This window comes from Amblyomma mixtum, chromosome 3 (genome assembly GCF_055824585.1).
Source record: "Amblyomma mixtum isolate Tamu chromosome 3, ASM5582458v1, whole genome shotgun sequence".
Classification (NCBI taxonomy): Eukaryota; Metazoa; Arthropoda; class Arachnida; order Ixodida; family Ixodidae; genus Amblyomma; species Amblyomma mixtum.
Genome location: NC_143014.1, coordinates 332,355,757 through 332,417,004, shown reverse-complemented (window position 1 = coordinate 332,417,004; position 61,248 = coordinate 332,355,757). Strand labels below are relative to the sequence as shown.

Genomic DNA, 61,248 nt, shown 5'->3' with positions numbered 1-61,248 from the left:
TGACGGTCAGGGCGAAAGGGGGCTCCCGTTTGCGTGAAGCGTCGCCCCGCTGGTGCCGCTTCGTACCTCGTCTCCCGCGTGTGCGGAGCCGCTGCCGCGCGCGGCCGCTCAGCCGTTCGCGAAGCGCCCGGCGTGAGTCTTTCTAGCATCGTAGTTGGGTTGGCACCTGATGCATGCGACCCGCCGCGGTGGCCTAATGGCTATGGTACTCGGCAGCTGACCCGAAGGACGCGGCTTCGATCCCGGCAGCGGCGGTTGCTGCATTTCAGTTCAGGCGGAATGCTAGCGAATGCCCGTGTACTGTGCGACGGCAGCACACGTTGAAGAACCCCAGGGGGTCGAAGTTTCCGGAGACCTCCACTATGGCGCTCCTCATAGCCTGAGATGCTTTCGGACGTTGAACCCTACAAACCCAGAATTTCACGCTTACGCGCTGTCCGCTTCCGTCTAATCCACCGCACCCGCGTGCTCAAGGCTTGGGTGCCAGCATGCATGCACCAGGTTCTCAAATAATATGCCACGGTCGTTCACTCTCTTACAGTGGTAGCATGCGAAGAGCCGCCACATTTGTGGAATCAATGCGGTTGCATTAAAATCCACATGTGTGGAAGAAAAGCCGGGTGCGCAGTAGGTAACTACAGGAGGTTCATTATTGCAGTAGAGAAAAGGGAAGCATTACATGTCAACCATTGATATATTCACCGCTGGCAGCGAAATAGAAATCTACGAAAAATAATGGTCCTGCACAGATCCAAAAACGTAATGGGGATTATTAAGCTTGAAGGCGAAAATCACTCGTAAAATTAATTCGAAACTGCGGGGTCGTTTCGGTAGGGGAGAATAACGTGAAAGAAGTGTTTTTGGAATCTTAAGATTTGGGGCAAACTGAAGAAAATGTCACGAAGTGATGAAATTTACAGCGCGCAAGCGTGAAATTCTGGGTTTGTAGGGTTCAACGTCCGAAAGCATGTCAGGCTACGAGGGACGCCACAGTGAAGGTCTCCGGAAATTTCGACCCCCTGGGGTTCTAGCATTCCGCCTGAACTGAAATGCAGCAACCGCCGTTGCCGGGATCGAAGCCGCGTCCTTCGGGTCAGCTGCCGAGTGCCATAGCCATTAGGCCACCGCGGCGGGTCACATGCACCAGGTGCGAACTCAACTACGATGCTAGAAAGACTCGCGCCGGGCGCATCGCGAACGGCTGAGCGGCCGCGCGCGGCAGCGGCTCCGCACACGCGGGAGACGAGGTACGAGGCTGCACCAGCGGGGCGACGCTTCACGCAAACGGGAGCCCCCTTCCGCCCTGACCGTCATCTGCGAAACAGGTGAACGACGTACTTGAAACTGGGCTTGTTGGTGCATATTCGTTAAAGACATGAGAGCGCAAAACGGGGACACGGACGAGGAAGGGAACAGGACGAGCGCTGCACTTTCAACAGGATTTATTCAGGGAAGAATGTTTAAATAGCCTTTGCTCTTATCCATGCTCTTGATCGCAGACAATCGCCTCTCACAGATACGCATCAAGAAACAGCATTTCACTGTGGCGAAGAACAACTGACGTGTCACTAATACAACTATCACCTCGCTTCTTGATATAGAAGGCTTCCACAAGCTCACGTTCAGTCCTATCTCGGCTTTTCAATAGCACTTTGCAATCATATAGTCGAGGCTTGCAGGCTACACGCTTCTCTTTCGAGCAGGCTTGGCAGTGGTCTGGAAGATGTCCTCTCTTGTTTAAAGAATTCTTGTGTTCAAGCAGGCGCTCATTAAGACAACGGCCGGTTTGTCCAACGTACACCTTGCCGCATGTAAGCGGGAACTCATAGACTACTGCTTTCTTGCAGCCGACATGTGGCATTCGGTGTCTGATGGTGCACTCTTTTACTTTTGTTCTTCCAATCCGTGAACACATTCCGGCGAGTTTTCGCGGCGCTGAAAATACCACATCGACGCCATACTTATTGGCCACCTTCTTCAGGTTATGAGAAGTGTGGTGTACGTAAGGTACAACTTCCGGCCTTGCCTGCTTTTTTTCTTGAGGTCGGTTGTTTTCCTTGCTGCCCTTCAGCTTTTTCAGCAAGGTCTGCGCCACGGAGAGAACCAGGGAAGCCGGGAAGCCTGCTTTCTGCAGCCTGGACACCTGGGAAGCATAGCTTGCGTGCATGGCATGGTGGCAAGATTTCTTTAGTGCGGAAGCTAAGCACTGGGAAGCGATAGCCCTCTTAACGGTCTTAGAATGGTTCGAATGGAAAGGCAACAAATCTTTCTTTGCGCGTGGACAGTACTGCCAGCAAACATGTGAAGGGTGGAAGGTTAGGGTGAGATCTAAAAACTGTAATTTGTTATTACTGCTAGGCAGTTCGTGTGTGAAGGTGAGACCCATGCTATTCCGACCAAACGTACCTAAAACATCGGCTACTGCTTCGTCAAAAGTAAAATCGTTATCTGCCAAAAGGATCAGGTAATCGTCGACATATCTAAAAACGTGGACTATACAATCCGTGTCAAGTTCTTCACTCAAGGAGCGGTCAATCTCAGATAAAAACATATTACAGAGTACCGGGGCGACACACGAGCCAATACAAATGCCCCTTTTTTGTAGATACGTTTGGTCATTAAAGTCAATAAAAGTGGCCTTGAGATAAAACTCAAGTAATGACAAAAAATTGTCCACATTCAAACCGGTAGCGTTTTGAAAAGCAGTGGCTCCATTTCTGTCAATGCAATTACGCACTGCAGAATAGAGATGTACATGCGGAACAGAGTAGAAAAGATCTTCTACATCAATAGAAAAACCAGAGCTTATGTTCCTATGAGTCTGAAGGAAGGCTATCACGTCATCCGAGTTCTTAGTTGCAAAGAGGTCTTCTACTTCCAAAGTCTTCAGGTGCTTGAGCAAAAATTGGCTGATTTGTCGTTGCCAAGTTTCCTTTTCGCTTACTATAGTCCGGAAAGGCATTTCAAGCTTGTGTGTTTTGGCGGCGAAAAAAACCGAAAGGCTGCTCTTTTCAGACTTGTTGATGGCCCTGGCTAGTGTCTGCAGTTGCAGCTCATCACACAACGACACTGCATCTTTTTTCATTTGCGTCGTCTTCACTTTCACGGACCTGAAATTCTTCTTCACTGCTTCTATTGCCTTTTCGTTGAATAAACCGGACGGCATTGCCACAAAACCGCCTTCTTTGTCTGCCTGCACGAGCTGCAGATCTTTCGCTCTAAAAAACGAAACGACCTTCGCCGTGGGATCAGCTCGATGGCTGGGAGGGTTTGGATCCCTGACTGACCTGGTGAGGGTGTCGACGCCGTCCAAGAGGCACCTTTCCTGGTTTTCCTTCGTTGTTTTGTTGGCCAGTCGTCGGTTGAGGGCCAGCCATTCGTGTGGCTTAAGCTTGGCTTGTACGCTGAATTTTGGTCCTTCCTTTAGGACTGCTGCTATTCCTTCCGGGAGTTCGGCTCCTCCCAAGACTATCACATCGTGGCGTCCTGGATTCTTGGTCTCCCCCTTCTTGAGTTGTTCCAAGTGTCTCGTTACTTGGTTCATAGAACACTTCCACCAAAGTTCGGTTGTCTGGGCCGCGAGCTTCTTGCTTTCTCGATGTCTGATGGCCGCCAGCCACTCTTGGTCATGGGCGTAGCATGCTGCGCGTAAAAGATCTTGAAGCAGCCTCACTTGGTACCACAGTTCGGAGCGGAGTATCTTGCAGATTCGTTTGGCGTGGCCTATGGTAGGCTTAAAAGGACCGAAGAGGCCGGCGACTTCACTAGGAACGAGTCCTTTTCGCAGGAAGACGCCAAGTAGCCTGGCCCGGCACGTTGAGGTGACGATGTTTGAGATGAGCACGGGATACTCCGCTCCGAACTGTGGTACCAAGTGAGGCTGCTTCAAGATCTTTTACGCGCAGCATGCTACGCCCATGACCAAGAGTGGCTGGCGGCCATCAGACATCGAGAAAGCAAGAAGCTCGCGGCCCAGACAACCGAACTTTGGTGGAAGTGTTCTATGAACCAAGTAACGAGACACTTGGAACAACTCAAGAAGGGGGAGACCAAGAATCCAGGACGCCACGATGTGATAGTCTTGGGAGGAGCCGAACTCCCGGAAGGAATAGCAGCAGTCCTAAAGGAAGGACCAAAATTCAGCGTACAAGCCAAGCTTAAGCCACACGAATGGCTGGCCCTCAACCGACGACTGGCCAACAAAACAACGAAGGAAAACCAGGAAAGGTGCCTCTTGGACGGCGTCGACACCCTCACCAGGTCAGTCAGGGATCCAAACCCTCCCAGCCATCGAGCTGATCCCACGGCGAAGGTCGTTTCGTTTTTTAGAGCGAAAGATCTGCAGCTCGTGCAGGCAGACAAAGAAGGCGGTTTTGTGGCAATGCCGTCCGGTTTATTCAACGAAAAGGCAATAGAAGCAGTGAAGAAGAATTTCAGGTCCGTGAAAGTGAAGACGACGCAAATGAAAAAAGATGCAGTGTCGTTGTGTGATGAGCTGCAACTGCAGACACTAGCCAGGGCCATCAACAAGTCTGAAAAGAGCAGCCTTTCGGTTTTTTTCGCCGCCAAAACACACAAGCTTGAAATGCCTTTCCGGACTATAGTAAGCGAAAAGGAAACTTGGCAACGACAAATCAGCCAATTTTTGCTCAAGCACCTGAAGACTTTGGAAGTAGAAGACCCCTTTGCAACTAAGAACTCGGATGACGTGATAGCCTTCCTTCAGACTCATAGGAACATAAGCTCTGGTTTTTCTATTGATGTAGAAGATCTTTTCTACTCTGTTCCGCATGTACATCTCTATTCTGCAGTGCGTAATTGCATTGACAGAAATGGAGCCACTGCTTTTCAAAACGCTACCGGTTTGAATGTGGACAATTTTTTGTCATTACTTGAGTTTTATCTCAAGGCCACTTTTATTGACTTTAATGACCAAACGTATCTACAAAAAAGGGGCATTTGTATTGGCTCGTGTGTCGCCCCGGTACTCTGTAATATGTTTTTATCTGAGATTGACCGCTCCTTGAGTGAAGAACTTGACACGGATTGTATAGTCCACGTTTTTAGATATGTCGACGATTACCTGATCCTTTTGGCAGATAACGATTTTACTTTTGACGAAGCAGTAGCTGATGTTTTAGGTACGTTTGGTCGGAATAGCATGGGTCTCACCTTCACACACGAACTGCCTAGCAGTAATAACAAATTACAGTTTTTAGATCTCACCCTAACCTTCCACCCTTCACATGTTTGCTGGCAGTACTGTCCACGCGCAAAGAAAGATTTGTTGCCTTTCCATTCGAACCATTCTAAGACCGTTAAGAGGGCTATCGCTTCCCAGTGCTTAGCTTCCGCACTAAAGAAATCTTGCCACCATGCCATGCACGCAAGCTATGCTTCCCAGGTGTCCAGGCTGCAGAAAGCAGGCTTCCCGGCTTCCCTGGTTCTCTCCGTGGCGCAGACCTTGCTGAAAAAGCTGAAGGGCAGCAAGGAAAACAACCGACCTCAAGAAAAAAAGCAGGCAAGGCCGGAAGGTGTACCTTACGTACACCACACTTCTCATAACCTGAAGAAGGTGGCCAATAAGTATGGCGTCGATGTGGTATTTTCAGCGCCGCGAAAACTCGCCGGAATGTGTTCACGGATTGGAAGAACAAAAGTAAAAGAGTGCACCATCAGACACCGAATGCCACATGTCGGCTGCAAGAAAGCAGTAGTCTATGAGTTCCCGCTTACATGCGGCAAGGTGTACGTTGGACAAACCGGCCGTTGTCTTAATGAGCGCCTGCTTGAACACAAGAATTCTTTAAACAAGAGAGGACATCTTCCAGACCACTGCCAAGCCTGCTCGAAAGAGAAGCGTGTAGCCTGCAAGCCTCGACTATATGATTGCAAAGTGCTATTGAAAAGCCGAGATAGGACTGAACGTGAGCTTGTGGAAGCCTTCTATATCAAGAAGCGAGGTGATAGTTGTATTAGTGACACGTCAGTTGTTCTTCGCCACAGTGAAATGCTGTTTCTTGATGCGTATCTGTGAGAGGCGATTGTCTGCGATCAAGAGCATGGATAAGAGCAAAGGCTATTTAAACATTCTTCCCTGAATAAATCCTGTTGAAAGTGCAGCGCTCGTCCTGTTCCCTTCCTCGTCCGTGTCCCCGTTTTGCGCTCTCATGTCTTTAACAGGTGAACGACGCACTTAAACTTTATCAACCGTGTGACGTATTCGCCGGAGAGCGAGGGAGATACCTGTCGTCAGAGTGCAAACTCTCGCAGAGCGACGCGAGCGCCGCGGTGCGGCTCGCGGCCGCTCCGCCGACTGGAGCCGTGGGCCGCGTATTTTTGACCGCGACTGTTACATGTGATTATATGGTCACGGGACGGCATCGGAACGGCGAAGATACCTACACAGCAAATCATGACGGAAGTGTCGCACCAAACGACAAATGCTCCAACAAGCGCCATAGTTGGTTTGCCTTATATATACCCACCGAGAGCGACGCACTATCTTGCCCGGTGAGGCGTTTTTTGCGCAAAGACTGTGGGCCAAAAATTTATCCCAGAGGTGCAATACTGGTCGTGTTCGAATCGGGAGGCGCTCTAGAACAGAATTGCTAGTCGAAACGGAGTCGAACTGTCAACCAAAAGATACCAACAGATACGTGGGCGTCTAAGGGAGCCGGTCGGCCTAGCCGGTCGTGGTCCTTTTCGCCAGCATATTCAGGCCCAGAAATACCCAAGGCGGCTTTGCCGGTATCATGCTATCACGTTCTCCGCCCGTAGTGTAAATAAGTAGTGATTACCTTCCTGCTAGAAGTTACCATAAACGAAAGGACTTCAGAACAGAAAAGGCTTGGGCAGGTTGGTAATTCATTGCAACGCAGTAATCATAGCGCGGGAACAACGCAGGCGTTCTCTTCCCGTCTCGTCTTTTTCCCGCGTTCTTCCCCCGCTATGATTACTATGTTGCAACAAAAGGACGGCAGGAAAGGGAAAGTTTTCACTGTTCCCTGAAACGTCATTTCGATGTCTAGATTGTTCCACGGTAGCTCGAAGTGCACTGCAAATATGTTTACGCGGACTTCCCATTTGTCCGAATCGAAGTATACTTGGACGGATTAATTGCGTATTTATGAAAATACACTTTAAAAACATTGCCAACACCAAAATGTGATTTCCCGAAACTCGGTTTCGAGCATTAGGTTGTTCAACGGCAGCTTGAAGGGCGCTGCAAACATGCTAATCCGGACTGGCAATTTGCTAGAATTTCAGTATTCTTTGGACGAATTAATTGCGTATTTACGGAAGTACACCTCAAATACATTGACAACACGAAAATGCCATTTCCCGAAACGCGATTTCGAGCACTCGACTGTTCAACGGCAGCTAGAAGTGTGGTAAAATACGTTAAAAAACTGCCCGTTTGTTTGAATTGAAGTATACTTCGGATGAATTAATTTCATATTTACGAAAGTACACTTTGAATACATTGACAAGATGCTAAAACTGCATACATATACGTTTACAAGGACTGCCCGTTTTTAGAATTGAAGTATACTGTGGACGAATGAATTTCATATTTCCGAAAATACTTTTAATATACTGACAAGATGCTAAAACTGCATACATATTTTTTCCCGTATTTGAAAAGTGCTCGAAGTATGCTTTAAGTGAGGTATTTTTGGCATATTTTAGGAATATATTTCGAATACCAAGCATGAAATTTCAGGAACGTATTTCCTACATATTTTTAGTGCATTCATGACTACAAAATGTGTTTAAATACAATTTAAATAGCCCAGCGTATATTGCATATGTATTAGTTTTTGCTAAGGGATAGCGACTGCAGGCGGCGTCACAGTGGAGGCGATCCGTATTACAGAGCCCGAACACTGCCACTCGAGGATGACATCCGACACTGCGGCTACTCCCAGCAGGCTTTCGTGATGAGACCCGCATTGGTTGCACGTGCCCAGGAGGCGCTACCGTGTGTCCTGCAAGGGCATCACTTGTGGCAGTTTGGTAGTGTGCTTTCCTCATTTTGTAAGGCGTCTTCAATGCTTGTGCCCAGATGTGATTTTGATTCGTTGGGGAAAGAATCGCGCGAGGCACATCCTGATGATTTGCTGTTGCTTTTTGAGCAATTCCTAAACAGCCATTTTTTCTGGGAATTTGCGGGCCACTAGTAATTAAGAAAATTTTATGTTGCGATTGCCTTTTTACATTTCTCACAACGCTTGAAGTTCCTAGAGAAGCTTTGCTACACGTCATACAATCCGCCAATATTATGCAGTGAATTGTTTCACTGATGCTTCATGCAACGGTGTGCAGGTTAGTACTGAGCTATGTCTGCAGCCTCATCATGCCTACGGTCGCAGTACCGTGGTTTGCCTGCGCTGCAAACCGTCTGTTGCCCAGTATTTTAACTCCTTCACGCCGCTGAAAAATTCGAGAATAAAAAGCAACTTAGACTGACTAGTTTGAGATCGGCACATAAAATTAACAGCGCACTACTCCGCAAAATAAACAATATTTTTCAGTGCATAACGAAATATAAATATAGTGTCAGAAATTAATTGTCTTTATTTGTAGCTAAACAGTGTACAGTTTTTCCTGAAAAGTTCGTCTTTGCTCTTCTTCACCTAACGTTCGGAAGGCACTGCTAACAAATGGAGAAGCCATATCTACGACCTTTGTTTTCTTCTGAAGTGGCTAAACTATGTTAGTGGCTGCTGTGTGTGTCCTGCTGTCATCAGTTTTCGCACACCTTTGTCCTCAATGTGTGACGGCTTATCAACCAGTAACATTCAGTTTCATGCTTTTGTGAAAACCAAGCATTTGCGTCGAGAGATTTTAGTCTGCCAGGGGGGGGGGGGGGGGATAAGTTCAGGTCAGTAAGCACACTCCCTCTGTTACATTCGCTCTTCTCCGCCCCTATCCCCCCTCCGAACGCTCCTTGGCAGCAGATATGCACAGGCGGAGTGCCTATATACGTAAACATCAATGTTATTTCCTCTCTCTACACCCTTTAAAAAAAGGTCGTGCTGCTTACTAAGGCAAACCGAGTAAGTGTTTTTTACATATGTTGCTGGGTTCTTAGTAACCGCAGGTAGGAAATGAAATTGTAGTAAATCTTACTAGATGAAAGAGCTTGTGCTCGTAACTAACCTAACAATGAAAGCCTAGTAATAAGCACTATCTTTGGCCCTGTAACCAGTACTAATTCTTCCATTAAAACCTAGTAACGAGCACCGCCACAGCATGTTTGGATTACTAAGCTGCTCCTAGTAAGAGCAAGTTTATATGATGCTGTCTCTAGTATAAGTCACTGACTTGTAGGAAACAAATAAACATGCACTATATTTAGCTTAGAGCAAGTTTCATTTAGGAGCAGCCACCATATTTATTTGTTTATTTATACGTACTGTAGCGCAGTTGCATGCGCTATGGCACGAGTGGGAAAAACAGAAAATGCAAAATACGCAACAAGGTAACAAAATATAGCAAAATGTACAAAGTGAGCACTACAATACAGTTGAAAGCACGAAAGAAATATCAAACGATAAAGGAACTGTTAACGACAGGGTAGGAATAATCAGCTATTATGCGTCTTGAATGGCAGTTACAAAAATTTGAAGTGGACAAGAACGAATGGACCCAGGTAGAGAACTCGAGGCTTCTCATGAACGGGGAAAAAACTGAATTTGAAGAAATTAGTATGCATAAAATACGGCATCAAATTTAGCTCGTGATGAATTCTTGTAGATGATAATGGTGCAAAGTTAATGTAATGGCTATCTGAGAGCCTTACCGAGGAATTGACGATACAATGTAAGCATTTTAGTCATTCAGTGTGGCGACGGACGGAGAGCGCGGTTAAATTCAAGGAAAAAAGTGTAGAAGAGGGTGAGAAATCGCGATCATAATGATGACATATAAAACGGACAGCTTTTTTCTGGACTGCTTCTAACATGCTAATTTCAAAATGCTTGTACGGGTCCACACTTCACCTGCGTAATCAAGAACAGGGCGGATTGGAGTTTTATACAACAGTAGCTTTGTGTCTTTTTGTTAATTGGGTAGCGTGCCTCGTAGATAACCTAGATTTCTAGTGCCATACTACATACGTAATCAATGTGATTAGACCAAGACTTGTTATTTGTGAATATGACACCAAGATATTTGTACACAGAAACCCTATCTAGCACACAACCATTGAAAAAGTAACTAAAAAGGGAAACGGGAGACTTTTTACAAAGAGACGTGAGGACGGTTTTTCGAAATTAATTCTTATTTGCCATGTGCTGCACCAACTACAAAACATAGCAAATTTTTCTTGGAGAGGACGATGATCATTAGGGCCATTAATTACTTGTTATAAAACGCAGTCATCAGCGTGAAGACGAATGTTGGAAGAAATGTTATGTGGCAAATCATTCATATATATTAAAAAGAGTAGCGGTCCAAAGACGGAGCCTTGAGGAACTCCTGACGTTACATCAACTGCAGCAGAATGAGAAGAATTATAAGATACGAACTGGGAACGAGATGAGAGGAAGCTAGAAATCCAATCAACCAAGTGAGGATTGTTTAGTGCAGCATTTAGTTAAGCAGTAGGCTTAGAAAGTCGAACAGTACCGAATGCTTTCGAGAAGTCTATAAAAATGGCATCAACTTGGTTGCCGACATCGAGGTTAAGTGATATATCATGAGTGAATTCTGTTAATTGTGTTACTGTACTAAAACCGCGCCTAAACCCACGCTGAATGTTAGATAGCAAATTATGAGATTCAAGAAACAGCATATTGTGTTTATGAAGGACATGTTCCAAGATTTCGCATGAGTGTGATGTCAAATAAATCGGGCTACAGTTCGACAGCCACTGCCTATCACGGGATTTATAAAGAGGAGCACTTTGGCTAATTTCCATGAAAACGGGACGGTATCAATGATAAGGACTCATTGAATATGATGGTCAAGAATTTCGAAGACCACATGGAGTAACGAACCAGGAACGCATTGTATATTCCATATGCGCCGGTACATTCCTTAACGTCGAGGTTCAATACAAGATTTAGGATGTCATCGGAGTTTACCACAACACCACTGATTGCTAGAGAAGAAATTACATTGGTGAGTGGCGGAATGACATTTTTATCTGGAACGAACACTTAGTGAAAATATTTGTTGAAAGCATCCGATGTTACTGCCGGCTCACTGATGACTTCATTATCTATTCTGAACGAAGCGGTGTAGTATCGCGAGGTAAGATGGATGACCAAAATTTTCGGGGGCTAGCTCTTAACAGATCGCCCAGGTGGACACGAAGAAATAAATCTTTGGCCACGTGAAACATAATATTAACTTCCTTTTTGCCTTGTGAAATCTGTCTAAGGTTATGAGATCGTTGCTTCTTCTGGAACGGCTCAGCTACGAACGCGACGAGATAAATGCAAAATGTCTCGAGTCAACCAAGGAACATTAGTATTTCTTTATGTTTGATGGTTTATTGGGATTTAACGTCCTAAAGCGACTCAGGCTATGAGGGACGCCGTAGTGAAGGGCTCCAAAGTTTTCGACCACCTGGGGTTCTTTAACCTGCGCTGACATCGCACAGCACACGGGCCTCGAGAATTTCGCCTCCAATGAAATTCAGCCTCCGCGGCCGGGATCGAGCCCGCGTCTTTCGGGTCAGCAGCCGAGCGCCGCAACCACTGTGCCACCGCGGCAGGGCAGTATTTCTTTTCTTAGTTTTAATAGGAACGAAGCGATGGACGCAATCGTTGACAAGACATTCAAAGTAAGTAGCAAGAAAATTTACGTCCTGGCTTGCTGAGAAAGCAGAGAACGTAACGAAACGTTCAGCTAAAACATAAGTAATGGAATTGTCGTCAGCATGAGTGCAGTTAGGAAAAGTAGTAAACAAATAGGGTGATTTGGAGATTGGGCAAAAGATTGAAACTAACACGCCTTTTTGGTCTGAGATCCCAGCTATTACTTCACAAAAGAATGCATTTTGGGCCAAAACAGCGCTTAGAAAAACTAAGTCGAGCATGGAATTCACCTTAGTAGCACTAGATACAACCTAAGTTAGTCCAAACAATAAGGAGATGTTTATTAGCTCTTTACAAATTACGATGTCACGACTAAATACAGACAACGATGGCCAGTGGATGCCAGGAGTGTTGAAGTCTCCCATACAGATAAATCTTGATGAAGTAATGGTGATCTTGCTCATGAAATTTGCGACAGGATATCAACGGAAGAGCCAGATGGACAGTAAATAACACTGATTAGAATACTATACTTGTTTAGATAAACTTTGCACTACAAGTATTATGTATCGGGGGGAGAAGGTAAAACTGAGAATCGTAAATGTCCAGTAGATCTCAAAGGTACTTGTGAAACCCGCTACAATGGCAGTAACGCCGATCGTCAGGTTTCAAACAAAATGCTAATTTCGGTGGAATAATGCAGCTTGCCTGCTTCAATTATCATTGAAGGGTGTGGATCCTACAGGTGAAAAGAAAAGTCAGAGAATGCCGACCACAACGAACCCATAAGCACCGATCCAATTCAGCTGTGACAATATCAGAGAAACTAAATTGAAAATTTGCTGGAGATACCTGCAGAGCTAATCATTTATTTTATTTTATTTGCGTATATTATCGAATACACTTTACTGTAAATTATATTTCCCAAGAAGGATTCTACAAAGGTGTGAACAATGTTCCTGAGGTAAAAATGAAGACTGGAACAGAGTACGTTACTGTAATATCTTGCATTTTGTGCAAGTCATGCTCTGCGTCCATTTCTCACGATTCTAATTTAGGCCACCTGTGGTTCTTCAACATGGACTGATATTGCATACAAACACAGGTGTTTCCATTTTGATTTTATCGAAACGCAGCTCCTATGGCCTAGATTCCATCCTGCGAGCTTGGACTCCGCAGAACACCATTGTTACCAAGCCATGCACCATAAAGCAGCTAAACAAAATAAAATTGTTTGATTAATAGGAAAAAGTATGCGACTACAAGTCAAAGCACTGGAAGGAGCAGGATCAATTAGCTAGTTGGACAATCAGGAGTAAAACTGACAATATGTGTCAGGTGTTTCAGGGAAGCCCGCCACTAATTCTAAAAAACAAGGTTTTTAACGTATGTAGAGGGCTTATGCGGCACCATTATAGTGATATTGGCAGACATCACAAAACAAGTGAATAGTTTCAACTAGGTACACGTTAAATAATTGATACATTAACTCTAAGTATTCCAGTTAGGCATATTGTTGCAATTAGATGTGTAGCTAGTCGTTAGTAACACCCATGTCAGTTTTTGGAAATCTGAGTACACATTACCCTTCGCGCTATGGTACTACAGATTTTGATATATCACAAAATAACATGCGCTTCCTAAAGCTCGGAGCTAAAGGAACCCCTCATGCAGGTGAGTCACTTAAATAACCAAAATTTGTTCAGCCACAGCACTAAGGGTAATCGAGTTTTCGGATATTTAAAAACTGATATGGCTGTTACTAACAACGGCTATAAACCTCTAACTTCAACCACGTTCGTAACTCTAATAGTTCAAAAGTTTCTCATCAGAAATTAGTCAATCAGCTAGCCGGCTGAAATTATACACCTTTCTTGTGATGTTCGTCAACATTGGAACTATTGTGAGACAGAAGCCTCCTTCGTGGCTTAAACGCCTACCTTTAAAAATAAGTGACAGGCTTCTCTGATACAACTGGTACAAGGAATGAGTGAAATATCTTTTAGGAGGCATCAGACCACTAACGAAATTAATAACAATGATTGAGTAAAACTTGGGCATACAAGCCTATGATGAAAATGATTGGGGTGCTGAATGTTTCATATATGACAATGCGCTATCCATTACTCAGCGTTCACTCAGCAATGTGCTAAGCTGTCGACATTAGTTATTTGAGGGGACAGGGTAGGCCGTATACATCCCATGTATTTTGGCCTATGTTTGTGACCCGTTTTCTCATGATCTGCTAACATTAGAATAGTCATACTGGTATTGTTGATATTAGCTGTCCGAGTTCTCTTTACTGAACCAGATGTATTATGTAATGAGAAAAGCCTTTTTTTTGTTCTTGCTTTCAGTGAACCTACTCACTTTTCAGGCCAAAATGGCAAATAAATAGCTTGTGAAACAAAATTTCTTGCACTAATTTTTATAATTCTGGTTCAGCAGATTGCACCTTACGCTGCAATAATGTAGGCAAAAAATGGTGTTTCTAGCTGCGGCGGTTCCAGAGAAGAAGGGGCAAACGTTGCGAAAATCAACATTTCGAGATAAGTAGCTTTGAAGTAAATAAAAGCACTTTAGTCCAACCCTGCACGCTACAAGTGCATGCGGATGTATCAGATCGATAACCATCGGCCTCATAAGCACCTCCAGATTCAATCTTTCTCTTTTTCGTTTGCTGCCTTGCTTTTCGGGCCTCTTTTGTAACCAGCTGTGCAGCCCTGTATGCAAAGTACAGTCATCGCTCGCAGGTGCTGCGCCTTTTTCTATGCATCGTAAGGCATACACAATCCTCTCGTTGACTTTATAGAGACCCGACGTATTCTTTTTCGACGTCTGGAATTGATGTGAAGAGCACCTGCCGCAGTTGGGAAAGTATAGGCAAGCAACGCTGTCTCTTCGTGCTGCGTTTTCGAGCAGCTGCAAGTCCCCACCGCGCACTTTACACGCACAGCTTTCAACGATGGCACACGACAGCATGTCAGGGTCATTCAGAGCATAACCACGATCACAAAATCTTGCGTTTAGGTCCTCCGTGCGTGCTGCCGAGTGCGACAGCTTTGAAGAAGACGCGCACGAGGCGGCCGCTGCGTCCAGCGTCGCAATGCGTTGCGGCGATTTGGTGCCAAAAGGAACGAACTTATGCTGATTCCCGTGATAGCGACGCTTCTGAATAACTTTTTCGTCTTCATCATATCATGAGCGCTTATAATGTAGCCTCAGAGCAATAAAAAAAACGATTTTGGTCGTGAAAGCAAGCCGAAAGAGAACCAAAACAACACGCGTCGCGAGAGATACCGGCAGCGTCTGAGGATTGCTTTGGCTAAAAACGGAACGCCAGGCAATCACTGCTGTCGCCAGACGAGCAATAACTAGTCTGCTAAACGTGGAGGAAATAGATGTCTTTTTCATTTTTTTTAAACAAAGGAGAAGTACAGATCTCGCGTAGGTGTGAACGGAGCACCACCTAGGTTTCGGAAAAGGCCAATTTTTAATAAGGGAGTAATTACTCATTGGCATCCACCAAAGCGCAGCCATACGGCTACAAAGGAAAGCTATACAGCTTTCTCAGAAACTTCGCAGTTAAAGAAAAATTCGTCCTGGTCCGGGGTTCGAACCCGGGACCACCACTTCACCGGAGCAGTCGCTCTACCAATTGAGCTAACCGGGACGGCAAGCTTATGGTAGGGCGAGAGCGAATTGATCAATAACTCGAAGTGGGAAAAGTGATGGTCAAAAACTGCGAAGTTTCTGAGAAAGCTGTATAGCTTACCTTTGTAGCCGTATGGCTGCGATTGGGTGGATGCCAATGAGTAATTACTCCCTTATTACAAATCTACTCCACCTTGGGGGATTCCCCTTAACATTTGACCAAGGCCAATTTTTGGGGTAAATAATTCGTGCACAAGCAAGTTACACATTGAGAATCATGGAGGACAGATTTGAATTCCAAATATCGAAAAAACAAAAAATCAATTTTTTTCAGAATTTTTGCCTACCCTGTTCCTAATGCTAACACATGGTTATGTGTATAACATTAAGCGCCCCCGTATAATTTTTTGCTGTGCCATTCTTATTCTTTCACATCTCCCTCTTTCCTACAAGCGAAAAGGGCATTTTCTCTTCATTTTGCAAGCTGCCAGCCTTCCTTAGTCACCTCCCGGCTTCTCCATCACAGACCCTAGACGTGGAGGGGGATTTCCTTCTTTCTCTGCATAGCCCTCTGCCAACAGTGGCACGTGGCTGCTCCGTTTAAGGAACGCAGCGCTCAACACTACCTTTTCTTCGATACCATTTCTAAATCTAACCAATACTAATAAAGCACACACACCCGGGTACCCTTTCAAGGTATCAAAAGGCACCTCTGTTCAACCTCTTCACTCCCTATAGCAGTGCTCAGGCATGTCGCCTGGTTCATGTTAAACGTACCAGTTTAGAGATCATCTTTATTCAATTACTGCCGTTAGTAAAAGTTTATTATTTGGCGGTTTCTGGTTATGCTGACCTTTGTCCTGCAGCAAAACACGCCTAGCTAGCCGATAAAACTGGCTTTAAAAAATTTACCGTGTCGAGATGCAGTCGTGATGTTCCTACCAAAAAGGACGGGTTATGTTTTCGGAGTCAATGGCGTTAAAGTGTAGTCTTTGGGATCCGAGCGCAAAAATCTGTGTTTACACGCGCATTACACGCGCTGAGAAATTTTCCGATGGTAGGACACCTTTTTTCGTTTTTTTTTCTAAGTTACCTAAGCACTCCTTTGGCAAGGGTTCTCTTTTTAGCTGCAATGCGGTGCACTGTTTTTTAAATTTAATTATTATAAGTTGACGAAGGCCAACTTATTTTTCCTCTCTGTCCCTATAAAATGGGAACGTTGAAGTTGTAAATTCATGGCGCAGAATGAGCTATCCTATGCATTGTTATTATGGCAAGAAATGGCCCTAAATTAAGATGGCCAGAATTCTGAGCGTGGCATTACAGGGTGTCATACATATGTAAAACAATAAAATAACAAAGTTTCATAGTCGTATAGCGAGTTCAGTTTATAATCACATATGACTAAGTAACAGGAATTAATAGCCAAGTTTAACCATGCCGTAGCGTATAGTTAAATTTTAAGCGAAATTAACTACTTAACTCTATTTAATTATATGTAATCAGTAGAGCGTAGTGTTAGAAACGGTCATAAGACAAGGTCGAGTCCCCGTTCACCATAGCGTACTATACTAAGCGAGACTTGTCGCTGGGCAGGCTAAATTAAATTCCATTGGTTTAAGGAAAGGGAAGCTGCAGTATCTGTCACTTCTCAGGTTGACACCTCAACCGCACCGGCAGGCTAAGTCGTAGTTTCTTAGTTTCACCTCATTCGAGCTGGAAGGTCAATATCGCCAACCAAAGGGGTCACCAGGGTTTGTATCCGGGGTTGTAGAGCTATCGCTATAAATATAACCTTCAAGGGAACACACTATGCCGCACTAATTTTGGCTTTACCATTTCAACGACTGCCAATGCAGGGTACTTCTCCAGTATCTCACTCCTGGAGGGACTGCACTCCACTGTCCACTTCCTCCGGGATGCCCGAGATTTGTTCATTGAATCCTCCAGTTTCAAAATGTCAGGAGAGTGGCGCCTCATTTTCTTCTCCATGAAGTCCACATGTGCCATTATCACAGACTCATCCTGGTGATCCTCGTTTACCAGGACACTTTGATTCTAATAAAAATTAGCCGTGTCATTTGGAAAGCATGTAAAAGACGTGGCACAGAGGAGTCAGACTCAATATAGCATGGACTTAAAATTGCCTGTAATAAAATATCCACTAATATTGGGGTGACAAAGAAAATGCTACGATAATATCAACACAACTCCACATAGTACACATATCAGATGACATGTGCCAGCAATATTATCATTTTGTCATGGGAGAAAAACATGCAGAGCATCATCCACCACTAACCGTCTAAACACCAACTCCATACAGAAGAGAGTAACTAACTCTTCACTTAAATGGCGACCAGAGCAGTTAAAAGGAAACAAAGGTCCGAATATGGCCGGTTGGTCCGATCGTACGTTGGTCAGCGGTACTTCGTCCGCTCGTCCGGCGACACGTTGCCGGTTGGGGCAGCAACTCCAAACTTCTTGCGACAAAACTGAAGCAAAAAACTAATTTATTGAAGACGAGACCAAAACACAACGAACTTAAGAAAAAGGCGGTATAAAGAAAGGCTGTCAAAAAGGGCTGTTTAAAAAAAAGGGCTGTAGAAAAGCGGCCGAGACTGGGACTCGGCGCGCTCGTCCCTGCTCTTTGTTTGCAGCGGTTTTTATCCCCTCGATAATTGGGCGGAGCTTTAATAAACCGGCTCTCGCCCAATTCCAACCAATACTGCTGCAGTGGCACTGCGCATACAAGTAGGCGGAGCCCAGTGCACGCCAGAGCCCGACTCTGGAGGCGCCACTGCTTAGCTAGACAGTCGGGGGTTTAAGGAGTCGTCGACCTTATTGTCCCCCACCCCCACTTCTATGTTTATCAAGGGATCCTTTCAAGGGGTCGTCGGCCCCTTGGTCCCCGACAAGGCGGTCGCGGTCTTTCCCGCAGCCTTGGACGGCATCCGAAGCGCGCGACCCGCTGTCGCCATTCCTAACCCCTGCCGACTTCAGACGGACACGGTAGGGGGGGAATTAGCCTACGGGCGCCGTAGGCTTCTGCCTTAACACCTCCCCACCAAGAATGTTGGGTGGACGCTCGCCGTACACACAACATACCAAAGCGCGCAAAAGTACAAAAGACCCGGCCGTCAATAGCATAAAAAAAACACAACAGCACACGGGACCCGACCGTCAACCGGGCGCTGTACCAACAACATAAAAAAAAAGGAGCGCTTCTGCGTCCTGCTAACAATTCCAAGAGAAAACCTGCTCAGGACGCTGTCTGCATGCAGATGCAAAGACAATGCTCAATTAACACATTTCAATTCCAAGCAGAGAAGCACAAATAGAACCCTCTGGTAAACTCCTGACAAAAATCATACATGGAACAACATGTCAATAAACACAAGATGAAGAAAACATAATGCTACAGAGTTTTCATTAAGTTGCATATACACCGCAACATTATCCCGACGAGGGCAAGACAAACATTATACCACGGCGCTCTTCTTCAAACACGGATTATATGTCAGCACAAAAGAAAACAGTGCACAGAACACAAAACAGCACACCCGCATGATCATGTCCAATTTTCAGTCTCTTCACTGTGAAGTGCCACATTCCACCACGTTCCCCCACTCTCACCCACTGCCTCATCGTGTGCTCAAGCCACAAGGCATTTTTGCGCGTACCGCAACCTGGCAAGAGTGGGTTAAGGCTGTGGCCATTAGGTGTTTGTCGCTATCCACCAGGATCGAACACGTCACCTGTTCGCATGAAAGTGAACAGTACGTGCCGCAGCGTGCACAGTCGTCGCATTCGTCCTTTCCAGTTGCGTAGCGCATTGTCTACATCGGCGGAGCCGCCTCCCGTGCGTGCATAAGGGGCGCAGGTCTCCGCGAAAGCCTCTAAGCTCTCGTTCACAAAGGGCCTCTTAAAAAGTGGCACGGCCAGCTCAACCAGTCCACCATCAGCGACATCTGAGTTTGCGATCCACCTGTTGCGCAAAACAGCAAGGTGATCGCGGCATGGGTCGCGGTGCGACCCTATCAGCGGCGGTGTACTTTCGTCTCCTTCAGGGAGTAAGACGAATTTTTCGTCGTCGTCGCTGCTCAGACTCCATTCACCTACCGCCAAACTCATTGCAGCGTTACACGAATCTGAGTTATCTAGCTCGGAATAGCCTCGCCTACCAAGCTGTTCCGCAGGCTTCTCCGACACCGCTGTGAGTGCCGCGCATGGTGTTTGAACACACACGTCGCTTTCATCAAACCCTGCCTCGCCCACTGGTGCTTGAGTTGGCCACAAAAGGTCGCAGTGGGCAACCCGGCCGGCCGAGCATTTCATGTCGTTCCACTCATCAGCGCCAATAGTATCCCTAAAAGCATGCTCGGCTGCCTCGGAACACTCGACCTGCACAGTCTGATCATAGGTCGACTTTTTCGCAGTCACATCCGTGGAGCTCACTTCCACCTTGGGAATCAAGGACTCCTGGTTTTCTGTGTCAACAGTCATGGCTGACTGCACATTGTGCGGCTCCTCTGCGCTAACGACAGTCGCGCTGTCTGCAGGAGCCCGTGATTCCTTTTGTCTATTCTCAATAGGAACCGACTGACTTCCGCTGCTGCTATCCTCTATATTCACCTCCTCGGTTAGCGTTTTATCAGCGTCCTTCGCGCTAATAAGGCATGGCTGTGTCTGTGCCGGCTCCGGCAGTGCACTAGACGCTCTTCGTGAGCGTTGCTCCTCCTTAATCCGTTTCCTCTCCTGCCGTAGCTTCTCTTCGGCTATCGCTAACTGGCGCTTGAGGTCTAGAATGTACGCGTCGCTCCTCTCTTTTGCTCTGGCTCGCTCAGCCTCTGACATTGGGGCTCGCTCATGGCCATCCCAATACCCACAGCCATAACCACTTCGCCAGCCTAATGTACTCATTGCGCCTCGGTTACTTTAACCTTGCGGCTCAAGCACTCCCGAGGCAAGTAAAGTGAGACTGGAGAAACTCACTCTGTTATCGGGCTGTCGATCATGGCACTTGCAGCGCAGCAGCGGCAGGTTGCGTCCATAGGCGCAGAGGAGTAGCCGGCATCCAGGGCTCGCAGTTGTCCCACCACGTCCTCGCAGTGGACGGAGTCGCCAATCTCAGGTGCCGCCGAGGTCGCGGCGCTTCGCTCCGTCGGTCTCGCTTCGCTCGCTCCTTGGCGCTGCCGCGGAGTCTTGGCTCCGAGGCCTCGCGCAAGGGTATCGCCTCACTTGGACCTTGGTCCCCGGGACTCTTCACCAAGGTAATTGCCCCGTCAGGCTTCCGGAAGGTAGTGCCTCCAACCGCTCGCAGAAAGCCGCTCGGACTATCCTGGTCACGGCACCAGTTAAAAGGAAACAAAGGTCCGAATATGGCCGGTTGGTCCGATCGTACGTTGGTCAGCGGTACTTCGTCCGCTCGTCCGGCGACACGTTGCCGGTTGGGGCAGCAACTCCAAACTTCTTGCGACAAAACTGAAGCAAAAAACTAATTTATTGAAGACGAGACCAAAACACAACGAACTTAAGAAAAAGGCGGTATAAAGAAAGGCTGTCAAAAAGGGCTGTTTAAAAAAAAGGGCTGTAGAAAAGCGGCCGAGACTGGGACTCGGCGCGCTCGTCCCTGCTCTTTGTTTGCAGCGGTTTTTATCCCCTCGATAATTGGGCGGAGCTTTAATAAACCGGCTCTCGCCCAATTCCAACCAATACTGCTGCAGTGGCACTGCGCATACAAGTAGGCGGAGCCCAGTGCACGCCAGAGCCCGACTCTGGAGGCGCCACTGCTTAGCTAGACAGTCGGGGGTTTAAGGAGTCGTCGACCTTATTGTCCCCCACCCCCACTTCTATGTTTATCAAGGGATCCTTTCAAGGGGTCGTCGGCCCCTTGGTCCCCGACAAGGCGGTCGCGGTCTTTCCCGCAGCCTTGGACGGCATCCGAAGCGCGCGACCCGCTGTCGCCATTCCTAACCCCTGCCGACTTCAGACGGACACGGTAGGGGGGGAATTAGCCTACGGGCGCCGTAGGCTTCTGCCTTAACAAGAGCTATACTCTAAATATATCTCCTCTCATTATTAAAGTCACAGCCCCTACAGGCAGACAATTTTCGTACGCAGGTAGTTTCGGAAATGAGTTAGAGACTTCATATGCCATGGAAGGCAGCCTAAATCCAAAAAATTTTTACTACGTCAGGAAACGCCTACAGTTTTTTGGTTATCGTTGATACTTTTCTAATTTAAAATTTAAAAAAATTGCTTTTCCATTGTGAACACTGAACTCCCACTTACAAAGCGGCGTGTCATTTACAGAAGACATTGTTTGGAGCATTTCCTGTTCTAGCAAATTTCTTTTTTGCTTCTTGTACTCTTCGAATGTTGTCGAGTGTTTTTCGTAGATTCCCCATTTTGTACTGAAAGCAGACCTTCCAGGAGTCCTGCATAGAGATCAGCCCCTTTCCTCGGAACCATGGAGTTTGAAAATATAGTGCGAAAAGTTCAGCCAATACAACATTCTGTGTGCAGTTGCATTTAACAATAAATGTATCCGAAGAAAACTTAGCAAATGCATTATAAGCTGATGCTCTATAGTGCTTGTAGATTGGGAATGCTGTGTACTTACTTAGTCAGTTCCGATTGTATTTCTCAGCACAGGGTATTGGAGAACAAGGGCTTTCGCTGCGAGCTCTTCCGGGATACCTGTGAAAAGGTTAATAATGCAAAATGCAGGCTGAAATTGAATCTGATACCTACAAGTCAACTGTGCATAGCTGCTTGGTTGTCAACGACACGATCCTGGCTTTTGTAGGGCGTGGAAGTTCAGTAACCTTGACATTTTCAATATCAACTTTAATGTAATATGGAACAGGTGGCAGTGCATACTCTAGTCCATGAGGAGTAAATGGATGTGTCGTGAGCACTGCACATAAAGGGTGCAAAAATAACAGCCACAGCGGCGTCAAATTTGTCTATCGAATTTAGCAAAATTAGGTGGGAAAATAATACGTACTTGGTTGAATGTGGCAAGTTCCCCTCGTCGCTGTCCTCGTCAGCAACAAGGTTGATCCTGTCACAAACAGAATACGTGTAATTCTCCGACGCATACATCTACATATGTGTTGAAACGGAAGTTGAGGACATCTAAAAAGGTGACTATATAACTCAATAGCCTAACGACAGACATGAGATGATTCCTTGCACTATAAAGGGACAATGAGGAGAATTTGAAGTTGGCTTGTATCGACAGAATTCCAGCCCCTGATCACAAAACGACCAGTTTGAACGAAAACTAAGCTCTTCTACGGTAGAATATCGCAATAAGTAAATTAAAAGCATTGCCGCCATAGGCCAATTTCGAAAGTCAAGACTAAATGACTCTATCTCCAAAAGCCGCGTATTTATGAGGGAATATTTCAAGTTTTATTTTCAAACTGCTAGCAGGCAAGAGAGGAGGCGCTGGCGCAAAGCAGACATGCCCCTTGCACAGCGGGTCGGGCCGAGTCAACCTACACCCCTGCAGTCGCGCTGACGCAGCCCGACTCGACGGTCGTTTAGCTGCCGTCTCATGCCGTTATCGCTTTACGTATACACGGGCTCATGTAAACTCCCTCTACGACTCAACGGAGCGCATACCAGTCATGGGCCCAGAACACTTGACGCACCTGCGCGGCGATCATGTGGGCCTCGCAACGAACGCGGTGAGCGGCGAAAGGGATAATGCATGCAACAGGAGCCGCCAGTCTAGGAGCTGCAGCCACCAGGGTTCCAAGGTTCGAGCGACGCCGTCTGCACAGAGACGCCAAAGAAAGGAGACGCGGCGGTAACGGGTGACCACGCTCTGCAGATCATGAACCTTGACCTAGATACACTATTTCACAGTTTGCTTTTATTGCTCTACCAGGCGCTGGCTACCTCGTTCATGGCTCGGCACGCATCCGCGACGCTTTTTGTTTTGACTTTTACCACAGTATATCCTATATTACAGCATAGAGCAAAACTCTGTGCCTCTGTTCCTCTGTGCGTGCCGCTCTCAGGCAAGGTTCTATAGCGTGCGCAGACGTAAAGCGTCATCGGTTCTCTTCTTCGTCGACAACTAAGCGCCGTAAGAGCAACGACGGAAGAGGCTACTGAATAGTAAAAGGTCGGCCAGAAGACTGTTTGCTCAATACATCCCTGGGTGCGTCTTTTGGAATTCCCTGGAAGCTCAGCATGCGGCCGGCTGCCGGCCCAGATGTGGTTGCGTCTCCTATCGGCAACAAGTGCACACCAGCCCTCAGTGGAGCGCCACGGCAGTAATTTTGCAACTATTCCACTGCATTCGATAGTGCTTTCAACAGTTTCGTTGTCGGAAGCGGGTTCTATAGCAACTGCGGTGGCTGGCATAGCCCGCGCTATGCTTGGCGGCCGCCGTCCGCACCTCGGCGGCCGAGACCGAGGCCGGCGAGGGCGGCGTCCCGCGCGGGCTTCGGCGCGAACTAAGTGGAGCCGGCATAGCCAAAGTTTTGGAATCGCTGAAAAGTGAAAACGGGCGGCGATTTTTCAGTCACCCTCAAGCCCATATCGCGGTTTACACTGCTCGAATTCGCGGCCAGAAAAGAATGTGAAACGTCTAGCAACAGAAACGACCAATGCATGCAACTTTTGAGGAATAAAACTTTCTTCAATCCGCTCGCATTGCGTGGCATCCCGAAAATCTCTCGGCAAAAAAGCACGTCCGCTTTCTTTCGCTGTCCACTGAAAAATATGACTTTCTTTCGGTCCTTCCACGTAACCAGGCATTGGACTAGACATGACGACATCGCTTCGCAGAGCATCGAAATTGCCGATAACGCAGCACCGAGAAAAGCATGCACCCAACACAAACCTGCAACCGCTGCCACCGCTGCGGCAATGACAGCGCACGCGCGGGTGGATAAATATACGCGGACAGATTTATGTTGCCCAGGGATTATAATGCCTTGTAATCCGGAGGTTAGTATATAATGATAGCTAGCAGCACCTACTTGAATTTTTTTTTACGTATTTGCAGTTACACAGAGTGAATTACATACTTTTGGACACAAAAAATATTTACCGAGCGTCTTTGATGTCGCACACATGTTGTCATACAAAATAACCATGATTTGCATTGATTTTGTTTTACTCATAGCTGGTTGAGTCTACTTTTTGTTTTCCCGCTAGAGCCGCTGGCGCTTGATTTCTTCCGGCAGGCGGTGAAGAAGAGGAAGCAGGGTTCGGTGCTCGTGTGCGTTTTTTCGCCCATGTCAGCGGTGTCGCCCTCATAACATTGTTCGAATCAATCCGCAAGTGTCATATGTCAAGATGATGCATACTTGTCCGCGTTGTTCATTTCCGTTGACGAGATTTTGCAAGGTCGTGGGGCACACCAGGGACCATAGTCATGAGAGCAAGTTTTAGTTGATGTGCGGTGCTAAAGGATGCGCCAAGACTTACCAGAAATTCGAGTCACATCAGATACATCTGCACCGAGTTCACAGAACCCATTTGGACCTTGAGACACCCGGAGAAGGCACAGACTGCGTTAAAAAGTTTTGTGAGGCAAAACCAGGTGGTTTGGTGAGGGCCCCTCTTATGAGGGGCCATATTTCCAGCCACACTGGATCGCTTGCTTCTGTGTCTCAGCAGACCGATTCCAGCGGCAAGCAAGACACTACTTCATCTACCCGCTTTCGCGATCCTGTCACAAGACAGCACCTGATGCAGCTGTTGAAGAAATAGTTGTGCTTGCTTTTCTTCTGTTTGGCTGCGGTGCACAGGTGCCGCACGCTACTACGGAGAGCATCTTTCACAAGTTCAAACTCACTATCCTCAACATGTTTCGACTGTTCGCAGCCACGATTGAACAAAACATCATCACTGAATCAGCAGGACATGATCTTCGGATGCTTCTCGCATGTGACTTTCTAGATTACCATTTTCAGCAAGTAAGAAGCGAGTGCTGGAGGGAGAGTTTTGTTAAGGAGCATCTGCTGTACGTGCAGCCAGAAGAAAATGTGCTGGATGTTGGAGACACGTTCCAGTATGTGCGCATAGCCAATGTCCTGAGGAATCTAATGCTTTCCTAGAGCTTCTGCAGTCACCTACATAACGAATACCGGAATACGCAGCAATCCCGAGTTTTGCACAGCTTTTGTGCTGGACTCGTACACAAGGGAAAACTCTCCCAACTTTTGGAAGATAGATATCACTACACTCCGGTTTTAGTGTTCTACACTGACGAAATTGAAACTGTTAACCCGCTGGGATCAAAACGCAGCGCCCACAAATTATATTTTGCCGTGCTCAACATCTATGAAAAATACAGGTCTAAGCTTAGGACTATACATGTAGCGTTTATCGCAAAGTAAAAGCTGAATGCAAAGCATAGAAATGTTTCAATTTTGAAATCACCACTGGCTAAAGTGTCAGCTTTACGCACAGTTGGTTTTTTCTGTACAGAAACTTGCCGGTGTTGTGAAGGTCAGCGCTGTTCTTTTGGCATTCTGGACAGCCCTTATAAAAATTTCTATAGAAAGTCCATAGACTGTCTATAGACTTTAGTCTATGAAGTCTATAGACTGTCTATAGACAAATCCTTTAGACTGGTCTATAGACAGTCTATAGATTTATGGCCATACACTTTTAGTAGACTTTTGTCTATAGACAGTCTATAGACAAATGTCTACTGAAAGTCTATAGGTCTATAGGAAGTCTATAGACACATGTCTATAGACAGTCTATAGACGATCTATAGACTTATGGTCATACATTTCCTATAGAGTTGTCTATAGACCGTCTATAGACACTTGTCTATAGACGGACTATAGACGACCTATAGACTTATGGCCATAGACTTCCTGTAGATTACCGTCTATAGACAGTCTACAGACAAAAGTCTACTGGTCCAGTAGACATATGTCTATAGACTGTCTATAGACATTCCATAGGTGTGTGGCCTGGCAGTGCTATAGACCTTTGTCTATAGGCAGTCTATAGACCTCTGTCCACTAAACTATTAGTAGACCGTTATCTATAAACTGCCTATAGACAGTCTACAACCACTGAAAAAAGTCACCAGAGTTCACAAATGACAATCAATATACTTACAAATTTAGTTTTATTTCCAAGCTATCCAGGCCGGGAATATGCAATACATGGACCATAAGAATCCACAATAACATAAATGTTGAAAGTAACAGTCCCGCTAGTTTCCTCAGAAGCATTCTTGCGGCCTGTTGTCTGCAGTCAATCATCCGGGCATGTTCACCTGTACAGCACAAAGGAAAAAATTAACAGAGGAACTGAAAAAAAATTCCCATACCATCTCTACACATGTGCTTTACAATGAAAGGCATATCCTGGCTATGCCATTCTAGAAAGGCAATCTTGATCTTTTGGTTTGGTTTTATGGGGTTCAAAGACCAAAGGCGACACAGGCTACAAGACGCTGAAGTGAAAGGCTGCGGAATAATTTCGGCCAACTCTGCAGAGTACACAGGCCTTTAGCATTTTGCCTCTATTAAAATGCGACCGCATAGGCCGGAATCGAACCTGCATCTTTCAGGTCGCCAGACGAACATGATAGCCACTGAGCTATCACGCCGGCGCAATCATTTCAGTAAAGACACGACAGATTATAAGTGTCTTCATAAAACATTGTAACAAAGACCCGTAATCCCTGGAGCACTCTACTCTGAATCCAGTACTGATACTGATTTCTGTATGGCAATCCTTTTACATTATTTGTAACAGAAGACATTGAACAATTGTGCCACATATCTGCATTGACTCGCAAGGAGGTGTTAAGAATGCCACCTCCATAATATGCAGATTCAGCGCACCTTACACAGGGATCCAAAAAGAAGAATATTGCAGCATTTATTCTTATAACCGCTATAGAAGAAGCGCTTCAAAATACCCTGCGTGAAGCCTGGTATACCCGGCCAAATTTTTAACTGGCTCTGGTGTTGCATCGCTAAATGCACCTTGTAAAAAAGGTGCCTTTTAGCTACACTGCTGGCATATTCATGCTGTAATTTGACGAGTGAAATGTCATTTCGTGGTTCCTTTTTGTCCATATAATGTTTGAGTGCAGCACTTGCGTGTTTATATCAACGTTATCAGAAATATTCGTCTGCCACTACAACAGCTGAAACAAGCGGCAGACGCAGCAATGAATCTGGTCCATATGGCCTCATCCTCTGGGTAAACTACCACTCCTTTCATGGCGGACAAGTCGTTTACCTAGAGTAAGTGCAAATGCGCCACCAGAACCATTGGTGCGTATTCCGGTTATTTCGGCTGTTCGTAGCAGCAGACGATGAATATTTCTGATAACTTTGATCGAAACACGCAAGTACTCCACTCAAACGTTATATTAACAAAAAGAAACTATGAAATGCCATCTCACGTGTCAAATTACAACATGAATATGCCAGCAGTGTAGCCAAAAGGCACCTTTTTTACAAGGTTCATTTATCGATGCAACACCAGAGCCAGTTAAAGATTTGGCCGGGTGTACGTAAGCCGATACTCAAACGGGCACAAGCTATACAAAACCAGCAGGCAGAAGCGACCAGTTCACCACAGATTTGCGCCTATAACTTGAAGCACAAAGATGGAACAGCATACTCATACATCTGCGCGTGCTCTTAGAAACAAGCGGGTTGCAGCGCTTCCATGCCGCGCTCATTATTCAGAAAACCCATACTGCACACAGAGGCTGCAGCTGCGCCGTTTCAAAAGCAGTCGCGAGTTTAAGACAACAAATTACTGTCACGATAAAATACCGTCTGAAATTCAATTAGTTTTTCTTTCAAGTGCAGCCCCAACAGCGCCGTAAAGAGCTGTGTTTCTTGCATGGAGGTAGCCTAACCCAACGCTGCTAGAAAAATCAACGAAAGCATTGAACGCGCTCAAAGTAGGAAGTATTTAAATGAAACAATTAACGCTTTCAACAGGTGCAGCTATAATAACACGAGAGCTTAATTTAATTTTAGGCGCAAATAAGCGGCGAATTACATCGGCGCTTTCGTAAGTTAGCAGTCTGAAATCAGAAACACATACTTTGCCTCTCGCGCAAATGGTATTAGAGAAATCTGTGCACGCGTGAGCGGGATTCATGAACGAACCACTCGGAAAGAAATGTAAGCCACCTCTTGTCGAGCCGACCTTTACCCAGCTTTCAAAATGAAGTGCCCGCAGGCGAGCGGGGGCGGCCAACGGCTCTGATGACAGACATGGAGGAATCCGTACGTGTGCAACGACGGGGAGACGGGATGGAGCTCGTGGGTTCTTCGCGGTGTTTGAGCACGCCGGCCAATCGCGCGGGCAATGAATTTTATACCATCACACTAAAAGCATTCCTTCAGCGCTGCTTAACTACAACTTTGACAAACGTCTCGCGCTCCAGTCTGTAGCGTTACAAGACACCTTTGCTGAAACGTCGGCGCCCACGACGCGCACCGAGCGAGCGTCCATACGTAGGAAGGAAATGCACACCTCAAAAAGAACAGCACTCCAAGGTCCAGACAGGCGATAACACAAAGATTAGAAAATAAATGTAATCCACCACAGAACGAGAGTGTATGTAAGTACGTTTTCGGAGGTGCAAAGTAAATTGAGCTCACACGGCGCTAACTACCGCACAGTTCCATTTCGGCCGTCATTCACAGGCTAAACGACATTTCTGGCCGCGCGTCTACCTTGAAACACGAAAACTCTAGTAGACAGCTCGCGAGGAGCGGCTTATCATCAAGGGCATCGCACAGACTGCCTTTCCGCGCGTTAGTAAAGACAGCGGCACAGAGATAAGCGGCATTAGTCGAGAACCCGATGGCTTCCGCCTCAGAAACGAAGATAGGACGTTTGTCACTGCGCACATAATCTGTTCTGCACACACAGCTCTGCTTAGAGTGGTTTAGGAGAACAAATGAATAAAATATAAACGTATAGACTTACCGTAAGCGGACGATGCAGCTGGATTTTGAAGAAAACGTAATCCGCGAAAAAAACGCCAACACCACCAACGCAGCCACGCACAGGGTTGTTTGCAGCACGAATGATTTTCCGCCGTCTCGTGGTAAAACGGTAAAACGTGAAACAGAAACCCATTTCACGGTCGTATCTTTATCGCTCGCACTCTTTCCGTGTGGAGCTTGATCTGATATCCAAGACCACAGAACGTAACTGGTTTATAAGCGTGAATTCTTCGCATACCCTCTAAAAACCTTATTGTTTTCGTGAAAAGAGAACCGAAATCTAACTGCTTGACTGTATACGCGCCGCATCTCCCACCGAATAGTATGTGGTACAATTCTCAAATAATAATTATAATGTTGCATAGCATAACGTCTTTTTTGCGTGTGTTCGTGTTTAGAAAACTGATATGCTCGACATCAGCGTGTCATCGGCTCCGAAGCAACAGGTGCAAGGGTAGGAACGAAAAAATACTGCCTTTCTGATTGTTGCGTCGGTGAACTTATTCACGTGAATACAAACTGCAAAGGTATAAATGGGAGATGTTAATCGCACAGAGGACCAGGCTCTTTGAGACTATTCTGAGGTGTTTCTAAGCGATATGGGCGCTTCCTTGAATTCTCACACCCGTCTTTCCCCCTTTATTTTCAGGACGTTTTAAAGAGAAATGTAGAAGCGTTGATGAAATGTGTCTGATTTCAGCGCGTTGGACAGTAACGATCGAAAGATGGAATGGAACTCTGTCGAGCGATTCCTTTAAGGGACAGCGTATTCATTCGATGTAGTACAGTTTGCGGCGCCCTTCAAGAACGGCTGCCTTTCCGCGGCTTACTTGTTAGCATTAAATATTTAATTGTATTGACAATATACGTCACGATATAACGAAAAGGAGCTTGTCAAGGCTCCTGAAAATATACAGGTGGGTGTTGTAATGTCCTCACGCAATACTTTTTTAATTTCCGTAATAGCGAAGGAGGTTGAGGACTCCCGACATAGTTGCGGTCACCAGATGCAGGTCCCCGCAGCATGCAGTGCAAAAAGAAATTGACATTGTTCTATACTTAGTCGAAAGTCAGTGTATCGAACATTGTTAGATAAAATTAGGATTGTTATAGACTGGTCTATAGACAGCAGACTATCTATAGTGTACAGTGCATAGACGAAAGGAAATTGAGGTATTTGTAGACTGTAGTCTATAGAGAGTCTATAGACCGACTATAGACGAAAGGAAATTGAAGCAGTTATAGACCGTAGTCTATACAGAGTCTATAGACCGTCTACAGACGAAAGCAAATTGAGGCTATAGACCTTAGTCAATAGACAGTCTATAGACCATCTATAGACGAAAGAAAATTGAGCCAGCTATAGACTTTAGTCTATAGAACGTCTATAGACAAAAAGAAATTGAGGCAACTATAGACCTTGGTCTATAGAGAGTCTATAGACCGTCTATAGACAAAATGAAATTGTGACAGCTTTAGACCTTAGTCTATATCGAGTCTATAGACCGTCTATAGACAAAAGGAAATTGAAGCAATTATAGACTTTAGTCTATAGAGAGTCTATAGACAAAAGGAAATTGAGGCAGCTATAGACCTTAGGCTATAGCGAGTCTATAGACTGTCTATAGACGAAAGGAAATTGAGGTAGTTATAGACCTAAGTCTATAGGGAGTCTATAGACCGTCTATAGACGAAAGGAAATTGAGACAGCTATAGACCTTAGTCTATAGGGAGTCTATAGACCGTCTATAGACGAAAGGAAATTGAGACAGCTATAGACCTTAGTCTATAGATAGTCTATAGACCGTCTATAGACAAAAGGAAATTGAGGTAGTTATAGACTTAAGTCTATAGAGAATCTATAGACCGTCTATAGACTAAAGGAAATTGAGGCTGCTATAGACTTTAGTCTATAGAGAGTCTATAGACAGTCTATGGACAAAAGGAAATTGAGACAGCTATAGACTTTAGTCTATTGATTTTCTATAGACTGTCTATAGACAAAAGTAAAAGTCTATAGGATGTCTATAGAGTCTATAAAAAGTCTATAGAAAGTCTATAGACCATTTTTATAAGGGAGCCTGTCAATGAACAGGCTAGTAGGACTCACTTTTTGTTTTGACAGAGGGCACCCTTGTCGTTTTTTGCCGTGTCATGCCCAAACCTTGGCATTGTCTTCTGCTGAGAAAGATGTGCGAAAAAGAAGTGCGAGTTTGCACAAACCCACGTGGTAAGTGCAAATGTCAACCGTCCCCTAAGCACTGCACTTAAAGGGGTCAAGAGTCAGTCGCCATTGTTAAGTATCGAATACTTTGACGTTGTTCTGAAGCTCCCTCCTCACCTTATGCACGACTTGCTTGAGGATCTATGCCTCATGTCCTCAGACAGGTACTGCAAGGCCTCAAATCTACGGCCGTGATGACCACATGACAGAAAGAACAAACCGAAACCATCGACAAGTGCTTTGTGTGATGGTGAAGTGTCTTACAACGGCACGACATCTCAGAAGTGGTGTTTGTTCAGGTTTTTCGGACTTATGCTTGGTGACATTGTCCCAGAGCACAATGAGCATTGGGAAATATGCCTTCTTCGCAAAGTTGTAGACTTGACATTTGCCGACGATATTCGAAACGACGATCTTGCGTATCTGCAAGACTATATTAGGTATTTTTTATCTGCTCTTGTTGCCCTGTACACACGCAAAATGATTCCCAACCTTCATTTCATGGTGCACTATCCAAGGCTGCTTAACCAATTAGGCCCGTTAAAGCAGTGGTGATGCAAGCGGTGTGAGGTAGAACATCAATATGTCAAAGCAAAAGCGCCACAGAATCGAAATTTAGCAGAAGAGTTGCTTCAGAGCTTTGAGCTGTCCAGCCTAGATGTGGAAAGTTGCATCCAAACAACAAAACCTAAGCCTGTGAAGTGTCAAGACTTTGCCCCCTATATGCGCGAGGTATTTTCAGTCGGTGTGCCGGTATACGGGAGGTTCCTTCCTCCGCTGTGAACAATTCCACATATGCAGTGCTGGATGTCGCTGTCCTTGAAAGACACCACCTCTCTCTCTTTGGACAGATTACCGCCATGTATATGCACTGCGGTTCTCTGTTTATTCGTGTCACTGTTTTGAGAAGTGCAACGTATCAGCGACACCGCCGGTCTTATGCGGTTATCAAGACAGCGCCGCAAGGAATTAACAATCCCGCTCAACTTCGGTAGTCCCAGGTGCTAGACCTGTACTTTGAAACGGAATTAGTTTTGAGGTCTTAAATAATGTTTGGCGATTGAGCTTACGGACATCACTTTTGGCCGTTTTTTACTTTTTTTGAGAAGTTGTACGCATACAGCTGTAAATGTAGAATAAACACTGATTTTGAAGCCATGTTTTTTGCCATACTAAGTTAGTCAGGGCTTCTGAAAGTGCCGTAAGGTCAGCTGACTAAATTAGGTGACTAACAGAATATAGTGCGCGTGCACTGTTTACGAATGTAACTTTAAGGTCGGCTGTTAATATTCCTCTTTAACGGGGCTCCTGTGCTTTTTGGTTACTAGCACCCTTAACGAAAAAAAGATGGCTAAAAATGGATTTCGAACATATTGTTTTAATTTAATATTTGTTTTGTATTTTTATGCCTATGCTTAAACTGCATACGAATACTTTATAAGTATTCTAGGAATTATATCTTGAACTGAAATCAGCCAGGACAACAGCTTGGACATGTTGCTTATTCATTTGTGACGGAACAGCGCAAAACACAGGGACAAGAGAAAAGCGCTTGTCTCTTGTCCCTGTGTGTTGCGCTGTTCTGTCACAAATATCTTGAACGTTCTCAGAAAAAAATTGGAAGGCGCTTAAGCTTCGCCTTAAGTAGTGGAACGCGACAGCGTGTTGCAGCGCTGCCAGGGACGTTGGAAACAGCTTTGAACGCTTCGGTGGATACCAGAATCCCGCCGTAAGAAAAGGGAGGTAGGTGGGAGTGGAAGAAGGCTGAGAGAGAAAGAGGTGCCATAATGGAGGAAACGAATGTTAGATTTGAGAAAAGGAAGTTGCAGTAACTATCTCAGAATTCTCGTTGGACACCCGCAGCCCCGATTACAGGTCGCTGGTTCGACTTCCTGCCGCAAGCTCTCTAACTTAACATTCTTAACATAATAGACTTTTTTTCCTACGCGCGGTGCCGGCAACTACAACTACGACGCCGGCGGCTTTTCGACCGAACGAGCTGTGTTCGCTGGTGCCTAAACGACTATGTATGGGATACTGAAAAGAGCGCAATAGAACTGCTAGATAAGAGGTTGCCCTAATATTCTAAACCACAACATATCGCACTAACAGCTGTCGCTGAATATCGCGTTGACACGTGGTGACCGTCATGTCATTGGTTGTTTTTTTTTAACCTTAACCCCAGAATAAGAGATATACGGGTTTTGAGGTATCCACGCGAGCGTGGAATGCTAGCCTTGGTCGCAAGGACAGAGATGAGAAGTGTAAGTAGAAGTTAAAACATGGCCGGGGCACTCACGCGTGCTTTACATCATGGCGCAGGGGCACGAGTGTGTGAAAGCGACTCGTTGGATCAGCAGTGTGTCAAGTTTGTGCGAATGTGTGCTTGCATTCCCCCCCCCCCCCCCTCTCCGTTATGCTGAGAAACTTGTAGAGGCACCCGGCGAAAGCGGTAGCCGCATTTCCGTACCGACGAAAGCCTGTATAGGGAAGCGCACCTGAAGTTTGCTCCCACTGCACCAGCGCCACTTCTCCCCTGCCGGTCATTTTGGCGTTGCTGTCCGGGCACGTCGCCAGCGGAGCGCATTGAGCCAGCAGCCTGTCGGCTGGTACGCGCGTGCTGCTCGCGCAGCTGGCACTCTCTCTTTCATTGTGAGCACGTGCCGTCCTGCTCGCGGGCGCACAAAAGTGGTGTTGCCGCTCGCTGTGAATTCCGCGACGTTCTAAGAGTGGAGAAACTGGTTGTGTGTGCGGCTGTCAAAATAGTTCTCTCAACATAAACGGCCAAGGAATGCCCGTGTAATTCTACAGATTTCCTAGTGATGTCCTACATTCTTGGGAAAAAAAAATTTAATATTGGAAAATTGTAACGTACAGTAACGGAAATATTGAAGGTAATGGTCCACCCTTTCTATATGCAGCAAAGTGTTAAATATTTTTCATCGCTCGTATCGAGCAGTTGACGATAGGAAAAACGTTAATAAGAAAAAAAATGCAAGCCTATCGATGGGAGATTGCTATAGTCAAATCTTCCAGTATATGAAAAAAAAGTGCGGTCATACATTTTTTACTATTCAAAAATGTTTTTGTCCGGAATTATTGCGTATGAAATGGATGAGAGAGAGAGAGAGAGAGAGAGAGAGACTCTTTAATGAGGAGCAGAGAATTTAGCCGGCGCTTAAAAATCGCTGGCATGCTACTCTGCGTAGGGAGGGGAATTTGGGAGATATAGACAGAAGGAGAGCAGAGTGGAAGAGGTAAAAAAAACGAAGATAAAATGCGGCCATGAAATGGGTACTAAGGTTGCAATGGCGAGAATTGATGTAACCTATGGAGTGATGGAGTGCATAGTCCGTCAAATGGGCTGACGAAGTTCACTGCATGAAGAATGCATGAAGGTGACGTGCAAGTGAGTTTAAAGCTTATCAAGATGTCCAATGTCTTTTAAATATGTGAATAGAAAAGTCATTGCAAGTCTCTGTTGCCTAAGGCAGGCTAAGGGACCTAAAACTTTGTCCATTGTAAGGGGCACTGAGCAGAGCTTCTGCATGCAATGTTCATAGTACGCACGCTCGTTGGCATATGCAGGGCACTCAAGCAAGATATGCTCCACAGTTTCTATCGCGGCACAGTTGTCACAGTGCGGACTGTCCATTTGTCTAAAACGGTATCGTAAGCCGTTTGTATATGCAGCATTAAGACGAAATGGATGAGAACGAGAAACGGCAGGCCTCGATAACTGCTATGGGCAGAGTGAAGTAAGCTTTTTCCTGTTACTAAACACGTTTGGTATGTCGCACGCGTAATATTATTTCTGCGCAGTTTTTGCTGTAATTCACTAAGCATGCAGTGTTTAGTAAAGCTCGCGCTAACGAAACTCATTTTTTTGCCGTTTTTTATTTTGGAGACTGACTGCAGCTAGCGGCATTATGCAGACGCGTGTGAGGCAAGGTCAGTGATCGCCTGAATGTTCCGACTTGTGACGCCGGGCTCAATTTTCGAAGTTGCTTTACATGTAAAAAATTTCAAAAAATAAAAATAATCAAAATGTTTGCTTGCACATGAATGAGCGTTTGCATATGAGCGATGGCTCTGCAAATAATTGTTTTGGGGATGCGCGTGCGCTGTAATCGGAATTAAAATAAATATACGAACCGCTTATCTCCGTTGTAGCGATTGACAAACTAGAGCATTTTTTCTCTTAGCCGTATATAGCAAGCAGCTGGTAGGCGCATTTCGCGCGTGTTGTCGTTTTTCTCCTCAGCCTCGCGTGTCGCCTTAAGGCCACTTTATTTTAAGTTAAAATAAAAATTATTTCCATCATTATTCATCGAAACACGTAACAAAATCCTTATTATTTGGCCAACAAACCTGCATGCACCGAAGTGCTCAGTCGCCCAACGAAATTAAGCATTTTGCGAAGATGGCCGCGCCAAAAAAAAAAAAATGGTATTTACCTCGAATTCCACGTCTTAAATTATCTCGTCATTTACTTGCGATACACATTTCGCCGTTACGGTACCGGCTTTTTCGTCAACAATCTGCTTCACGTAGTGGGCCTGATCCACTAGCAGTTCTTTTTTCAAGTTCGCAGCGAAAAAAAAAAATTCACTGTCCACTATTTCTTTTAACCTACATCTCAGAGCGTACTGCCGCGACCGAAAGAAATGCGAACAGCGGAGTGCCTAGGCTCTCCGCTGTTGGAATTTATTTTCGTCACGCTTATACTTGGCTCGCAACACAAATACGCTAGAGACATCCGTGATACAATAATGTACCACTCTAGCGTCTTTTTGTTACTACCGAGATAAAAACGCATTGAAGATAAATTCCGACTGCGCAGCGCGTGTGCGCCGTGCTGTTCGCATTTTTTTCTAGCGCCCCTCGCCAGCGTTCAAGCACGAGGGAAAAAGCTCGGGACTGCACAAAGAGATTTGCAGGCTGGCCAACACGTGCAAAGTACGTGCAGAACTGGTTTTTTTTTCAGGGGAAAGCGCGCTGCTCGCGCAGCTACTCAATGGGAGGGGTGACCGGTTTGCCCGGACAAAAATACGGAGTCGGTCGGAGAGGGCGCTTTTCACTGGCGTCCGCAGCGCCCCCCTGCGAAGCTGCGGTCCCCTATAATAAGTTTTGTATACGACAGGACGTCCTGGCAGTAGACTAGTTCAAGCTACGAGCCGAAAGACTTTTATTCATTAATTATTCAACGAATATTTTCAGCTCACGGCCAACGCCGCCGGCGACGACACCGGCTTCTCTGCGACACGGGGCCCTTAACGCTGTCGCGTTAATACGCCAAAAATACACTTTTGCTCGCTTAGAATATTTATAATCCATTAAAATATACTAATAATGTGCATTAAATACATTAGATCACATTCAAAATAGTCTACAGTATACATTTGTTTCATTAAAGATATATTGGTCAAATTTTTTAGGGGAATCCCCCAAGGTGGAGTAGATTTGTAATAAGGGAGTAATTACTCATTGGCATCCACCCGAGCGCAGCCATACGGCTACAAAGGTAAGCTATACAGCTTTCTCAGAAACTTCGTAGTTAAAGAAAAATTCGTCCTGGCCCGGGGTTCGAACCCAGGACCACCGCTACACCGGAGCAGTCGCTCTACCAATTGAGCTAACCAGGACGGCAAGCTTATGGCAGGGCGAGAGCGAATTGATCAATAACTCGAAGTGGGAACTGTGTTGGTCAGTTATTGGTCGAGTTATTGGTCGAGTTATTGGTCGAGTTATTGGTCGAGTTATTGGTCGAGTTATTGATCAATTCGCTCTCGTCCTGCCATAAGCTTGCCGTCCTGGTTAGCTCAATTGGTAGAGCGACTGTTCCAGTGTAGCGGTGGTCCTGGGTTCGAACCCCGGACCAGGACGAATTTTTCTTTAACTACGAAGTTTCTGAGAAAGCTGTATAGCTTTCCTTTGTAGCCATATGGCTGCGCTCGGGTGGATGCCAATGAGTAATTACTCCCTTATTACAAAGATATATTTACTTCGGCCGAAAAAAAGGACAGTAGTCGGCTTCACCGGATGAGACTGGTTAATGTTTCCAACACCAGAACTAATGACTGACCCGGCTGTAAGCAGGAAGCCCATCCCTGGGAACACATGTAGTTAACATCAATCAAGAGTTCTATGACATTGCAAGGTCACGTGAGGGAAATGGAACACGAAAGAAGTCTGCACACAGAAAATGCCGACAGAGAATGACGCAGAAAACAAGAAGTGCTCCGACAAATGCCATACTTGGCTTGCCTTATATGTACGCACCGAGAGACGACGCATTACCTTACCCGGTGACGCGTTTTTGCGCAAAGACTGGGCTCGCAAATTGTAGCGCAAGTGCCGTACTGGTCGCGTTCGAAGCTGGGGGTGGTCTAGAACCGAACTGCTAGTCGTAACTTGCGACAGTAATAGGTCAGGAGTCTGTCTGTCAACCAACACACACACGGGCGTCTAAGGGAACCGGTCGGCCTTGCCAGTCGGGGTCCTTTTCGCTGGCATGTTTGGGCCCGGAAGTGCCCTAGGCGCCTTTGCCGGATACCATATTTATTTTTGCCGGATAGCATTCTTTTGATAGCATTATTTATTTATGTATTTATTTATTTATTTCCTCCACACGTAATGTAAAAAAATTCAGGGGGGCGCTTTGCTGACCTAAAGTGCGGTGAGGCGAAAGCCTTAGGCCCGAACTCTGAAAGCTTCCTTTCCTTAGAAGTCTTCCTAACCTTACGTGAGGCCGCCTTTCCGCGAATGTTCGATGGAGGAAGCCAGCTTACTCTGAAAGTTCTCCTCGCCTCTCCTCAAGTAAGGAACGCATGCCGCGTGTCTGGGTTCGAGGGTTCCTTCACATCGGCCAATAGGACGCCGAGTAGGAAGTTGCATTCCCGCGGCGACAACAAACATGGCGGCGCCCTTCGAAGCTGGGCCCCTCGATTCGAACTGAATTCGTCGTCGTTACTGCGTTTTTCAGTGCGTTCGCTGGCCATAAATGGGCCATCGGTCTTTCGCTTCCTCTCATCTCGCCTCTAAGGAAAGTATGAGTGATAAATTTGCCTTACTTTTTTATTTAGATTGGCGATTCAGCCGCTTTTAGGCTTAGGACCATCGGTTTGTTGACAGAAATGGTTTCCGTCCTAACAACCAGATGGCGCCACTAGGCTGAGCTAGGCGGAAAACTCGTCCACCAGATGCAAAGGGAATAGCCACATAAACGTCAATCGTCATGTCATTGTGTCGCTGTTTGCATAAGCTGAATTAAAAGTGGAAATTTGAGAAACGTTGTAACGTCCCGCAAAATACCTGCGTTTAGCGTACGTAAGCATGCACACGCTTATGGTACATTGACAGCGTCGATTTATGCTATTTGCTAGCCATATCTCTCACGCCACGAGCGGCGACGTGGTGGCCGGGAGGTGTGAACGAGGCAACATTTCGGCGGCGGCGGATTTCGCTCGCTCTCGCCGCCGAATGCCCAAGTGTGACAGAGCCGCACCGCTGCGGAATCTGAACGCAAATTCTTCCTCTTAGTGCACTTCCACTGGATTCACCGCGTCGCGAAGCAACCTAGCCGTTCGAGGATACAGGTACACTTCATCGAATGCGTATTCACAAGCACGGTTAAAAAAAAAGCGCGGTCAGTCCACGCTACCATTTTCTCCCGCCTACTCAACTGCGCTCACGCCGGGCTCGCGTCCTTGCGCCGCGTCTCGCCGCTCGCGTGAGTGTGCGGAGTCACTTGTGGCAGCAGTGAGGTGAAGCGCTCCTCCAGGGCCAGGAGCGACGTAAGGACGCATGAAGGCAGCTGGCAGCTGCATCAACTGTGAGGAGGCACCAAGGACGACCTTACTTAGGGCTCCTGAGTAAGGAAGCTTTCAGATTGACATGAGGGCTCCTCACTGTAGTGAAGGCTCCCTTACTGAGGTAAGCAAGCTTTCAGAGTTTGGGGGTTAACCGCGCTGTGGCTGCTTGTGTCACTAATGCGTGGTTAAGATGTTAAGCTTCGCCTGTAAGAGTGGAACGCGACAGCGTTTTGCAACGCTGCCAGGGAGTCCACAGAACGCCATCGACCGTTCGGCTCTGCGCCTTGCTCATCGGTACATTGGTTTTTGAGGAAAAGAAATGTATCTCTTTCAGAAATCTCGGTGGACACCTGAACCTCGCCGTAAGGGAAGGGCGGAAGATGGGAGTGAACGAAGACATCGCATTCACTAGACGCGCCTTTGTTCACTCCAAACCATCGGGCTGGCATGGCGAAGTGGTTAGCGTGCTCGTCTCGCACTCCCGAGACCCCGGTTTGATTCCCGAACTCGACCAATTTGGTACTCGGTTTTATTTATTTCACTGGTCTGACTAGAAAGGTTAATTCAGCTAATTGATTAATTAACTTAACTCAGTCCCACTTATCTGGAGGATCACTATACCATCCCTTTAATTGGTTCCATGGTTACTAGGCAAAGTACAATTGGCCCTGTTTGAGATTCGCGCAGCGGGGCGTCCCGACCATTTCGACCAATTGAAAAGCGTGGCATTTCTCTCGACAACTCCGGCTTACAAAGATGAGGCATTAAAAGCTTCCGCCTTAATAACTGATGATTCCCTTCCTGCTAGAAGTTACCATAAACGAAAGGGTGACAGGAAAAGGAGAGTTTTCACTGTTCCCCGAAACGTCGTTTCGACCCCTAGATTGCCTTTCCACGGTAGCTATAAGTGTGCTGGAAAAGGACTGCCCGTTTGATAGGATTTAAATATACTTCAGACGAATTAATTTCATATTTACGAAAGTACACTTTTAATACAATGGCGTGTTGCTAAAGCCACACACATATATGAAACATATATCAAGTGTGCTCGGGATATGTTTTAAGTTATATATTTTTGGCAAATTTTAAGAACATATTTTATATACGAAGCATCAAATTTCAGGAACGCAATTTCCTACATATATATAGAGAATTCATGAGTAAAAAGATATGGTAAAATATAATATAAATATCCTAAGGTATATTTCAACCGTATTAGTTTTCGCTAAGAGCAGTTATTAGCCCTTGTGGCATATGGCTCAGAAAATATCTGATATCAGGCAGGAGCGTGATAGAAATCTGTGCTCTGAATGGCTCATATTGCCGCAACGCATTACTGGCGCCGCCTAGTAGTCGCGCTCAGGAGGCTGGCGCGCGCTCTTCTTCGCCCGTGAGCTCGCTCGCTAGTCGGTTAGCCGGCCGGGCCGTTTCCGCTGGCGCTTGGACGTTGTGGCAAATACAAACCTGCCTACCTGCTTCTGTGACAATATTTACATCCAGCAGCTCTCGCACATAATTTTACTTCAAATAGTAAGCGCTGCTGCCCGACTACCTTGCTTAGTAATGACTGCAGTTACTACCTGCACTATGTTTGCGGTATTAAACAATTACTAGCGACCTAGCAACTGTTGCAGAGAGGTAGTAACGACAGTTGTTACAAGTTCTCTTAGTAAGTGGCGCGAGTTTCTTTTTAAGGGCGTAGTCGAGCGAATATGTTAGAAAGAATGACCCCATGGCTATCAAGGTGCTGAATAAAAATAACCGAACAAAAGAGCCTGAAAAATATGCAAACTCTTGGTATGCATTCATAAGCCTCTAATCAGACAAAGAGAAAAAACGTTGGGCAACACCATTTCCACAAGGAAATATTACATTGGGGAGAGCTTCAGAAATGTGGAGCATTGAAAGCATATATTTCAGTATCTTGAAATGAAAGGTATAGCATACATGAACTGTAGTGGACCATATGCTTGCGTACGTAAAGAGCATGCCTCCAGTAGTTTTGTGCGCAAAAAAATTCTCGATCATTTAGGATGGCACAACAAAACAAAGGCATCATTTAGAATAATTCGTAATGTATTCATTGTTTCAACAAGCATCAAATTTCTCTACTGTAATTCCTTCGCTGTGACAAAATGCGGTTTTCATTTTCTTTTCCTCAAGTATGAGCGTGATTATGTAGGAATACACAGAAAAACAGCTCGGTTTCTTAGATGCTTTCACCAGTGCCCATAGATAAATGCGTTCCGACAGGTAGATATCCAGTGCCTTCCGCGCAAGGGGACGCCAGGCGATGTATATTCACATCCGCCGGGACGCCTCTGCAGCCGTCACCCGAGACTTCCTGTTTTCTACGGCGCTGGCACGTTCCCTCTTCCTAGGGTGCATAGTGCGGCGGGCCATGGAAAGATCCGCGGACCGGTCACGTGGGGTCGGCAGCGCGTGGCCCGGCCGGTCCTGTCCGGTGACAGCATTCACACGACGGACCAAAAGAGCAGGCGATAAAGCGGTTCTAGTGACATATCCCGACGCCAAAGCTCTGTGATCCGCTTGCAGCAGGGCTCTCCGCATGGCGAGTTCACGCGTCAGAATTCGGCGACGAGGGCAAGAGGAATCCGCCGCCGCGGCAGAGATTCCGCCAAATACCCAGCGGAAAGCTCGATCGCTTCGGGACCGATTTCTGCCGCGGAGAGAAGGTTGTATTCCACCGGCGACGAACATGGCGGCGCGCCTCGGAGCTGGGCGGCTCGCTTCGGACTGAACTCGTCGTTGTTATTGCCTGTTTTTATGGCGTTCATTGGCCTTAAATGGGGCAGATATCTTTTGCTTAGTCTCATCTTGAGTATAAGAAAAGTTATAAGAGAAATTTTTCCTTTATTTTTTTTTTATTTTGAGTGGCGATTCAGCCGCTTCTAGGCTTAAGAGGAGCGTAGGTTTGTTGAGAGAAATAGTTCTCGTCCTAACCACAAGAAGACGCCACTAGGCTGGTGTTATGTTCCGAGATAATAAATAATCTAATAATAATCTACCACGATAATAAAGTTTAAATTACATAGGAAGAGATAAAAAATTACCGACGATTACGTTACTTCCTAATGCGAAATTTGAGCGCAGCAAATAAGCTGTTTCACCTTTTCGATAGATTGAGGCAAAGAAATCGAGCAACACATGCATGCGCTAGCACGGATTTTTTTTTTATTTTTCACACGTATTCCTTTAACAAAGACTGCACTAACAGTTCTTGACAGTCATGAAGGAAGGTTTGTGGTCGGAGAAATAGAGTGATATATGTTCGAATTGGTACACCAATGCTTGATTCTCAAAGACGAGATCTACACAAGTGCCTCGCGAGGTTGTCACAGCCGTGGGACGCGTTACGAGCGAGAGGAACGGGATGTTCTCCCGCATAAGTGTTAGGAAATTGCTGTTTGTCTTTATGTCAACATTAAAGTCCCCCACTACTAACATCGGTGTGGATCGATGGACGGTTAATGCGAGTTGCAGGAAGTGCACGACGTCTTTCGTGAGTGCGGTAGGGGCGAAGTAGGCAGCTACTACCAGCAAGCCGTTGGGCAACTTTGCGGCGCACAGTTCGCCAACTTCATGTGACGTGCCAAACATTTCGACTGGTATTGCAGAGAGACCTGTGCGCAAGTAGATAGCGACTCCCGCCGCTCTGTTGTGGTCTCTGCGAGCACCACAGCAGTATAGGAAATCTATGATTTCGAGAGGCTCTTCGGGATCCATCCAGGTTTCAGCAAAGCAAAGTACAGAGGAATGGCACAGAATGTGATCGTGGTGTACGTCCTTGGCATGTGCGGCAAGGGAGCGTACGTTAAGAATGTGGTTGTGAATGATGAATCAAGTGCTGCCAGCGAATGACGCGTCCATTGGCTGTCTGCGTGTGTTACTGATGTGTGGTTAACATGTTAAGCTTCGCCTGTAAGAGTGGAACGCGACAGCGTCTTGCAACGCTGCCAGGGAGTCCACAGAACGCCATCGCCAATTCGGCTGTACGCCTTGCTGGACGGTAAATTTATTTTTTGAGGAAAGGAAATGTATCTCTCTCGCATATCTGGGTGGACACCCTCACCTCGCCGTAAGGGAAAGGGGGAAGATGGGAGTGAACGAAGACGCCGTATTAGCTAGACGCGCCTTTGTTCATTCCAAACCATTCAGCTGGCATTACGGAGTGGCTAGCGTGCTCGTATCGCACTCCGGAGACCCTGGTTCGATTCCCCAACTCGACCAATTTCGTTCTCGGTTTTATTTATTTATGCGGTCTAACTAGAAAGGTTAATTAGGCTATTTCATATTTATATCATTGTATTTCTATCCATCGTGTTCTGTCATTAACCTGTCAATTGTTGGAACTGTCTAGGATGTTCGACACAACGTATATGAAACGAGCAACGTCTTACTGAGTGGGGAAGTGCGTGGTGGTGGAGGGAACGCGGCTTCGTACTTATCTGTTTTTTTCAGCAGCGTCTCCTTCCGCGGACGCTGTTGTCGCTGCGGCGCGCGTCTTCTTTTCTTCTGACCTCTTCATTCTCCTCTATATTAATTAGGCTAATTGATTAATTAAGCAATTAACTAAACTCAGTCCAACTTAGTTGCAGCATCACTATACGATCCCTTTGATTGGTTGCATGGTTACTAGCCAAAGTACAATTGGCCCCATTTGAAATTCGCGCACTGTGACGTCACGAGCATTTAGACCAATTGCATAGCGTGACATTGGGGGCGGAGCTGGTTACGAGGCCGACGCCGACGCCGACGACGACGCGAAACCCAGGAACGGACGCCAAAGAGCTGCGCTCTAAAAGTTCGACATCTCTGACCGCCAGGAAGTGCGTCTGAGGCAGCATTTAGGCGGCGGCGGATTTCGCTCGCTTTCGCCACCGAATGCCCTAGTGTAAAGGAGCTATAAATCTGTACTAAAGCAAAACAGTAAAACGTAGCTTCGTCCGATCACGTTGGCATGTTGACAGTGGACGCAAGACTACTGTCGTCTACTTAGCGCACAGAATGATAGCAGTGGTGATTCGACTGCCTGAAAAGACCAGTGTAACGTGGCTGCTAGATTTGAATTGTACACGTAGGCTGAGAAGTCCGTGGTCCGCCGCCAGAAAAAAATGTCTTCGCATTTCTCGTGTGATTCGATCCGCGGACTATGCGCGCACCTCGTAGATCGGCAGCTAAACCCAACGTGACAGCTAGTCCGCGGGTCAGAACAGGTACGTGGTCCGTCCTCTGGATATAGCTTAACCGCGCCTGCATGTAGTATTTTTCCTCAGCGCGTCTGGTCCATAGTGGAAGGCCTCCGACTGCGAACGGTGAATTCGACCTAGGCATAGCTTTGAAATTTTGGTTTTTGCTTTTTGAGAATTTAAAGTTCTTGCTACTATCTGTCTTCTGCTGTTCCTCCGCGGACCCATATGGATAGGACCCTTCGCTTTCCGGTAAAACGGAGGGCCTTGAGTATTGATATTTCAATAATGACTGTCTTTTTTAGCTTGAAGAACCTAAACGATAATACCATTAAATGTTATGAATGCAGCCTTTGTAAATTTAAAATTTTCTAGAGTCATGAAAATGCACAAACACATGTGCTTCAGCCTGTTTTCTTCTTTGATTGCAACGTCTGGCTGGTCGATTGATCCAGAGTGCGGCCGATCAAGTGCCACAGTGGTTTTGGTACTGCTGTTCTTCACGTGTATCTGATTATATAGTGTGCCTGAGCTTTTCTGGTAACACCTTCAATTGGTGTGGCAGGAGTTTTAATGCCCGTGGGGTCGTGTATAGAGCGATACTTCCAGAGGGGAATCTAATCCTGACAAAGAGAAAGGCAACGGCGTGAAAAGCATCTCTCATCGAATTTAAGTTCCGAAGCTGCAGGCTGTCGCGCATCAGACCCACTCAGCAGCCTCTTGAACATAAACGAAAATTCATTATCAATGGCGAAGAATACGCGGCCCCTCGGCCGGAGCTTCAGTAACAACGCCAATTATAATCAAGATTCGAACAAAGTGAATTCATATGGCTTGATACACAGGTACAGGGCCATTAATTATTCAAGTCACCATTTATCCAACTTCACGCTCGCGTCCTGTCTGATGAGAAGTGTTACTGAAGCCCCACACTCCATTAACTAAGAGTAGACCTTGTACCCACCACTTCGAACCAAAGCATGAAAACATTATTGGAGAGTAGAGACAGTGTTATGGACTCTTTCATGAGGTCTTTGTTTGCTGGTTTTCCTCAAAATGAAGTTGCAATAAAAAAATTGCTTCCATTATTGTATCTCCATGAAAGGGTAAGAAATCGTTCCGTATTCAAGCTTTTACATCAGAGCACTTCCGCTTCAAAGGAAAATGCATAATAATACTTTATGTATTTTAACAGGCTAAACTCCTTCGCAGTCTGTACGATTTTCTACATTCCATGACAGCCTCGTTGTTTTTATTTTAGGCCCAGATGCTTATTGCCAATCCTCTTTATATAACCGCATTTTAACTAATATCGTCACATTTGGCAACTTGTAATTTTAGCATTATAATTACATTCCATTTGTTTTTGAAGCACTTGTGGGAGTAACAACAGCGTTATTTATTTCAAATAGATAAAAATCTCTATATATTAAAGTTATGCCAACTTATGGGATTTTCTTCTAATGATCATTTGAGAAAAGAATAATTACATTGCCTCATTAATTAGTATTAGACGCTTGAAAAGAAAAACATACATGTAGCTAGATACAAAGGGCATTATATATCTTAAGCGGTAAAATAGAAAAGTTTCTTAAATGCGGAGCATGGCGCACGCGTTAAGCCAGCTTTGCGGATTTTAGTGCGCAGCTCATAAGTGTCCGTTCGTGGATTGAAGCGCGTCCCCGCCGTCGGTGTAACCGAGTGAAGTAATAAATAAATAAAAACAAATATTGCCGCGACTGGGTTGTGAACCCGAGGCGCCACGAACAAATTAGCTTCGCTGGCCATTGCATGACAGCACTAAGATTACTGACCAGCCTATCGCCCCAGCCGGCTACGCATCCTGTTAAGTTGGGAATACACACTCGCGCTGTGCATTGCACATCGTCTTCTTGCATTAATACTGCTAACGAATTTATATACGCATCCTCACTCGCTGTGCTCTGTACATAGTCTTCATCGACTACTGCTAATACCGCACTAATATGAGCGCCAACCATTCCCGCTAAGCATTCACTGGCAAGCCTGCAAGAATGTTCTAGCATGATTCTATTTCACACTGCTGTGCATAATATGTATCTTTGAATTGAAGTACACTTGAAAGGTCGTTTTCATTCTAAATATTGTTGGAGTGAATTGCCCCGGTGAGGCAGCAGTCCCAGTTTTGATCTCTAGACCAGGAATAACTTTGCGATTACCAAGTTTCTTCAAAAGGTGTATAGCTTACGCCTTGTAACTCCATGGCTGCGCTTGTGTGGATGCTAAGGAGTAATTACTACATTCTTACAAATATATAAATTCACATAAAATTGGACTACCATTTTTATTTTGAAGGCCGCACAAAAGGTATGAAAGCTGGCCGCAAAGCATTATTTCAAACCCGCGTACTTATTTTCTCATAGATATGCGCTGCTGGTTGGGCTTCAGTTTTATAAATACGCAACTCCTAAAAATATTTGAATTTAAAAATGTGCCTTGAATAGGACAGGTACCGGGTACAGGTACAAAGGTGAATTCGTCCAAAATAGTACTAATATAAAATAATGTACAGGAAAACTCACCGCGAGATTTTTCAGAAAAGGGTGTTGAAATACAGTTTCATACTACCGCACGCACTGCTATTATTCTGTACTATGCTATACAATACTAGATGGTATAGCATGTATGCTTTTATCATCGTCAAAATGAAAAATTCAAGCATGTGCGACTGTCACCATTATTTTCTGTAAAAAAAAAGACAGCCACTTTTATAGTATTTCATCAGAATAGAATCGTACATAATAGTCCATGAAAGCACTTAAGTAAGAGAAACAACTAGAATTGTTCACAGACCAACAGCGTTTGGAAAATGATGCAGCATTACCCTTATATATTTAAAATCACCAGAATTATCTAACCCTCTCGTATAGCGAATAAATTTAAAACAGCAAAATGTAGAGCCAACTGCTTTTAGATTGTCCAGCCAAGCCCATGTAGACGAAAGAAAGCTGGGTCACTGGGCGTGGAAGGCGTGAGAGCAAGAAGCTGCGAAATAAATTATTGTTTTTAAGAAACCCGTTTCCAACTCAAGGACTAGTATTTCTTGACAATACTGCTCATATATGTGCGTTAGTAGCCTCCTTGCTCCATGGAGAGCATCTGCTGTCACAGGGCAGACAATTTTGGTTGCATACACTAGTAGGTATTCCTTAAGTAAACTCTTTACTGGTTACAATAAGACCTCACGGGCTAAAAACTGATAACCGCGCTGACTGATAGCATGCGTGGCTGGTCACTACGTGCAGATATTGTCATGAAAGCGGCGGACGCTCTCGCTACTGAAGTCAGCAATGAATGAGTGAAAAGATGCTTAACGGCCTGCTTCGTAGCGTTGTCAATATTGCAGGAGATGTAACAGGATGAGGGGGTGGTGGAAAAGGGATCAAGAAAAAGTTGTGGGGCAGACCAGGCTCTTTTGTTTCGGTCCTGGCTGCAGATGCGAGTTTGTTGGATGCGTTGCTGCAGCGAACGGAAGCCTACCATGGATGGCTCGAAATGGGCGATCAACTAGAGCAACACAGAAGGTATGCGGCGTTGTGATTATGCGGTCGGCCATCTTATTCCGGAAGACAAAAGTGCGAATGAATCACACCTTTCGAACAAGAGTGCAGACCGCCAGAAGCAGTTGCAGGGTGCAAGCGGGAAATAGTCAACAAATCTCAGAATAAAATAATTTTAACCTACGCAGTAACTCCGGATTTTATCCGTGATTTCAGTTCACGTAGTGCAGCGTCCAAGGGTAAAGATTTAAGATTACATGTTTTCAAACTATTCCACGCTTTTTTACAACAACTGCGCGAGCAAAATATAGGGCGAGGAAAACTGATGTTGGTGACTTTGCGTCTTTTAAGCTTTGCGCATTAGAGCAATTTTTTCCTTATCACAAATGAAATCTTAAGTTCAAGTTGTTTTCCAACGATAATTTGCATCTGTTATGCATATCTAGCCCTGCTTTTCTCGAAGTGTTTAACAATTTTAATGGGGGCATCGGCTAGAGAGTTGCAAAAGTACAATTAAAACGAGCTCTACAGCGTTTTTTTTTTTAAATGGAGCGAAGCGCGTCTTGGGAGAAATGATTTCCAACGCTGAGCAGCTACGGGGCTTTAAGATGCGGCATGTTTGCTTTGATATCATGAGATCCTAATGTGCAACACCGGCAACGGAAGCGAAATTAACTCACGAGACCATGTTCAGCGACCTTCTTGCGCTGCTAGTACGTGCTTTTCTTGGTGCTTATTCCCTCAACCATGCTTTTGAACTATAATTACCACATCTTTTTTGACCGCTTCTTCCTCTAGTCCTATGAAGCTGCAGAATTAAGTTCTCTCAGGCACTAGGAGAGTCTGCTCTGTCTCCTTACGAGGGAGGGTGCAAAAATATGGGAACATGGCGGAATTCGCAACGCACTACCACTCTAGTCGATGTTACGTGAGAGCAGCGAACAACAAAGGTGCAGATGAATGTTCCTCAACGCCGGAAACGTCCCAGACGTGGTCGCGTCAGAAGTCAGTGGGTAATATTTCCGTGTGACCGGAAGCGCTGCCTGGCTGATCGGCTTCCTTTGCGCTGTGCGCCCACTCGGTTACAAGATCCGTGAGAATGACCGCGGCTGCGCTTTGCTTGGGTTGGGGACGCCGCGAGCAGAGGGAAAGAAGAGGAATCGAAGAGCAAGACAATCTTTGGCATCTTGTGCAAGAACACGTTACGTTACCAGAAGCCGCGGTCAGCCGAGGGAAGAGTCTACAGCAGTCTAAAGCATCCGAGCTTGACAGCAAGATGTGCACGCACGCCTGCGGAGGAAGCCATTGCATTCGCATCCCCTCTTTAGAAGGCTCCGGCATGCTGCCCTCAAGCATAACCCACGGCACAGCTCGCCCATCTCTCTACTAGTAAGTTTTATTTCTTTACCCTCCGGATGCATGATATAACATACTGACCACTGCCAGTAAAGTTTTCCCTGTTGCGGCTTAACTGCAAGTCTATCAACCGGTAGGCTTGAATGAGGTGGTAGTGTAGGGTGATTATGCAGAGTTTGGACTGCAGCATAACTAACAACCAGGCATGTAGGAGGCTTTCGCGGACACCTAGCAATGAATTAAGACCTACCTTATGTTTAAGGAAGATGGAATGCACTGTTGAATTTGTGCTCAATGAAAGCAATACTGGTTAGCCTCTCTAACCTCTGCTCCTGCTGTCTTTAATGACGTGACGTTCTACCACTCGCGTCAAACGAAGCGAATGCACGTACGATAGTAGTGGCGAAATGGCATATCCACGAGAAGAGTCCAAAATCGGCAAGGAGAGTCTCGAAGGAGGTGACAAGAGCAAGGAGAAAATGAACCTGCTCAACATCAGCTCCTCTCATCGTCGTGCTTAACTACTCTCACAGCTAGGCAGCTCACCAAAGTTTCGGCAAGAACACTCAACTCAATCTGGCTCGCATGAAGACCAGTCTTCTTTTCTGAGTGTTTGTCAGCAGAATTGAGTCTTCCCCTCCGCCCATTGTCCATTCTGTGGTTGCAGAAATTCCATCGTTCCATGCTTCTGTATACCGTGAAATCATTGGCACCAATTTTCCGATTTGGGCAACTACGTGTTCGAAGAAAAGCGTGGATTCGTCCAAGTCACTTTGAAGCTCAGAATGTGGATTTAAACTTCATACCGAGTTTCCGAATGACTTGACCGAGTTCACGATCTCAGCAAAACACACGTAGGATAGGCATACGTAATGCTGCGAACATCAAGAATTTTAGCCCATCCAAGGTTTTGAAAGCCTTCTTGTTGCAGCAGCCTGGATCATCGGTCGGTTTCCGCCGCTTCGTTTGAGGTATAATGGACGGCGAGACGACCACAACATGAGTCTTACGCCGAACACACAACAAGGGAGTCACATTTCTACACTCCTCGTTCTTGCGACACAGAGCCGGCGGGCTAACGACCATCTTGCTCTCTCTTGATGCCAGATTTACAAGTGCGTCTCACTCCTAGTCGAGAACGTCGCCGGCTGGTGGCCACAGTCGTGGTCGTATTTGCCGTTGGCCCACTGAGGACCATCCTCTGTTTGGTCGTTGTTGACACGGAGTTCAGCGACTGAACTCATCAGGGCTGCTAATGGCTCGTTGCGCTTAGCTAGCGTACTCAGGGAGCAGCATCCAGAAAGGCGTGAAGTTCACCCTCACATGGTCTCTGTAAAGAAAGTCGAAACATCGAACTCCTAAATCGACGTTTTCGAATTGGAGAAGCGCCTATTGGAAAACATCTATTGGAGAAGCAAACAGGCTATTCTCTAAAGCGCCTCAGTTGCTTTTCACGCACAGATTTTCTGAACGGAAGTTTTAAGTTGATGTATATCTGCTGTTCTTTTTCGTCACCAAATATAAAAATTTATCAAAACAAGTGCGAACGATGCGTCCTGTAGCGCGCACGAGATTTTTCGTTCGCTCCATTTTTTTCGAGACAATCATTTTGAATCTGATGAATACACGCGACAGCAAAACTGAGATCAGTTGTGTACGCCTAAACCACACGCTGCGAAAAGTCTTTTTGTTGGAGGGGGGGGGGGGGGGGGCAGCAGTAGCTAGTTTAAAAATGGGTATATCATAACACATAGTAGCTAACTAACTTACGAAGCTTGCAAAAAAAATCTGAATGCGGTGCGCACCGAACAATTAACATTTCAATACTGCCAGGAAGAAATTTAAACACACACTAGCCATTGCCACTTACCACGCATTATCGATAACAATGAAACTGTTTCCACTGAATCAAGAAGGAACAGAAATGTGACCAGAAAATATGCTGTTGCTTATTGCATGACATGTTTGATTGAAGAATGGGAGATTTGCGGCGCGTACTCGTGTACGTGGTCGAAGATGTCGAGATACACATGTATCCCACGTCCCGTAGTAACCACCGCGCATAAGTAAAGAATTTTACCCCAGCCGTACGTCTGCTACAGTAACGTGCTGGCATTGCTACCGCTGCAATGATTTCCTAGCCACATCATCCCTGCGGTCGTGGTTGCCATTGGTAGCTTATTACAGCACCACGGTGCTAAACTTACGCGTTGTTATCCGCACGCCGTTCAGGAAGTTTGCAGAACGAGGGCACGGGCCTGTCCCGCTGCCTTTAGAGCCACCGCTCTAAAGTTGGGATCTTAGTCTTTTTGGGGGTAACTTAATTGTCGCTGAGCTAATTATTTTTTAGGGGTAAGGTAACGCAGTTTCTAGGAGACTATGTATTTATCATAGCGAGAGAATATAGCGCAGAGTAGGACAGGATACAAGAAGACACGAACAACACGAGTGCTCGTGCTGTTCGTGTCTTCTTGTGTGCTGTCCTACTCTGCGATATATTCTCTCGCTATGATCATGCACCAACAAGCCCAAAAAGCTGCGCTTTTGAACTACTCAAGTATTTATGCTCTCGGACATAATTTAATGTTACGATTGTAATAGCCTAAACTTGCACTGCCAAAAGAAGAGTAACTCTAAGCTAGCTAGGTATAACATTCTGTCTTTCTAAAAGGGGTAAGAGTTAGCCTAGAGATGGCATCAACATATCCTAGCATTAAAGGTGCATGTTTGCACCTTGAGAAGGTAAATCTATGCTATGTTCAGAAACGCAAAGCTAGTCGTCCCAATTTTAAACTTGGACAGTCACAAACAGAGCAAAGTTTGCACCCCGGCGGTGCAAGCTTATACCCTCATGGTTGATGTTACCTTCTTAGTGAAACAAGTTATGCCCTATTGTAAAGGGTATCTGCACACTATCCGGTGGTGTGTGTGTGTGTATATATATATATACAGGGTGTCCCAGCTAACTTGGACCAAGATTTATAAAAAAACTAAGCGTTCTTCAGAAATGAAATCGCGTGGATGTTGTTAGGGTTTGTCTAAAGTTACAGTAATATTTTTTCGGTCCTCCTATTTGAATAATTAGTCAAGATAAAAAAAAAAATACTTTTTAAATATAGCTTGAAACGTTCAGGCGCCAATAGGAAAGTTGTGGAGCTCCACAAATATTGTCCAACCCAGGCCCTTCCAACTAGATAGACTTAGCGTGGTCGTTTTTATTCGGGAAAAACGGAAGCCCGCGGAGTTTAAAAAATACCACGTGACAGCGCGCTCCGTGCGCCCGATTGCGCCGCGATTACAGCGCTCTCATACGTGCTTTGTAAGAAACATCACTTGCTTCGCGCCTTTAACGCTGCCCAAGACAGGGTTTCTCGTTGTGCTTGGTTCCAAGATAAGCGTCAGTGCGGGCGGCAGTTGAAAGAAAGCACGGCTCCCGTTTCTGCGGCGATAATTGCGCTGTCACGTTAGCAGAATGCATGCGGAGGAACGATGACAATCTCATGAGTTTGAATTCGGGAGCAAGATCCCAACAAGCAAAGAAGCATATAACAAGCCTGATAACGTCGCGTGAATTACGCTGAAGAACAGGAGCCGCGCTTTCATTTGCCGCCCGAACCCACCGCCGCTTATCTTGGAACCAAGCGCTACGCGAAGCCCTGTCTTGGGCAGCACGAAAGGCGCTAAGCGTGTGATGGTTCTTACAAAACACGGATGAGAGCGCTGTAATCGCGGCGCATTCGGGCGCACGGAGCGCGCTGTCACGTGGTATTTTTTAAACTCCGCGGGCTTTCGTTTTTCTCGAATAAAAACGGCCACGCTAAGTCCATCTCGATGGAAGTGCCTGGGTTGAACAATATTTGTGGAGCTCCACAACTTTCCTATTGACGCCTGAACGTTTCAAGCTATATTTATAAAGATATTTTTTTTATCTCGACTAATTCTTCAAATAGGAGGACCGAAAAAATAGTACTGTAACTTTAGATAAACCCTAACAACATCCACGCGATTTCAGTTCAGAAGAACGCTTAGTTTTTTTATAAATCTTGGTCCAAGTTAGCTGGGACACCCTGTATATATATATATATATATTGCTACCCTTCTGTATAGCAAACCTGCCCTCTGATTGCTGTACTAAAGTCGACCCATGTGGTGTAAGACGTAGTCGTTCTTGAAGCGCAGGCAATGTCTAAATGTTGCAAAAAATCTTTCATGTGAGATGGACTTTATCATTTGTGTTCAGAGGCAGGTTGTACTGCAGACTGCGTACAAAGGATTGATCAGTCTCAGGAAGAAGCATACCATCGCATTTGCTTCACTACATACTACGCGAATTGCAGCATTGGGCCTGGCAGTCGTCTACATACGCGCCGCCGCAGGTGCTCAATGGTTATGGCACTCGCTGCTCGGCCGAAAGACGCGGGTTCGCTCCCGGGCGTGATGGTCGAATTTCGATGAAGGCGAAATTCAAGAGGCCTGTTTGGTATGCCATGTCAGTGCACGTTAAAGAACCTCAGGTGGCGGCTGGAGCCCTTCATTACGGCGTCCCTCACATCACGAGTCGCTTTGGGACGTTAAACCCCCTTAGACTATATCTGAGGTGACACAGGAAAGTCCGTGCTGGTGATTTTTTAATTTTTCCTATACGGCCGTGAGATGCGAGCTCTTGTTGTGTGCAACGGGTGAATAATGTATTTTCAAGCGAACGATTTCTGGTTGCAATGCAGCGTCACAGGCCCAACGATTAGACGCCACCATGGGTATGTTCGACAGCAGAGTTGAAGGAGCGAAAATAATTTTTTAAATAACCAACTTGAGAAGTACCTAAATATTAACGATCATGTTCCGGGTAACCATGATGGGAAGCAATACATCCACGAGTGCTTCTTCGAAGCCGGGTGCGCTAAGGGGCTTTGTAGCTGTGGAGTTCTACTGCTGAGAGCGAGGTTGTAGGAGATGATCCCCGCCGAGCGGCTACTTTCTATTGCACCTAAATGCTAAGATGCCCATGTACTGAGATTTTATTGCGCGTTAAACAACTGAAAATTGTCGAAATAATTCAGATCCGGTCACAACGACTGACCTCACACCACATAGTTTATTTTCCACTGGTCAGATAACCACCCACAAAATAGCAAGGAAGAGTAAAATAGAAGTGTTACTTAGGCTGGTAGGTAGTGGATCAAACTATTTGAACGGAAGTTCTTTAATCTGCATTAAATTGCGCAATACTAACTGAAGTTCAGTATTGTAAACGTTTTTTTAAGTTATAAATGCTCATTATTGTACTTTAGCCGCAAGTGATCCAATTAACGACCCTCATACTAACCTTAAACCTGTTCAGTCACCCTCGCGTCATCATGTAAGTAACTCGTCATTATTTTTAACCTATTCTCTAATGGCCAACCAAAATTTAAAAAAAAGTGTTGCTATTTAAAACGTAGCCTAAAAGGCATACCCACATCCCCTCGACGTTTCCCCATTAAGAAAATAGTTTGCCGTCTTCTAATATACGCATATTCCATTTCGTCACCTCATTGCCTTATTTATTGCCTAGTGCGCACACAAAATGGTACCGATTCTTTTAATGACCGATATTACCGCGGACATTCCATTTTAACAAACACTAAGACATTGCTGTCCTTCCCAGCTTTAGAATGGTGCATAACAGTCGCATTTATTCCGCGCTTCAACTCAGTTGTTTAAAGCAATCATCATTTCACCTTGCCTCATACCCAATAGAGTCGTACGTCGCACCTGTTGAATAATCATCTGTTTCAAGAGCCTTTCCGGAGGAACCACCACTTTAAAGTCATGGGGCCTGTGGCGTGCAGTGGTTTATTGGAATGTTCTCGACAGTATCATTCATACCTCTCTCCCTACCTTAAAAAAATGCATTTTGCTCTTGAATGCGTTGCTCCTTCCTTCAATTCTCCTGTTGGCTGTTTTATTTACTATTAGATAAGGATGTCCGGTTCGATTCTCTTCTCATCGTAGTTTGTTATGTTACACACTCATATAATACACCGTTGGGAGGCTGCGAGGTATCTGAAGAAAAATCAAGCGGTAATATTAAATTTATGATATTAAGTGTTGTTGCACTTACCACTCTCAAAAGGTGGACAAGCTAAATAAAAAACTTTTGCAACAAACCGCGGTGGATTCCTCCGTACACTTCCCTCAGAGAAGCAAGCCTGATAAAAATAGGCCATTTTTAATCAATAGCTCCGAGCATTGGGTTAAAGTGAGGGTAGTTGTTGTGTACACAAAGGCTGTGCTAAGTTATGGTGTGTACATACAAATGCCCACCTGTAGTGTGCGGCTGAATCTTTTCTGTGAACTTAGGCAATATTTAAGAAGAAATCTTAAAACGAGGATTTTTCTGGTGCCATTAGATTATCACACCCGAAATGATTAAAAGAGTAAATTAGTATGAGCAAGCACAGAGTGGAGGGTCGATACGAATGAGTTCAATTATATTACGGCAGGAAAATCGTACATACACATTTACTGTCATTTGTTGTTGGCGATGACAGAAACGAACGAGCGGTAAGATAAAAGTAAAGATGCCGGCATATACTCGCAAAGTCGCTGAAGAATTTCTGTTGAACATGGGAGCAAAACTTGCTGCCGGTACGCTAAATAGGGGACGAGGTTTCAGTGAAAAATAAGGATCATTGTCGTTCGGTTGGAGGAAAAGTATAGCTTATAATGGACATAACACCAGCGCCCTCCTAAGCAATGCTTTCCACATTCGTCAGCGACGCCGCAAGAATTTACTTAAGACAACGATTTCCCAGCTTTTCCTCGTTGTAGCTAACTGTGTACGTTTACCTAAGCAGTATTTATTTATTTATTAAAAAGCACTAAAGGCCCCTTCTGGGGGGTGTATTACATAGGGGGGGGGGGACACGAAGTACTTTGATAAAATTTTGCTGAAATCAAAGGTGCCCAAAAGAGCGGAAAAGAAATTACAGACATCATTTTTCGAACTGGAGTGAAAAAAACCACAACACTAGAGTGCAAATAGAAAAGCGTAAAATTTCAGACAGTTGAGATTAAAAAGGAAAAGAAAATCTTGATGAAGGTTGTGGCATTTGAGGGAGCAGAAAAGAGGGATTATTAACTCCATAAAAATACCGTGCTGCACAGGGTCGTCACATTCTGATATGAGTATGCAGCATTTTGTGAAATATGTCTGGGTGAACCCAGGTAGCATTATCTGATGGTAGGTTATTCCACTCACTTATGGTTTCAGGTATGAATGATTGCGCGTAAAGAGATGACTGACACCCCGGGCAACTGGCTTTGTAAGGATGATTATGGCGAGGGAAAATGAGGCAAGGTGGCTGAAAGAAGTCGTCATGCAAAACGTCGTGGTGATAAAGCTTGTAAAACTGAGATAGGCGAGCGCGTGCTTTCGCCGTAGTGATAGGGGATCTAATCCGGCACGCTTTTTTAAAGATGTAACACTGGCGAAGGGGGAATAGTACAAAAAAATTACCGACGATTACGTTACTTCCTAATGCGAAATTTGAGCGCAGCAAATAAGCTGTTTCACCCTTTCGATAGATTGAGGCAAAGAAATCGAGCAACACATGCATGCGCTATCACGGAATTTTTTTTTATTTTTCACACGTATTCCTTTAACAAAGACTGCACTAACAGTTCTTGACAGTCATGAAGGAAGGTTTGTGGTCGGAGAAATAGAGTGATATATGTTCGAATTGGTACACCAATGCTTGATTCTCAAAGACGAGATCTATACAAGTGCCTCGCGAGGTTGTCACAGCCGTGGGACGCGTTACGAGCGAGAGGAACGGGATGTTCTCCCGCATAAGTGTTAGGAAATTGCTGTTTGTCTTTATGTCAACATTAAAGTCCCCCACTACTAACATCGGTGTGGATCGATGGACGGTTAATGCGAGTTGCAGGAAGTGCACGACGTCTTTCGTGAGTGCGGTAGGGGCGAAGTAGGCAGCTACTACCAGCAAGCCGTTGGGCAACTTTGCGGCGCACAGTTCGCCAACTTCATGTGACGTGCCAAACATTTCGACTGGTATTGCAGAGAGACCTGTGCGCAAGTAGATAGCGACTCCCGCCGCTCTGTTGTGGTCTCTGCGAGCACCACAGCAGTATAGGAAATCTATGATTTCGAGAGGCTCTTCGGGATCCATCCAGGTTTCAGCAAAGCAAAGTACAGAGGAATGGCGCAGAATGTGATCGTGGTGTACGTCCTTGGCATGTGCGGCAAGGGAGCGTACGTTAAGAATGTGGTTGTGAATGATGAATCAAGTGCTGCCAGCGAATGACGCGTCCATTGGCTGTCTGCGTGTGTTACTGATGTGTGGTTAACATGTTAAGCTTCGCCTGTAAGAGTGGAACGCGACAGCGTCTTGCAACGCTGCCAGGGAGTCCACAGAACGCCATCGCCAATTCGGCTGTACGCCTTGCTGGACGGTAAATTTATTTTTTGAGGAAAGGAAATGTATCTCTCTCGCATATCTGGGTGGACACCCTCACCTCGCCGTAAGGGAAAGGGGGAAGATGGGAGTGAACGAAGACGCCGTATTAGCTAGACGCGCCTTTGTTCATTCCAAACCATTCAGCTGGCATTACGGAGTGGCTAGCGTGCTCGTATCGCACTCCGGAGACCCTGGTTCGATTCCCCAACTCGACCAATTTCGTTCTCGGTTTTATTGATTTATGCGGTCTAACTAGAAAGGTTAATTAGGCTATTTCATATTTATATTATTGTATTTCTATCCATCGTGTTCTGTCATTAACCTGTCAATTGTTGGAACTGTCTAGGATGTTCGACACAACGTATATGAAACGAGCAACGTCTTACTGAGTGGGGAAGTGCGTGGTGGTGGAGGGAACGCGGCTTCGTACTTATCTGTTTTTTTCAGCAGCGTCTCCTTCCGCGGACGCTGTTGTCGCTGCGGCGCGCGTCTTTCTTTTCTTCTGACCTCTTCATTCTCCTCTATATTAATTAGGCTAATTGATTAATTAAGCAATTAACTAAACTCAGTCCAACTTAGTTGCAGCATCACTATACGATCCCTTTGATTGGTTGCATGGTTACTAGCCAAAGTACAATTGGCCCCATTTGAAATTCGCGCACTGTGACGTCACGAGCATTTCGACCAATTGCAAAGCGTGACATTGGGGGCGGAGCTGGTTACGAGGCCGACGCCGACGCCGACGACGACGCGAAACCCAGGAACGGACGCCAAAGAGCTGCGCTCTAAAAAAATTCGCTGTGGCTTAGCTTGGTTAAGCGCGGTAATTGCGAAAGCAATATCCGTACCTACGCCATGGTTCAGCTGGTGGTGGTGCTTGTGGTTAGACTTGTGGCGATGCATCTGTTATACAATCCAATCCAATGCAATTAAATCAAATCCAATGTAATGTAATCTAATCTTTTATAATCCAATCCAGTCTAGTACAATCCAGTCCAGTCAGGCTGCCGTTCATGTGCACCGCCGTCGCACACGGACGGCGCGAGATCGCGAAGCAATGTTAAGCCGCTGGTGGTTGGCACAGCTACTGCTTTCTAGCGACGTGAGTCGAGCTTCATCTCTTCAGCGTAACGCCACAATCGCGCTCCTGGCGGAGAGCGCAGGAGTTCGGCGCCGGTGGTGGCACCGCCGCAGCTTGCGACGGCGCGAGTGGGTCACCCTTCTCTTCGGCGTGATGTCACAAAGCACCTGTTGGGCTCCTAGCGGAGAGCGCAGGAGTTCGGCGCCGGTGGTGGCACCGCCGCAGCTTGCGACGGCGCGAGTGGGTCACCCTTCTCTTCGGCGTGACGTCACAAAGCACCTGTTGGGCTCCTAGCGGAGAGCGCAGGAGTTCGGCGCCGGTGGTGGCACCGCCGCGGCTTGCGATGGCGCGAGTGGGTCACCCTTCTCTTCGGCGTGATGTCACACATGACGTCACACAGAGGTCAACTAAAGGTCAATGGTGGCACCGCCGCGTCACGGGAAAGGCTGAAAGTGAAAGTAGTAAAGCTTTCGCTTTAAAATGAAGGAAACAGCACGGCTTTGCAAGGATTCAGCGTTACGTATAGCGTAATCCAGGCTCGGGTCCTAGATTTCACATGAATATTCAATTGAGTGTCCTATTAACGAGGTGTGTGCGAGCTTTTTTAAGTGTGAGAGTGCTTGCCTTGGTCTGGGTTTCATGATTCCTAGTGACAAATTAGCAGTTGCAAGAGTAATATTGATGTGATGATGCCCTGTTAGATTCTTTGAAAATTTACTCCTTGGTATTTGTATGTGGTAGTAATCTGGAGAGCATTGTTATCTGTAAGAAACCAGGTTAGAATGCGGGAGAGGAACATGTAAATGACATGCACTTATTTTGGTATGATTAGGGGTCATTTTCTCCTCAGAACGTCACATATTATTCGCCTTTAGTGATGATTGTAACGCTGGTTAGTCATTTCTGTAGTAATTTTATGGTAAGTCAGCGAACAGTCTTGCACGGGACGAAATGCAGTTGGGCAGATCATTGATATATATATTAGAAATAGCAATGTACCAAGCACGCTCCCTTGTGGAACGCTGGTCGTGACTGGAATAAAAGTGGAATTTCAGTGGTTTGTATCTGTGAACTGTGTTCGGAATGGCAAAGAATATTTATCCATAAAAAGACTTCTGTGTTATTAATAAGAAGTTTTTGTTTCGTTAGTGGTTTGTAGTGAGGAATGCGGCAAAAAGCTTTAGAAAAATCCAGCAATAAGGCATCCACCTGGTTGTCGACGTCAATATAGGATAGCAAGTTATTTGTAAATCCCGCTAACTGCCCATGGCATGAATGTCTCTTCCGAAATCCGTGGTGGTATTTGAAGGTTATGTTATGTTCTTCTAGGTATGTTTTGATTTGCGAATGTATGATGTGCTCCTGTAGTTTGCAGACGGTACTAGTTAATGAAACGGGTCGGTAGTTAAGAGGAGCTGTGCGATCACCAGCTTTAAAAATTGGTATGATGTCGGCTGTGCGCCAGTCATCAGGAATCCGGCCGGATGAAAATGACTCTGATCGAAACGCTCATAAGATTCCCGAAATGCTTTGTGATGGGCTTTTTAACAACTTGTTGAAGGCAACGGGGTCAGATGCAGACGACAATTTAAGATTATTAAGTAGTGACATGATACCGGACTCACTGATAGTAATCTGCTCATGGTCATATCTGAAAGTGTAGCCATGTTTGGGCGTGAAGATTCGTCTTCGCGGGTAAACACAGACGAAAAAGAGCTGTTTAATGTCTGTGCGCACAACGACTGGGGAACAGTGGCGCCTGTGTGATCAGTAAGCGTAACTTTAGGATGGCTGCTGGGGTTCATTACTAGCTAAAATTTTCGAAGGTTGTTAGTCAGCATAGACGAGACGTCATGGTTAAAAAAGTGTCGACGAGGATTTAAATGAAGCCTGGTATTCTTTGTCGCCCTGCTTGTATTAAGCCACGATGATGTGTGATTACTCTTGACGGCTTGCCGGTATACTCGCTTTTTTTGTTGTTTAAGCCTCCAAGTCGCTTGTTAAACCCTGGCGCAGAACTGCTACTCCTAATTGTTATGGTGTGTGTATACTTATTAACAAGGGTAGCTAACACATTTTTGAACGCAATCCAGTTTTGTTCAACTGTACGGGACGAGAAACTAGTAAGACACATGTCACTAAAGAGATATAGTTC

General features: G+C 45.7%; 1 protein-coding gene, 1 long non-coding RNA gene and 1 other non-coding gene across 3 annotated transcripts; 1 reads left to right on the top strand and 2 right to left on the bottom strand.

The window, feature by feature from the left end:
- Positions 1-723: 723 nt before the first annotated feature.
- LOC149355970 (uncharacterized) lies at positions 724-19,931 on the bottom strand. Its single transcript, XM_089576230.1, has 3 exons — positions 19,674-19,931; positions 2,945-3,862; positions 724-741 (listed from the first exon to the last, which is right to left on the bottom strand). Exons 1-3 carry the CDS (start codon positions 19,929-19,931, stop codon positions 724-726), a joined length of 1,194 nt encoding a protein of 397 aa, XP_089432356.1.
- A 6,596-nt stretch (positions 19,932-26,527) lies between these two features.
- On the bottom strand, positions 26,528-29,963 carry LOC149355969 (uncharacterized). Its single transcript, XR_016289779.1, has 2 exons — positions 29,388-29,963; positions 26,528-26,694 (listed from the first exon to the last, which is right to left on the bottom strand). It is a non-coding gene; the product is annotated as an uncharacterized LOC149355969 (long non-coding RNA).
- A 7,479-nt stretch (positions 29,964-37,442) lies between these two features.
- TRNAT-AGU (transfer RNA threonine (anticodon AGU)) lies at positions 37,443-37,516 on the top strand. Its single transcript has one exon. It is a non-coding gene; the product is annotated as a tRNA-Thr (tRNA).
- The last annotated feature ends 23,732 nt before the right edge of the window (positions 37,517-61,248 follow it).

Bases quoted from the DNA above. Each gene is read 5' to 3' on its own strand.
- LOC149355970 (XM_089576230.1), bottom strand. From the start codon at position 19,931: ATGACTGTTGACACAGAAAACCAGGAGTCCTTGATTCCCAAGGTGGAA. The intron at 3,863-19,673 runs GTGTGTGTTCAA...TTGGTACCACAG, and splicing joins CAGGGTTTGATGAAAGCGAC to TTCGGAGCGGAGTATCCCGT.